The following is a 72,089-nucleotide window of genomic DNA, read 5'->3' on the forward strand; positions in this document are numbered from 1 at the left end:
ATACTGGAAAGGAGCCAGACATTTAAAAAAAAAAATGCTGAAAGACATGGAAAGGAGAGGAAGCAGCATGGTGAAGCTGACCACGTGGGTTACAGAAGAGGCTCTGGGAGGTGTGTGCATCAGGGGAAGGCTGGTTAAGAGCAGCAAACACAAGAATGGGACCTTACCTGGGGGGAGACCACAGCATATAGCATATACCTACTATGAATGCTGGCTTTAAGTTGGGTTATAGGCCATGGACCTATAGGGGATTCCAGCCAAGTCCTGGAATCCTGCCCAAGAGATTGCATGGCCCGCGAAGGTGTGGTCCCACTTGCTGTGTCCTTACCTTGTCCGCCCTCAGGCTCTGAACCAGGTCTGCATGGTGTGGCGGTGTCCTTCCCTGAGCCAGGTCCTCCATTCCAATGGAGTGGCTGCGCATCCTCTGCCTGGTCAGGCAGGCCCGAAGCAGCCAGGCCGGGGGGTCGGCCCTCTGCAGCCCCTGCTCCTGTGAAGGCTGAGGTCCAGCAGGGCAAGTCTGGACTCTGAGCATTACCGGCTCACCCAGGATAGCTGCTGCGTCCAAGATGCTGTCCAGACTCCACCCCAGAACACAATCAGGTTAGGGATCTCAGTAAGGAGACTGGCTCCCACTCCACCAACATGGCCCATGACCTCACATGCAGTTGCCTTGTAGGCCCCCTAAGCAGCCACCTTCTCAGAGCAGACACCAAAATTAGGAAAGGACTTTGGGGGTGGGGTGTGGAGGCAGGGTCTCTGCCTTAACTGACCAAGATGGAAGACATCAAGTGGAGCCCTTCCCAGTCTGCTTTAAGGAAAACAGAATTAAAAAAGAAAAGAAAAAGACCTATCTAAGTCCAGAACTACAGTATCTTAAACGTTTTCAGTTCTGAACAGACAATATAACAAGCAGTAAACTATTAAGACAAAATCCATAGAAGTTAAGGATTATAATTAAATAAAGCCTACAACAAAGTGAATCTGTCATGATAATTTTTATTGTAGTGCTTGGTAATTAGATATAAATGACAAGTTGTTTAAGCAATAATCCTAATTACTATTAATTTTACAAAAGCGTTATGGGGGGCTGCCGAAGAGAATTCCCAAAGGTGCCTGATATTGTTGCTTTTTCCTTGTTAAGTATTTCCAACTTAAGGAAACAGGCAAAAATAGATCCTAGACTTTTTTACATAATACTGTGCCCTTTTGCATGTGTATTCAGAGAGAGTAATGCTTGCTAGTCCCTTCTTAAACTCCCTTTGTTTAAAGTTCTTGCTCACTGGATCTTTTTGAAATACCAGGATTTGAAAGAATCTCATCTCTTTGGTTGCCAAGTAAGGCAAAAGAAGTTTGTAATCTTATTTCATTTTAACGGTCCCATAATTTGGGCTCTGGGAAAAAGAAAGGGGGAAAAAAAAAAAAAGTAAACCAGTTATCCCACCCAGAGGCTCAAGTGTAGGCTACAGAGCCAACTGTGGGTCCTCCTGGAGGTTCAGGATTATTGAGTGATAAAGAGCGCCCCCTTCGGATCATCCTGCATATTGCTCGGATGCCGGATGTAGAAACGGAGTCCACAGAGCCTGCGGAAAATCTTTGAAGAGTCTCTTACTCTTGGTGCCCTGAAATTTCATTCCATGTGACCAAAAGAACACAGATAATATCCTGGAGTAGAATGTCCCCAATAATGGCAGGACTTAAACAACAAACAGCCAAACCAGGCTTTTCTGGGTTAAGAGGAGGGGAGGGGAAGAGAGCCAGCGGTATAGAACAGAGTAGGAGGGGAGAAGGAGTAGGGATAACATGGGAGCATGGGCATTTAAATGAATTACCTTGGACAACTAAAGTGAGGGCGCTAGACCTCTGCAGGAAGGGGACAAAGAGGAGAGGGGAGGATAGGAAATGGAAGCACTGCAGATGCACAACCCGCTCCCTAGGTTTTTAGGGTGGTAGAGTATAGATATATGGCTCCATGGCTTATAAAGCTTCATTTCCCCAACTGTGAAATGATCATAATCATAGTACCTAACTCACAGGGTAAAAAGTAAATGTGAGAATGTATGTACAAGACATAGAGTATGTTCTCCGTGCCTGTCAGCTATTATTACTAATGATTGCTGCTATTCTTGTTACTAAGGCTTGCCCTGCCTCCTCCTATTCTACAGCAAGTGGACCAGGTGCCCTTGACCCTCTTGCCCATGACTGACTGGGTGAGATATCAAAGATGTCCATCAAGCTGAAGGGCTATTGAAGAGATAAGCTGGGCCAGTACAAGTCTCTCTCTCTCTCAGCGTTTAAACTGGGTTTTTGAAAAGTGTTCAGGGAATTGTGGCAGGATGGAAAGAAGCATACATATGATGTAAGCTGATGTATGTGAACAGTGGGGCTCCATAGGAGAGATTCTGAGCCACTGCTACTTGGTTCTCAGATAGCCTCTGCATCCAAAGCTACTCCCCACTCCAGCCCCATCAAGGTCCCATGCAGAGATGGTGTCCTGCTCTGAGATTTTCATGAGAATCCCTATGATTCCACATGACTTGCCACGACAACATCCCTTGGCTTGAACTACCTTGAGGAGACTTCTTTCCCTTGCAATCCAAAAAGCCAAACCAAAAGAGCAAACTGTTTCTGGTGGAAGGTCCACACAGGGTTTCTACTTTCTTTGTTTTTCGCTCTGTTCTAAATGTTCTACAACGAGCCTAGACAATCAACTTTTAATATTCTACAACCAACATTTATTTTGTAACCAGGAAAAAATGTTTTGTTTTTTTTTTTACAATAAAAGAATTGGCTCACTAATTTGCAGCACACAGAAAGTTTGTATGAGAAAGATTAAGTCTAAGTCAGGTCTATCTTCAATGGCTTTCTCATTATCCAGTCATGTTCCTAAAATGAAAAAGTAGGTTAAGAAATCCCTCTAGGTTCCATTTTACTTCCAAACACTGTTGTTATTCTACTTATTATCCAGCTTAGCTGAATCTATACCACCCTCCCCCAACCCTACCAAACCTGCAGCTATTCTACTAGCTCCTGAGTTCTGGAAGTAGTTATCCTTCAGAATGAGGGCAGGCATGGTGGCATAACATTGGTAGAATTCTTCATTCATGTCTTCATTCATCCTGTTACTTGGATCAGCATTTATTAAGCCCATGACCTATAGACATTGGGTTAGACCCTCTTATGAAGATAAAACAGAGTACAGACAGGTGAGCCAAAAATTTTAACACTGCCGAAGTGCCATGTCGGAGGGTACCTGTTGGAGCCCTGTAACAACAGAGAGGAAGCACTTAACTCTGCTGGACAGGCAGGGTGGCGACGTGCTTCCCAAAGGAGAAGTTATTGGAGAGATAAGTATTAGTTTTCCAGGAAAACTAGAGGGGCAGTGCCTTCCAGGAAGAGACAAAGCAAGTAAAGCAGTGCAGAGACAAGGATGAGCTGGATGCTGGATGTAGTCATGGGGCTGCAAGCAGCTGAACAGAGAGAGGAGAGATAGAAGGGCCAATAATTAGTGGGGGGTCAGATCCTGAAGGAGCGGGTATGTCGTACTAAGGAGATTTTATGCTGAAACAATGGAGAGCCACCTCAGCAAGATAGTGTAGAAATGCAGTTCTTTCTGTAGCAAGGAGAGATTAGAAGGGACAGAGGCTGTCTGGAGCAGTCTAAGAAACTGCAGAGGGCCTGAACCACAGCAGTAGAGGGACCAGAGACGTGGGTGGATGTATGAAGTAACAGGCTTCCGTGCCTTTGTTGCTGGGCAGAGGGAGAATGAACGGCTCCAGAGTTCTGGGTGATATAAATGAGGAGAGGCTATTAGAAAACCATGGGGGAAGAAAAGAGATGTGCCACTTCAGATCATATTGAACTGAAGCTCCTGTAGTGATAGCTAGAAACAGGGGTCCGCCAGGCAAGCAGAAGTGGAGGGCTAGAGTGCAGGGGACTGGAGACCTCCCCACAGAGGTCACTGGTGCATGAGGGGAGGCAGGAAAGGAAGGTGTGTAGAGAGTGTCTTGTCAGAAATGTCAATGCCGCTGACATGCCTGTGTACCAGTAGCCAAGCACCTAATGGTGAGGCTCAAAGTCAACAATTCAGAGGAATAAACGCACACAGATTAATAAAAAAGGATCAGGTCTTGGGACAGATTTGGGAAATAGGAAGTCAGAAGACTTGAGAACAAGGGAGAGAAGAGCAAGAGACGAACTCTGGAGCCAGAGACCTTGGTGCTCGTCTTCATATGAGGTTCGGAAGGTGGAGGTGGGGGTTCCCCTGTTTTTGAAATCCAGGGCAATCTTACACTGGCTACAGGATTTCTCCTGTTGGTTGTCCTTATAGCTCCTGGATCCCAGTATGCTGAAAGCTGCTCCTGTCTCATTTCCCTGGGAATGACCCCGCTGTTGAACCAGCTGCCCAGTCCCAGAGCCTGAGACCTTTTTAATTCTTTCTTCTCCCCACTTACCTGGAAGCTGAACCACTATTTGAACAGCTGCCCAAACTCATAAGTGTGGTCATCGTGTTCCTTTTTCTCACCCTCCATCCTCTTGACCCGCCCAGTCACAAGTCATCCCATCCTGTTATCTTCTGTTCCCATGACCCCCAAACTAAATGGTTTCTGGTCTCCCTGGCTTTTGATTCTGTCATCCCTGATTCTTCTCGACACCAGATCTGCTTTCCTGAAGACCCTTTCCTCATGTCATCCCTCTACTGGAAGCCCAGGAGCTCCCCCACTGCCTTATGGTCTGTACACGCCTGCTGCTCCCTGGTTTTCTGACCTTGGGCAAATCATTTAACTTCTGTGACCTTATTTTTTTTTACCTGTTAAGTGAGGTGGTTGGATCAGCTGATCTCCCAAGGGCTTCTTTTTTTTTTTTTTTTAAAGATTTTATTTACTTATTTGACAGAGAGAGATCACAGGTAGGCAGAGAGGCAGGCAGAGAGAGAGAGAGGGAAGCAGGCTCCCTGCTGAGCAGAGAGCCCGATGCGGGGCTCAATCCCAGGACCCTGAGATCATGACCTGAGCCGAAGGCAGCGGCTTAACCCACTGAGCCACCCAGGCACCCCTCCCAAAGTCTTCTTATGATTTCTCTGCTATACTTCAAAGACTTTCTTCACCTCATACCTGTTAGGGTGTCTTATTATCAAGAGACAAGGGATAACAAATGCAGGCAAGAATGTGGAGACAAGGGGACTCTTGTGCACTGTTGGTGGGAATGTAAATTGGTATAGCTATTATGGAAAACAGTAAGGAGATTCCTCAAAAAATTAAAAATAAAATTACCATATGATCCAGGAATCCCACTTCTGAGTATTTATCCAAAAGAAAAAGGAAGGAAGTCCTGTCTTTTGTAAAAACATGGATGAACCTGGAAAGCATTATGCTAAGTAAAATAGACCAGACAAAGACAAACACTGTATGGTATCAATTATTCGTGGATCTAAAAAAAGCAAACTCATAGAAATAGAGAAGAAAGTAGTGGTTGTCAGGAGCTGGAGGTAGGGAAAATAGGGAAAGGTTGTTAAAAGGGTACAAAGTTATAAGGTTAATAAGGTCTGAAGATCTAATGTGTAACATGGTGACCACAGGTGATGATACTGTATTACATAATTGAAATTTGCTAAGAGAGTAGAACTTAAATGTTTTCACTTAAGGAAGGATAAGGGGGAAATAAAGACTCTCCTGATAGGTCTCCACCTCTAGTCACATAAACCCTCATGCTTATGTCTCCTCCCCAGCCTAGGAATGAACAGGGCCAATCTCACCTAAGACCCTCTGCTCATGTTGTTGTCACTTGAGGCGTGTCCTGGCTGCAGCAGGTGTGTAAACTGAGGTAGAAGCCTCACTCACAAGTCAAGGCATGTTGCTGTTCAGTGGCTGGGGCAGGATATAGCCTAGATCTCTCTGTCAATCTGCTCTTCGTTGTGTGTCTTTTTAAAAAAATTTTATTTATTTTTTAAAATTTCTTTTCAGTGTTCCAGAATTCATTGTTTATGCACCACACCCAGTGCTCCATGCAATAGGTCCCCTCCATAATACCCACCACCAGGCTCACCCAACCTCCCACCCACCACCCCTCCCAAACCCTCAGTTTGTTTCTCAAGAGTCCACAGTCTCTCACGCTTTGTCTCCGCCTCCAATTTCCCCCAACTCACTTCTTTGAATTGGACCAACACAAGGGCCAGCGAAGGAAGACAGGTCATGTTCTAGCATCCTAAAACATCACCTAATTCTAAATGTTTTCATGATTTTTGTGAATATCAGTGGCTCTCTCACCTGGAACATCTCATAATTCAGTTTGTGTCTCCACCCAGTATATATGCCGAAGCCCTGATCCCCAGTGGGATAGCACTTGGAGATTCGGCCTTTAGGAGGTAATAAGGTCATGAGTGTAGAACCTTCATGAATGAGGTAAGTGACCTTGTGAAAAGAAACACAAGAAGGAGGGATGGTCTGTTTTTCCATAATGTGAATATACAGGAAGTCGACTGTCTATAACCAGGGAGAGAACCCTCTGCAAGACTCCCACCATGCTCACCCTGATGCTTGTGCTTCTGGCCTCCAGAACTGTGAGAAGGAAATGTCTATAGTTTACGCCACCGAGTCTGTGGTGTTTTGTTATGGCCGCCTGAGCTGACTAAGACAGACTCCTTTGACATGACTTCTGGTTTGTGTTGACATATTTAACTGGAACCATCATGGGCCATTCCTCTGTGCCCTCCCTCCCTGTAGCCCTTTTAATGGGACCTGCATGTCTCTCACCCCATTCCCAGCATTGACATTTGCCTGACCACCTTCTCCTTTCCCTTCATGCCTTTTGGTTTCTCGCTCTTGTTTTCTCAACTAACATAAGTCAGCTCCCAACATCTGATTCTGGGGAAAGACCGACTGGGCTCACTTTTATATTTACTAACCAGCCTGCTCCCCCACCTCTGACCTGAGCACCACCCTTCGCTGTCCTGACCTCCAGCAGCTATGGCAGAGTTTCCTGTCACCTGCTCCCACCCACACAGCTCCTTCCCTGGTCCCCACTCCGTCCCCCAGCCTGCTTACACAGAGTCACAGAAGGGATATTGAAGAAGTCCTGTGCAAATAGGAGTTTTGAAAAAGCTGAGCAGTTCAATCAAGAACTAATCCAAACCATCACAGGGGTGCATTTGTGCGGCAGCCAGATCAGAGCCAACACTAACATCCTTGGCTCCCTTGGATTCTGTCTGCAGAATGTGCTTACCAGGCTGGGAGACACGGGCCTGTTTCAGATCACGAGCTGGCATGCCCTGGTTGCCCATGGCAACCCAGCTGCACTGGAATGTTAGCATTTGTAAATGTGTGTGGGCTTAAAATTATATTATTGATTCTGTCTGGAAGACGATAGTCTGATTTGTATATAGCTCTGAATAAATTACTCATTATCCTTTACAGCCATCAGAGTATGAGTCTCTCTCTTTCTCCTTTTAAAAAAAAAGTAGAGAGGCAGCAAATTGTGTCAGCAGATGTGAAATGAAATGTTTCCCATAACAACCATACTACAGGAACCAACATCTAGGGCACCAGCCTGGGAAATTGTCTGGGCATTCCTGAATAGATAGCTAATGGAATGCCTTTGGGAAGGTTGGAGACTATTTCAGGTAGTTTATTCCAAAAGGACCGTAAGGGGTAGTTTGAATTATAGTGACAGGCAGGTGGGAACAGAGGAGATGCAGTCCCACCCTGGGCTTGAGCAGTTCAAGCTGAACCCCCGCTTTCTCTTGTTTTCTTTCACATGTAATATATACTCGGCAGATGGAAGTATTGTTCTGATTCATCACACTTCCCATATCCATGCAACTTGTCCTGTAGATGTTCGGTAGATGTTCCCACAAATGTATTGCTCTTGGTCTTGTAGCTTGCTTTGACTAGTTGGCCAGTGTGCCAGTTCTTAGCCTAGGCTTTTAGATACTTCAAGTGTTTCCATCTGCCCTCCTGTGCCTTTATTTTTCTCATCAACCTGAGAAAAACTTTCGTTTGGAAGCTGCTGCCCCTTTGGTTGGGACCCACAAGTGGAACAAAGTCACCCCTGTCAAACACAGCTTCAATGCCCACCCTAGATGAGCCACTTCAGCAAAGCTGAAGATCCATGGGAAATAAATGCTCACTGCTCTATGCCATCAAGATTTTCTAGATGCTTGTTATGCAGCAGTAGCTGACTGGTATAATTCTCCATTTTTTCAACATCATAGCTTATCAGCATCACTGATGATGGAAAAGACAAGAATAACATCCCTCAGCTTTCCATTTCATTAGTCACTGATCACAAGTCTTATTGAAAGAAAATGCAGGTAATGCATTACAACTTCAGTCCACACTGGGCTCTCATCATACACTGGACCACCAAATGTGGCATTGCTACCAGGAGCATTATGGAGGCCAATGCTTCTGAGAGAAATCCAAGTAAATTGTAAAATTTCATGTCCATCCCTCCTTTAGTGTCCTTGGAAATTCTGTCAAAAGATCGGTGGGATTATGTTTGAAATGGAGAGGAAGAATGGCATAGAACTATCGGAAAGCATTGTGAATGTTTCTTTCAATTTATCCCAGAATGAACATCTTTATCAGAATGCCACCCATTATTATCCTCATGCTCTTTCTAACCTCCACACTTCCATTCTCCAATCAAAGTATGTCCCACACAAGCACATTCAATCAATTTTCAACAAGTATTTGTTGAGCACCTACTATGGGCTGCACTCTTGCAATGGCATGCTAGATGCTGCTGAACAAAAGAAAAGTGGTTGTGATGGGTAGTCAGGGAAGGTAAGTGTCAAGACTGACTCCCGTGCATCTGTTCTGAAACACTGGGCAGATGGAGGTGCTGTTTATTAGAATGGGAAAGCCTGCAGAAGGGCTGGTTTGGGGGAAAATTAAAAGTTCCGTTTTGGATGTACATGTTTGAGATGCTTCTGAGACACAAAAGTGAACTGTCAAGTGGGTAGTTGGATGCCAGATGTGGAGCTCAGAGGAAAGTTATGGGCTGAAGATATCAATTTGGAGGGTTGCCAGCATGTAAATGGCATTTAAAACCACAGGACTAGATGAGATTTTTCTAAGCAGAGAGTACACATGGAGAAGGGAAGAGGGCCCAGTCTGAGTCCTGAGGAATCCCAGTATTTCAAGGACTGGCAGAGGAAGGAAAGTAAGAGGATCACAACCGAGCAGCGAAAAAAATAGGAAGAAAACAAGAACCTCCCCCCACCCCTCATGCGTTTCCATCCAGCAGCATCTCTCCCCCACCCTGCCTTTGATGACAGAACTCTGCCTTTGTCTGTGGAGGTGTTGGGGGCATGCCCTCCATGAAAAGCAGGACTCCTTCCTAGTCTCAGGGTGTGAATCCTGGGGTCTAAGACAACAAAAGTAACCCACTGTCCTTGCTGGTTGGGGTTTAGTCAACAGCACATGGCACAACTTGGGCAACCAAATGTGAGTGGAAGTCCACTGGGTAGCAACTGGGAAAGGTTTCATGCTTTTAAAAAGGGAAGAAAATGACAACTAGTTCTTCTCTTGACTCAGATGTGGACCCGGGTTGGAGATGCTGAAACCACAAGCAGCCCGGATGAAAGTGAGACCAAAAGCCTGAACAAGGAGGATAGAAAGGCTAATTTGTGTTAAGTAACACTTTGCGTTGTTGAATTAACCAAACTCGGAGCACTCCTGCCAACAAAGTGATACTGTAAGGTAATCAGTTTTCTAGATGTGTAGGTGTTGTGAGTCTTCTATGACCCCTAGCCCAAGACCCCCCAGATGGTACCTGCAGTTTCACAAGACAGAGAGCAAAATGACCCACGCCTACTGATAACATGATTATGCCAAGGGCTTGAAGGTGATGCTTTGCCCGTAACTTAATGGTTTCTTTTGACTTCTTTGGGGAGCTAGCAATTAACAAACTTTTAGGTGTATTCTTTGTCGATATCAATATTAATCTAATACTGTGTTTATAGTTGGTTTCTTTCCACAGTCAAAAAACATATTCTTCTGCCAAGCAAAAAGCACATTTTATCTTAGCCACCTCCAAAGAAACAGATCACATTTAATTATGATACTTCATCAACATTTGGCCAGTAAGAAGGATGGGTTGAAAGACTGAGTTGGAAAAATGCTAGGGCTTCTTCTCCTGCCAACACGACTGGGCAATGTAAGAAAAAAAAAAAAATAGATACCTAATGGTCAGGACAACAAAAAAATGAGAAGGAAACAAATATAAATAAAGTACCCGGAGGTCGAAGTGTTTGATGACACTTAGTACTTTAATTAACCAGATTTTAATATAATGACTGTAGAGTCTGTATCTTCAAATGGTTTGGGATGTCCTTAAAGCTCTTTGAATAGTGTTCTTTTTATTCAATTAATGCTTCTGAAAGAGCTTTAATTTTGCATTAATCAAAAGCCCTCTCGTGATGTTCTCAGGATTTACTCAAATTCATGTTGTTTTTTTTTTTAAGTGCAATTAAATGATCAAGGCAGAGGCTCTGATTACAGAGACAAAAATTCCATAGCAACAGCCAGTTAAGCACACGGAGCCCAATCCACTGCTGCACACTGACGTTTGTGCCAGGCCAGGGGGCGTGGTCAGGCTCCACAATGAATGAGACAAACTTCCCTTTACTTTCCTCCTGAGGAGCAAAATCTGCTTCCTTGACAACATAAACAATTACCTTACAATATCCATTGTTATGGCAAACAGTTCTCTATACTCAAGCAGAATTCTAGAAAATTCTATGGGATATTAAAAAAAAAAAAAAAAAAAGCAAGGAATGAAGGTAACTTTTCTTACCTGTTAACATGAGATGTTTCTAACCTTCCCAAAGCAGAGCCTGCTCTTCTTCTTCTCCAGTTCATGCTATCAGACAGCAAAACCTGCCGGGTACTCATTTATTGATTAGAATGGTATCCACTTGGTCCCCTAGAGCAATTACTAATGATCAGAGAGATGCCTGCTAAAGAAAATCTTGTTGCTTTTTTGCTGGGAGCAGCCAGTGCTGATGAGCTCTGCCCACCGTGGTGGTGTGCCCTCACTGCCAGGGTTTGTGACTAGAGTATCAGGCTAAGTTCTTCCTCTCTCTGCTCCTCCCCAGGTATGTTAATCCCATCACCAGAGAAGGTAACTGATACTAACACGAAGTTGGGGGTGGGGTGGGGAGGAAATTTCACCAGGGAGTGAAACAAAGAGGAAAGTAACTCTAGTATTAAACTTACTCTCTTATCAGTTTGCCCTGCTTGGGTGCGATAATAACATATTTGACTGCTACCCACTGCCTGAAACTGAAACTTGATTACCCAACCCCAGTCCTCCACCTTCCCTAACTCAGATACCAGCTCCATTTTTCCAATTACTTATGGAAAAACTCTTGGAAAAACTCTAGGAGTATCTCCTTCTCTTTCCCTCCCAAACACACATTCAGTCCACCAACAAATTCTATAGATTCTACTTTTGAAATATCTCTAGAATCCAACCATTCCTCAATTTCCCCACCAACACCTTCTAGACTGAGTTAACTCGTGACTCTTGGCTGGACATTGGCACTAGCCTCATGTCGGTCTCCCTGTCTTAATTTCTGCCTCTCTACTATACATTCTGTGTGGAGAGCCATCTTTTAAAAGCAGAAGTTGGGTAATACCAATCTTCTACTCAAAACCCTGCCATGATTCTCATCTCATACACACAAAATCCATAGCCACAGTGGGTCCTGTGATCTGTCCATCCTTCTACTTGCCTGACCTTATCTCCTCCTCTGGCTTCTCTAGTATCACAGTGATCTTCTCTTAGAATACACGGGCTTCTACCATTATTCCCTCTATGTGGAAGGCCCTTCCTTCAGCTATCTACAAGATTTTCCCCTTCTCTCTGATTTCTGTCAGAAATGAGCTCAATGGTCCCTTATAAATGTCTTCCTGACCACCCCACCAAAAACAGTAACCCCTCATGCCTTTCTGTCAATAGTCTGCTGTATTTTCCTTCATATTCCTGAATTCCACAGTGTATCATATACTTACATGATGTATTATATGTGAAATACATATTTGTATAATAGGTTTATGTTTTTCTTCGTACTGCTGTAACTGTCATTACATTATGCATTTGTTTCTCAGTTATCAATTTTTTAAAAGATTTTATTTATTTATTTATTTGAGAGAGAGAGCATGAGCAGGGTCAGAGGGAAAGGTTCGAGAAGCAGGCTCCCTAGCAAGCCGGAAGTCCAACATGAGGCTTGAACCCAGGACCATGGGATCATGACCTGAGCCAAAGGCAGACATTTAACCGACTGAGCCTCCCAAATACCCCTGTTATCAATTTTCTATTTTCAGAATATAAGCTCCACAGACATAAATTTATCTTTTTTCCAGCTGAATCCCCAGAGCCTAGAAATAGGCCTAGTGCAGGAGAGCATGAACAAATAACACTTCTCACTTTGCCAGTAGCTCCTAAAATTTCATCTGCTTTTCTTTGGGGATAAACTCCTAAACGGTTGTGATCTTCGTTTCCACATGGGGTGTGGTCATCTGCAGACTCATAGTAAGTACATGGTAGAGCCATTTCTGCTGTGAGATACACTAGCTTGGCTCTTCTTCCTCTGAACTTCACTACATACAGCTCCATCACCTTTGGTCCCTCTTGGCGTTTTATAAAAAGTGTGGAGATGTTCTGGCTTTTTTTTTAAAAAGATATTTATTTATTTATTTATTTATTTGAGAGAGAGCACAGGTAGGGGGAGGGGCAAAGGGAGGAGCAGACGCCCCACTGAGCAGGGAACTCCCAACGTGGGACTTAATCCCAGAACACTGAGATCATGACCTGAGCTGAAGGCAGAGGCTGAACTGACTGAGCCCCCAGCCTCTGGAGACACTCTGACTTGAAGCACTGCATGTGAGATATCTGATATCCATTCCTCCAGATAAAGGGCAGTGTGCACTTTATATACAATACAATAGTGTATTTTGGTTTTATGTTGTGTAATGTGAAGTCATACCATTTTATAGAATTGGCATCACATCATTTTGTAATCTACTTTTTTTCACTTAGCAAGACGTCTAGACTGTGTTTCTTTATCAATAAATAGAGACCTAAATGTGTGCATGGTGTTCCATTCTGAATTTACTTATCACTCCCCTATTAATGGAAATAAAATCATTGACATTTTTCTCCAGTTTTAGGGAGTGCTTTGATTTAAAAACCAAACCGGGCATGTAACTGTTCCCATTTGTGCAAAGATCCCATTATGGTCAATTCATGAGGGGGAACTCTGAAACATATTGCCAAACCGAGGTCATAATCTATAGGGTGGGGCCTTGTCCAATTTGAGGAATGCCCTTATGAAAAGAGGGAAATTTGGACAGAGAGACACAGAGATAAGACAGTCTTGCAAAGACACAAAGACACGGAAAGAATGCCGTGTGCCATGGAGGCAGAGGCTGAATGAAACGTCTAGGGTTACCAGAAGCTGGAGGGAACCTGGACGGATTCTCTTCTGGGGGTTTGGAGGGAGAAGGGCACCGCTAGCCTACCGAACTGTGAGACATAATTTCTGTTGTCTCAGGCCATCCAGTTTGTGTACCTTGTTATAATAGCAGTAACAAATGGATGCACTCCCCAGGCACATGTGACAGCATCCTTTCCCACCTTGCCAACACTGTCTGGTTCATCTTTGCCAGCATGGCAAAATTTTGCCCATCTTTCCATTAAGGTGTTTGTGAATTTCTGATTCATTTATAAACCTATTTGAATCTAGTATTGCTACTTTGTTATACGTGATACTAAAACTTTTTCCATTTTCTCTCACTTTTACGGCAGAGGTTCTTTGGGGTGGGGGGAGGGGTGGGTAGGCACTGTTTTGGCCTTACTAAAGGTTTTTAATTTTGGGGTGGACAAATTTAGTAGTCTCTTTATTTAAGAATCTGTTTTTTTGTTTTGTTTTGTTTTTGTTTTTGTTTTTGTTTTTGTTTTACCCCAGCTAGGGAGAAAAAAAAATTCCTCTAGTGTCTGGATGGTTTCATTTTTTAGACATTTTACATTTACTTATTTTATCCATCTGCAATTTATTAAGGGAATGATCTAATACGCCCCCCCCCCCAACCCAGTGGTTGGTTTTCAGTGACATTTATTTAATAAGCCATTTCCTTCCCATGGTTTTATACTGACACCTTTATTATATACCAAATTCTCATATATACTTTAGTCTTTTCTTAGCCTATTTTTGTTCCATTAATCTGTTCATTTTCCCCTGCACCTGTGACAGGGTGTAGTATGGTAACTTTATGACACATTTTAATATTTGTAAGGGACATTTTCCCCTAATTATTTTCTCCAGTTGTCTTCTGGATTAAAATTTTCATGGTTATTCTTGACATTTATTCTTTCCAAATGAGCTTTAGAATTTTTTTGTCAAGTTACATACACAGCTATCCATACTCATGAAAATTCTATTGGTATTAAATTTATAAGTCAATTTAGGAAAAAGTGGCATTTTTACAGTATTGAATCCTCTGTATGAAACTATCCTGCCTCTTTATTTACTCAAGACTTACTTCATGTTCCTTAGAGAATTTTATGAATTTTCTTCATGTTGGTCCTGTACATTTCTAATTACATGTTACCCAAATTACTTTATGGGAGTTTATATAGTTACTATAAAAATGAGAAAAATTAACTAATAAAATAAAACTAAAAAAAAACTAATAAAATCAGTTCTTAACTGACTACTGATTAGTTATATCCACCAATTAATTATAAAAAGCTAGTCAAGAAGATTTTTAAAAACACTGTATGATTTTTTAATTGATATAATTAACATGCCAAAACATTCATCCTTTTTTTTTTAGTTTTATTGAGATATAATTGATACATAACATTGTATAAGTTTAAGGTATACAATGTAATGATTTGATACATGTTGATATTATAAATGATCACCACAATAAGTTTGGTTAACTCCCATCACCTCATATAGTTACATATTTCTTTCTTGTCATGAGAACATTTAAGATCTCTTGTCTTAGCAACTTTCAAATATATGACACAGAATTGCAAATTATTTCATTCTGTACATTGCATCCCCAGGACTTATTTATCTTATAACTGGAAGTTGAAAACTGTTAAAAGACAAATAAAAACTATATTTCTGACTTTCCATTTCTACTCAGAGATCTGGGAACCTAGAAAGGGTAGAATTTCCACATTTAGAAGAACAACAGAAAACTAGATAAGCTGCAAGTTTACAACTTGTTTTGTGCTTATCACAGAGAGCAACCAACTAGCCCCAAATTTAAGGAAATACAGGCACCTGCAGGATGAAATGGGAACTAGTATTTGTTGACTGGGGACAGAAGAGCTGGATACCAGAAAGAATTCAGCAAGAAGAGTTAGTAATTTGATGGAGACTGAATATGGGCTGGCAAAAGTGTGTGGATCCCAGTGAGGCAGCACATATAAGGGAGGTTCCCACCTGTTTGCAGACTTCTCTGTGGACCCCACCAGAAGTTCATAGAAGGGACTGCTGATTCTCCAGAGAAAACACGGTGCAAGCCTTAGGGAGAACAGCTACAACAGGAGGAACATGAAACCCTACCCAGACTCTTTTCTATCCTACGGAATAAAACTTTAACCTGTAGGGGGAAAGAAAATAACACTGCCTTTAGGGTACAGGTGAAAACCCATTGCAGCTGAGGGAAAGGAAATGAAAACATCCTCTACTCATGGGAGAGGGACAGAAACAAGGACTGGGCTTGGAACTATGGCTGGAAGGGAGGCAGGAGCCCCAAAAAGGCCACATCCCAAGACCCAGGAACATAGTATCTGACTAAGAATAAGGCTTAACCGGAAAAACAAAGAACACCCTCCCACCGTGAAACTAACAAGCTGTGAGTAATGAGTAACAGTAGAATACTGCTGGGAGAATTGTAAATGGATTCTCAAGAGGTGCATTGTATACGAAGGACCCAAAGTTGAGGAGGGAGCAGGAATTGAAAACATCCTCTGAAAAGCCAGCTGCTGCCCTACAAAGTGGTGTTATACTACAAGGTATTGTTAGAGGAAACTGAAGCCTGTGGTGCGCTGAAGGTAACCATAGCAACAACAAACCTCAAACTTAGTCCCATCCTGTCTGTATTAACCCTAACTCCCACACAAAAGGTCTACTGGAAGAAAAAGAACACAAATTTCCAGTCATGAAAACTGTTTACTCCAGTTTCTACCATCACAAACAAGATGTTCAGCTTTCAGCAAAAAGTTATGAAGCACATGGAAGCACAATTTAAAAAAATTGGTACACTGCCAAGAGACAAAGCAGTCAACAGAAGAAGACTCAGTAATGGCACAAATTTTGGGACTATATGATGGGAAAATTTCAAACTATGATTATTATAGTAAAGTCTAATGGAAATGCAGACAATATGTAATGTCAGCAAAGAGATGAAAACTACAAGAAAGAACCAAATGGAAATGTTAGAAATGAAAAATGTAGAAATAGAGATGAAGAGCTCCCTTTGATGGACTCATCAGTAGACTTGACACGATCAAGAAAAGAATCAGTGAATTTGATGACAGGCCAATAGAAATTAGCCAAACAGAAACACTAAGAGAAAATAGGGCAGAAATAAATGAACAATACAGAATGTTCAAGAGCTGTCTGACAATGTCCAATAAGACATGTCCAGGGCAGAAGAAATATTGAAGAAATAATGGCTAAGAATTTCCCAAAATTAATGACAGACACCAAGCCAAAGGAGAGAACATTGGGCAGGATAAATACAAAAATTAAGCAAAATAACAAACAAAAACCTCAATATTATACTCAAATTCCTGGAAGGGAGGAAGAAAGGAAGGGAGGGAGGGAGGGAGGAAGGAAGGAAGGAAAGAAATAAAGAAAGAAAGAAGAAAATTTTGAAGGCAACCACAGGAAAAAAGACATATTGCAGAGGACTAAGAATAAGAATTACAACACTCGTTAGAAAATGTGCAAACAATAAGGCAAAGGAGTAACACCTTTAAATGTTCAAAGCAAAAAAAAAAAAAAAAAAATCTGTCAAACAAAAATTCTGTACCTAGCAAAAATATCTTCAATAAATGAAAGAGAAGTAAACATTCTCAAACAAAAACTGAGAAGAATTCGAAGGTTTTGTAGTACTGAGGATAACCCTACCAACAACAAACCTCAAAGCCAACCCAGCTCATGACAAGATTAACATTAACTCTCACACTAAAGTCTACCAGAAGGAAAAGCTTTGGAAATGCTAAGGGAATATAGCATCAGACAGAAACTCAGATCTGCACGAAGACATGAAGAGAGCCAGAAATACAATAAATAAATATAATATAAAGTTTAATTTTTCTAAAAGAAAGCTGCCTGAAAAATAATGGTAATGTATTATATATTTATGACATAGGTTAAAATAAAATGTATAATAACAATAGCACAAAAGAAAGAATGGGGGAGTTAAGCATATACAATTATAAGATCTTTAAACTACATAGGAAGTAGTAAAATATTTGATGCTGGATATATATTAATTAAAGATGCATATTGGAGAAACTAAAGGAAACACTAAAAATTATTTGGAAAAGCATCATAAATAATAATAGTGGAGGCAAAGATGGAATAATAAAAATAAGCTGAATTAATCCAAGAGGAGAGAGAAAAAGAGGGGGAAAAGAACATATGAAATAAAATGCAAAACAGATATCAAAATGGTAAGTCTTAAACTGATCATGATGATAATCACATTAAATGTGCATGCCAGGAGCACGCCAATTGAAAGAGAGAGATTATCAGATTGGATAAAAAAGCAAATCCAACCATTGCTATGTATAAGAAAACCACTTTAGTTTTTTAATTTTTATTTTAAATTCCAATTAGTTAACATTCAGCATACAATACATGGATCGGGCACTTCATGCAACATTTGGTGCTCAACACAAGTGCCCTCCCTCATCCCTATCACCTATTTCCCTCATCCCCCACACACAAAATACTAATTCAAAGGGACCCATGCACCCTGATGTAGATAGCAGCATTATCTACAATGGCCAAATTATGGAAACAGCTCAAGTGCCCATCAACTGATGAATGGATAAAGAGGATGTGATATATTCACACAAAGTGACCCACTTTAAAGATTTTTTTTTTTTTTGACAGACAGAGACCACAACCAGGCAGAGAGGCAGGCAGAGAGAGAGGAGAAAGCAGGCTCTCCACGGAGCAGAAAGCCCGATGCCGGGCTCAATCCCAGGACCCCGGGACCATGACTCGAGCCGAAGGCAGAGACCTCAACCCACTGAGCCACCCAGGCTCCCCCAAAGTGACCCACTTTAAACAAAAAGACAAAAGTAAAAGAATGGAAAAAAATCATATCACACAGAAACTAACCAACAGAAATCTAAAATAGCTACATTACTATGAGACAAAGTAGACTTCAGAATATGGAATATTATCAGGATTAAAGAGGACCCATATATGATGAAAAAGGGTCAGTTCTTCAGGAAGACATAGAACTGTGTTTGCACCTAACAATGCAGCTTCAAAATATAGGAAGGGAATGGACAGGCTGATGGAAGTGAAATGATACATAGATAAATCCCAATTATAGTCAGAGACTTGAACAATCCTCTCTCCAAAAGCAAATCAGTAAAGATACAGAAGATTTGAACTATAGGAATGATATAATTGACATTTACAGAATACTCTACCCAGAAGTATGTACACATGGTTTCCAATGTCTTTGATTCTGTATCTAGCATGGCACAGTGTCTGGCACAGAAGCTCTTAAAAAATATTCTGAAATAAATGTTGAATGAATGATAAAGTTTAAACTGCTCATAATCATATACCTTAGATCTTCTGGAACAATCCCAATTTTCATGAAATGTGATTATTTTTTAAGATGATTCTTTAAATGAATAATTACACTTTATTTTGTAAGGCATTTTATAAAATTACATTTAGAAATCATGTTCAGTACTTGGTTGCACACTCTGCTTTTGGTTTTGGTTCAGAAAGTTTGGCTGGTTGTGTTGCTTAAATTTGATTAGGCCCCCAAAGCCCCTTTAATGTCCTTCTCTAGCTACTCTGAACCACTAGAAGCTGACCCTTTGCACTGTATCTCCCTCAACACATTTCTGGAGGGAGTCCATTGGGCTTGGTCAATGGGAGTCATTGCAAGGGGTCAGATTCTGTTAAAGGGCAGGAGAAAATGAGAGCAGAGTATTTCTTCCCCCATCTTTCCCTGTTCCGTGTCTCTGGCAGTGTGGCTCTATCCCTCCCTAACTACAACTCCCCTGGGACAGGGGCTTCTTCATGCATCAGGGTCTCACTGGGCTCCGGTCACATTTTCCGTCAAGACTAGAGACGGTAATAGCTTCCTTCTATTGCTGGTCCATTTAAATAGTACTCCATTTAAGCTTTCTCATATGAAACAAATGGGGTGGATTCTCTTTCCTGCTCAGACCTTGACTGAACTAACAACTTGACCTTAACAGGTGCCAGCTAGGTCACTTCTTTAGGTCAGTGGCTTTTCATCTTTGATAAACATTAGAATCACCTGGAGAAATTTAGAACCAAGTGCTGCTGAGTTCCATGCCCAGAATTTCTGATGTGACTGGTCCGGGAAGTGGCCAGGGCATCAAGACTTTAAAAATCTATCCAGGTCATTTTGTCATACAGCCAAGGTTGAGAAGCATTATTCTAGCTCATACACTTCCTATGCAGAGATATTATTAGGACATAATGAAAATTCAACTTCAAATGCCCCATTGTGATTTTTCTTTTTCTTTCATTTTTTTTAATAAATTAGTGCAGTCTTTAATTTCAAGTGATGTTATTTTTCTACTCTTCCATTTGTGAAAGCACTTTTTAAACAAAATAGAACAAATTTAAACATTTATATCACAGTTTCCTCAGGAGGTTAAATACAAAGAACAGATGTTTCTGGAAAGCATAGAAATCTGTTATATGTACTTCTTTTTTTATTGGGTGTATGTGTGCGGGGGTGAGTTTTGCAAGAGAGTAGAAAGGGAATCAAAAAAGCCATCCGGGGATTCCACAAGAGAAACAATTTCAGAATCATTATCTGTGTTGAAACACTACTCTCTTTGAAATATAATAATAGAGGTACTAGTACTACATAATTAACTCATGTTGGATGCATTGACTGATCTGGTCTCGACAATCTGCTCTGAGAAGGAACAGTATTAAACCAATCATTCACATCCTTTGGCACATTAAAATAAGCAGTGGCTACTGGCCTCATGAGAACATTTGAAGTTTTCAGTATTTAAAATGCCTTCACCATTTGGCAGTCTTTAAAATACAAAAGAACCACAACCACACTCTCCACTTTTTAAACACTACCCATTTTTAGTGGGGATTAGCCTTAATATTTTTAAGAGAGTGAACCGATTCTACCAAGCCTTTCATTTCATCTTGAGGTTTCCCAAGATGTCTCATCTAGATACTGTGCCTGCATCACTTAGCTATGCTGCATTAATCTCAGTGACATGCAACAAAACCCATTTATTTCCCACTCACAGTTTGTTTGTGGGTCACTAGAGTAGGTCAGCTGGGGTAGCTGTATGAGTCCATTTGGGCTGTTATAACAAAATATCATAAACTCAGTAGTACATAAACAAGAATCATTTATTTCTCACTGTTCTGGAAGCTAGAATTCCAACATCATGGGGCCAGCAGATTAGGTGTCTGGTGACAGCTTCCTGGTTCTTGGGGCCCTCAAAGGCAGAAGAGGCCAGGAACTCTGTGGGTCCTGTTGTATAAGAACACTAATCCCAATCATGAGGGCTTTGCCTTCCAAAGGCCCCACCGGCTCATAATCACTTCAAGGATTAGGATCTCAACATATGAATCTGGGGACACACAAACATTCAGACCATAGCAGTAGATCCCTTCCACAAGTCTCTCATCCTCCTCCTGGAACCAGGGCAGGATTATGTCCGCTACCATCCCATTGGCTGAAGCAAGTCACATGGCCAAGCTCCCTGGCAAAGGCTGAGAACTACGTTCCAAACTTGGTAGGAGAAACTACAAAGTTGCATAGCTAAGGGTGTGGATACATACAGAAAGAGATGAAGAATTGGAGACAATCAATACCACAGTTCCCACAGTGCCTCAAGAAGAAATCAGTTAAATTACCCATCTCACTACTGTATTTATAGGCAGAATGTGTGGCTCTAAAATGGCAGCCACTTACCTGTTCTACAACTCTATGTAGCATGCCTTTTCGTGTCCAGCCAGGTGGATGGTAATACTCATCTGCAGGCTGTCTGCCACGAGGCAATAGATTTGGTGTGGCTTTTCTTGCCCCCCCCCACCCTTAGAATACCAAAACCATTTCCAAAAGAAGCAAGAAGAGGTTTGGGAAGCGTGAGGGAGGATGGAATAGGTGAAACCCAGGTGATATTTTAGGTGAAACTATTCTGTACAATGACTCTATTCTTTTGTCAAAACCCGTAGAACTTCACAAAGAGTAAACTTTATGACATTAGGAGGGAGGTGAAAGACCCCTTTTGGGAGTCCCAGAGTGTGGAGCTTTCTCCTGGAGATAGGTGGAAAGCCCAAGATGCATCTACGTGGTGTGCAGTGGCTAAGAAATCCAGTCCTAGAAAAAGTTTTACCAGCCAAGTTTGAAGAGGAGGATTAGCATTCAACCAAGCCATGTTCATGAGTGATCTACAACTTGAGTCAACAGAAATGTATTAAGTAATCTGGAGCACAGAAACAAGGAGAACAGAGACCATACTGCCAAGAATCAGTGGCACTCAGGCCGTGCGTGATCTGAGCCTTGCCTCCTTGGCCTTCTTTTCTATGACTGTCCCTCTGCACCCTGTGCCCAGCCAATTCCCCATACTTCAGTCACTTGGCATTCTGCCAGTTTCTAGAACACGTCAAGATTTTTCCTACTAGAAAGGCCTTGCCTTGCTGTTTCCCAAGCCTGAAAAGCTGTTGCCTCATCTCTTCACCTGGTTTGCTCTTTCTTTCTCTCTCTTTTTTTTTTAAGATTTATTTATTATTTTAGGGAAAGAGCGAGCAAGGGGAGGAGCAGAGAGAGAGGGAGAGAAAATCCCAAGCACACTCCTCTCTGAGCACGGAGCCTGATATGGGGCTCGATCTCACAATCTTGAGATCATGACCTTAGTGGAAATCAAGTGTTGGACACTTAACCAACTGAGGCACCCAGCCGCCCCAATCTTTCTCCTCTTAAAGGCTCAGCTTATATAATCCTTCCCCATAGAAGCCTCTCATTATTCTCTATCACAGCACCGTTCATATTTTGTGTAGCACTTATATTCTGTAATTACGTCCGTTTTTACCTATGATCTGTCCCTCACTCTAGAATGTATACTCCGTATCTTTCTTTTCACTGCTAATGAATTCCCATTACCTAAAAACACTGCTTGACAGAGAGTAGATGTTCAATAAACATTGACTGAAGTGGCTACTCATGTTTAATATGTGACTCAAGATCCCAAGGGAGCGTGGGCCATGCTGGGGAGCGAGTGTCACGAAGGTAGTCAGGAAGTCCCACACCGCACACACTAAACCAAGAAAGAATCCATGTGAAGTTATGGGCCAGCCACAGCTAAATCCCTACTACTCCAAGAAACACATCAACAGCAGCTTGATGTTCAGGTGTTGGCCCACAACTGCTAATGTGTGGCAAACACCAGCTCATTGGTAGAAAATCACCCATCTGAAAGGAGAGAGACACCATGGGGATGTTACTGCTTCAATACAAAATGAAAGTGGAAAGTGGAACAGGTTCAAATAAGAGACCCATAAAAACCTTAGTGGTCAAGCTGCCCCCTCCACATAAATCTTGCTGGCAGTTGTCATTCAGGGAAGGGAGCAAAGGAGAGATGCCCCACAGGACTTCCAGGAAAGCAGACAAGGCTACACTTCAATGCCTCACAACAGCCGAACTGCACACTATTGAGAGAGGCTGGGCTGTATGTGAAGCTGCATGTTGTTCAGAGATTTGAAGGAGACACAAATCTTGTTTTCCTTGAACCCTGTGCCATGAGAGAGCAGCAGGCACAGAGCCATGGGAGAAGGCAGTCTGCTGGAGCCCATGACAAGGATCTCAGACTTCAGGCTTCTCTGATAGGTCCAGATGGGCAGATGTGGGACTATGCCTTCCAGAACGGCCATACATGTCCCCTCGTGGCTTGTGGTTCTTAGACAAGCTACCCATAAATAAACATATACTAACCATATACAAGCTACTCTTAGATAACCATATAAAACCTGGAGGAGTTTGCAATTAGAATAAACTTTGCCCAGTCTGTGCAGTCAATCCTGTTCTTGGAGCAGCCTGGAGGGAGCATGGGACTTTTGTGAGCACTTCAGTAGCAAGTGAACCCCTTCAGCAGCAAGTGAACCCCTTCTGTGTTAGCCCAGCCCCCCCACTGCTCATCCAGTAAACACACAAAGACCATCCTTCCTCTAAGGCTCATTTTTCTTGGCTCAGAGGCCCCAAAGGACTGACCTAACCTTTACAAAATTCATGGTAAAATAAAATTTGATGCCTGGATTTTAAAAGAGGGTAAACACAACGTTCATTGCTAAGAACCAAACTGATGTTCTGAGTGGGCAAAAGGAGGAAATATACAACATATGTCAAAAACATTTTTCAAAATGGAAACTATGCGGTGAGCACTAGGTGCAAATAATGAATCGTTGATTACTACAACAAAAACTTATGATGTACAATATGCTAACTGAACAGAATAAAAATAAATGAATAAATAAATAAATGCCAAAAAAAGGAAACTATAAACAAAAAATCAAAAAGACTCAAAAGACAGACCCAGGAAGCCTCTCCTCCAAAACATTATTATATTCAGAAAGAAAGAAGTATCATAGAGAGTAACATAGAGAAGAAAGGCCATAATAAAAAAATATGAAATAAAATTACCTGAAGTTACAGAAAAATTCCAAATGAAACTGAACATAGCCTCAAAAAGTTACTGAAATATTCCAAAGGTAAAGAGAAAATCTTATAAACTTCCAGAAAAACAAAACCAAAAGCCCAGATCACTTATGGCAGTAATTGAACCAGACCAGTATATGACTTACAAATTATACTCTCAACCAAAAGACAATGGAATGACTGTGGACTATTGAGAAAATTGGAAGTTCCAAGAATTCTATACCCAGGCAAGATACCATTTAATCAAAAGAATGACATTTTGGGACAAAATGACAAGTAAGGATTCAACGTGTTGCCACCCTTGTAACTCATGTGAGGAAATACATAGAAACTATTCTAACTGAATAAAAGTAAGTCAGAGCATGGATCTAGTCATTTGGGAAAACAAGATAATGCATGAATAAGTGATAGTTAAACATAAAAGGATGATACTGGTGATATGACTGAAAATTTATATGCTTTAATTTTTCTTTAAATAGGACAGGAAATTGTAAGGAAATCCCTAAGAAAACCTTGATGCAATAATTCCAAACTATCTGTGTGAGTGCTCAGATGGGAGTAGGAAGTACGATATGGGATGGGAAATTAAAGATGATCTCTCAAGCTGGAGAAGGGCAGAATTATAAGGAAAAGATACTGGAAGCATAGGAAAGTGTAATTTTTGTATATTAATAGAGAAATCCAAATTTAGCAATGCCCATGTGTGATTTTTAAAAGTTGCTAGTATAGTGAAAAATAGTATGATTTAAAAATTAACAGTGTAAGGGACACATGGGTGGCTCAGTCCATTAAGCATCCAGCTCTTGATTTTGGCTGAAGTCATGATCTCAGGGTTGTGGGATTGAGCCCCAAGTGGGGCTCTGCAGTAGCCCCACTGTCCCTCCCCCCACTCACGCTCTCTTTCTCTCTCTCTAAAAATAAATTAACAGTGTAAGAAAAAAAATGAAGAAAATTAGGAAAAGTAAGACTAAAAAGAACAACAAATAAGAAAAAACAATATGGAAATCATAAAACCAAGTATGTCAAGCATCATAATTATTGTATACTATTGACTAAATTCTTATATTAGTTATAATGTAAAACCCCTACATAAGGTATTTCTAACAGCAAACTGAAAGAAATTTACAAAGAAAGATTGGAAATTAAGGGAAGGCAAATGTATACCAAGAAAAGGTAAAGAAAAACAAAGCGTGAATGGCAACCTTAATATCAATTAAAATGTAACTCATGGCCAAAATTATTAATGAAGTCAAAGAGGAATAGCATGTAATGAGGGGAAAAAAAATTAATCACTGAAAAAGCTCTAAATGAGTCAAAAACATTGATAAACAACATAGCAGCTATATATATCATAGATTTATATATACAAACATAAATGTATACATAATACATATTATATAAATATATATGAAACCCCAGAAATACAGGAAAACTAATGGAAACATTTTTACTGTGGGATGTTTTTAATATTATTCTTCCAGAATTTGACAGTTCAAGTATACAATTAAAGCAAAGATATAAGGGATTTGAGAAATACAATAAACCATACATTTTTTTCTCTTCTTATATTCATGTAATATACAAATCACACACTTAGCATAAAAGGAAACTTTGTTAAATTTCCCAAAACAAAGATTTTTTTTTAAGCTTTTGTATAGAAAGTCAACAATAAAAAGTTTTTTAAAAATCCTCTAATTTTTGGAAAACTAAAAAGCCTCTTCTACATTATTTCTAGGTCAGAGATGTACTCAAAATTGAAACCATAAAGTAAGTACCCAGAAGAGAAAAGAAAAAAAATTATAGTAAAACCTACTGGATACATTGATGGGGGAGGATTTATGGCCTTAAATGATTTTATTGTTTAAGAACAAAATAAAACAAAACGAAATTACATAAATCCATGAATATATTATTTGGAACAATTTAGATCTTATTTTTTCCATTATTGAGAAAATGATCCAGTGCTTTTATTGATTTTCAATTTTTTTCATTTGAACTGTTTTCTTTATTTTTCTGTCCCATGCCAAAGTCACAGTGAGAGTGGAGAAAGCGATTGAGGATTTGTCTGTCTGAAAATTAAAGAAAAATAGGATGAAGTTTTCCATTTAACTAGTAAGTTCTAAATAGAGAATTCTAGGAAGGGGGCAAGAATCGTATAATAGTAATCTATAGGCAAATTGGATAAGACCAAAATAATCAAAGGGTATATGCCTAACACCTAAAAAGTCGCAAGTGTATAATTATTGATTAAAAAAGAGTAAACTTAATATTTAAAGGATCAGCAAGGCTTCCTGGAGAAAGCATGGTGTTTTGAGTAAAGCTGACTCAGGTTTCTTTTCTGTCCTGGGGAGCATTAGCAAATCATGTGACCTCTCCATTCCCTCATTTCCTCATCTTTGAATACATAAATAGGACTCACCTTGTACAGTTGTTGGACTAGATTAGGAATGCTGTGTATGAAGCACCTAGACAGGGCCTGGTCTGCCTTACCCTTTATGACCAAGAACACAGTAATAAATAGTGATGACAAAAAAACAATACAGGTTATGGTTCCCAGAGTTTCCTCAAAGCTGGGGCTGTTTTTCTACCCACCAACCGTTGGTGTGCTTTGCTATCTTTGACTGACAACTGACTGTAAGAGGGCCCTTCATTTCCCTGGCCTCCACATCCTCATCTGGAAAGTTAAAGGAATCTTGTCTGGTTCTGAACAGCTATAGTTCCCTAATTCTCATTCCATATATATATATACATATATCTTTTTAATATCACAGAGTGGAGCTGTAAAATTTTTCTCACTCCTAGCAATTGTTATCTGTGCCGCAGAAACCAAAAGAAAGGAAGAGTGGGAGTGGCACCATGTTATCATGTGCAGTGTCCCTGTGACCTTGCTCAGTGTCAGCTGGGGTCTAAAGGTCAGGTGTGTGTGTGTGTGTGTGTGTGTGTGTGTGGTCCTGGCTTACTCTCCAATTCTTCCTGGTTCTTTGTTTTTGTGACCTGACATCCCCACATTGCTCCATATCTTTTTTGATCTCAGCATTGTCTTAAATTGAGGTATACTTTTCACAAAGTGAAACACACTGGTCTTTCATGAGCGGTTTGATGGGTTGATACTTGCGTGCATGTAACTTGTACCCGTATAATAAGAGCACTGCCACCGCTCCAAAAAGAACTGTCATGCTCCTTCCCAGTCAACACCCCTCCCCACCCAAGACAGACTGTCCCAATTTCGATAATCACAGAGAAGTACTGCCTGTTGTTGGAGCCCTTTGAATAAAGGCATTCACACAAAATGTAAGATCTTATGTCTGGCTTCTTTCACTCAGCATCATGTTTTTGAAGTTCATGTTGTTGACTACAATGATAACTGATTCTTTTTTTTTTTTAATTACCTAGCAGTTTTTCATTTTGTGCATATACTAGTTTTTCACTGTCTGCTGTTGGTGGAAATGTGTGTTGTATCCAGTTTGGAACTATTAAGAAAACAGTGGCTGCGGACATTTTTGTAGAAGTCCTTCAGTGGACACATGTTTTTTTTTTTTTTCTCTTGGGTAAATACCCAAAAATAGAATTTCTGGGTCTTGGGGTAGATATAGGTTTAACTCTATGGGAAACTGCCAGATCTGTTACGAATATTACACTGACGTTACTATTTGATATGCCTACCAGCAACAGATCTCCCTGTATTCTCAACATTTGCTAGTTTCGGTCCTTGTCATTTTAAGCCTAAAGGGTCTCTATGTTAAATCTTACACCAAAGTGTTAATTTTTAAATAAGCAAGCAAATGAATAAACACAAATCCTTCTTATGTCAAAGATAAGCATATAAGATGAATCAAGTTCAGTATGAATGAATAAAAAAGATGAGATGGTATCGAATTTAATATCAACTTAAACAACTGTTCAAAAAGGCTATCAGTTGCAATTCAAATGCTACGTGTATTTATTATGTACAGATGTAGATTCATGTCTCCATGTTTTTGTTTATGCTGTTCCCTCTGCTCCCTCTGAATGACCCTGCTTCTCCTTGTCATGCTGATCTGCCCTTGACCCTTAAAAGAGGCCTCCTCAGAGCAGCCTTCCCTAATGCTCTTTCAACCCACAGGGGCGGGGGTGTACCCCTTGCAGACTTCTAATACACCCAAAGACTACTTCGATTACAGAGCTTATCACATTACACCTGTGTGTCTGTCTCCCACACCTGATGATGAGTTCTTTGAAAGGGAGGATTTGTTTTTTATTTATCTTTGTATCAAGTGAGGTGTTCAGTCAATGAAATCCCTCCAATCAGTGGATATATTCCGAACAATTCTGAATCACATCCTAGGAAGAAATTACCATTTGGATAGCTATATGCATGGGAGTTTGACTGGAAGAGATGGGGAGGGAGTGAGAGCTGAAAGACTCTGAAAACCAGATTTCAGATAATTTTGTCTTTTAAAGGAAGGGGGGGGGTAAGTAGGGAGATGACAGTCTTTACCAATAAATAACAGAGGCCCAAAGAGTAAGCTGTTGTGTGGTCTGAATCTCTTGGAGATTAAGACAATTCTGAAAACAGAATGGCCACTAAAGACAGTTAGTTCAAATCTCTCAAGTTATAATAGAGAACGCAATACCAAATAGCGATACACAGGATTACTGGAAACAAAAGGTTTGCCTTCAGCTGCTCCTCCTTTCTTACTTTCCCAGCTTCATCTTGTCTTCCTGGAATCTTCTGTATCCCACCATCTCCCTCGCCCCCTGACTTGGGCCATGATGGGCATCCTTTCCCTTCCCCCCTCTTTCAAAACGTACCTGTTCTGGGCCCCAATACTCTCTAAGAGGGAGAATCCAGCAAAATACTTTAAGCAAGGTGGTAATAATTCATTCAGCCTAGTGTAGCTGCCAAGTTTTTTATTCTCTTGCATACTGGCTCAGCCCTACCATGCAGGAGCTCTGCTGAGACACTCACCGTCCGAAAAGCATTAGCATCATCCCAGACACTAATGACAATTAAATGACTAGAAAATGACAAGAGTGTGGGGGCATAATAATTCAAAGGGAACCTCCTACTTGCTTGTCAGCCTCTAGCATAGCTGGCTGAGGAGTAGGTCATTCGAAAGCAAAACTAGGAAAGAGAAACTAAAACCTGTAGATCCTATAAAGGCCCTAGTCTGTGCAAAATGGCAAGGCTCTGGGGCCTGAGCATCCAGGTACCTGCCCCCAGTGCCATCCTGAGGGCCCCAGGACAGCAGGATACCTGAAAAGCAACCAAGGTCTAGATTGGCCCTAAAGCTACCTTGTTAGGTAATAGATCATGTCTCACTTGTTTGGGGAGAAAACCCAACTGGAAAAGTCCAACTGAATCAGCTTATGCTAGGAATCTTGGAGAAGGTAGATCTGAGCAGAGCAGAGGCTGTCAAAGTACCTGCGGCATCCTTGGTTCACCCTCGGGGGGCACCACCAAGGCTGGATTACAAATCACACACACACAACCAAGGACAGAGGTACCAGCAGGCACCTGGTTTTTCCACGCAGGCAGAGAAGCCTCAATGCCGCCTGCATTTCAAGTCCCTGGGCAGTTGGAAGCATCCATCTGCTTTGGGTGCACTCATCTGTTTGGGGTCAAACAGATGTGTTTCCAGAGGTGAAAGGGGTCCATTACAGAATGCTGTTTACGGTTTTATATCTATGAACCCAAACTGGGAAAAACAATGGAAAGCAGGCTGGGGCTTGATGGGGAGCTTCTGTTCTGCCTCCCTGCAAGATCTGAGCAGCTGACCTCAAGGAGCCTCTTGTTTCCTTCTGAGGGGTCAAACTGGCCCAGAAGCATCTGCTGAGAGGAACCAGGCTCCTGATAGCAAACACAGGCTTCTGCTTGTGCCTTAGAGTGAGGGAAAACACCTGCTTCTAGTACTTCTTGAAACCCAACATTTGAGCTCTTTTAACGGCCTTTGGGCCATCAACCCTCCATCTGCAATCACGCAAGGTATCCTCTTCCCCTCCTTACACACATACACACCCATGCGCACCCCCTCACCAGACTTGCCTATAGCAGGGTTTCAGTTTTGTGTGGGGTACAAGATCCTAGCATTAAAGGGTTTCAGAGAGAATTCAGAAGACCAAGCTCTTCTTATTGTAGCTGGGGACAGGCAAAGGACAGAGATTGGGGACCCAAGACAGCTAGGAGGCAGGGAGCAGTTGGAGTTAATGAGGACCTGGTGGACATTCCAAGTCAAGCCTGACCACGGGGCACAAAACAAGGCAGTGGCTGCCACATAGCCTGAAGTACCAAGTGGTAGGTCGAAGGTGGTCCATGGCTTGTGGGAAGAAATATTAGAACCTGTATTTATATTCTACATATTTGTGTTCTATAACATTATGTTATATTGCTTTTTACTTCTTTCTTCAGCATTTAGTATGTTTTATAACTTACATAATACACTAGTTTAGTGGTGTATGAATATTCTTTATAGAAATAAATATGCCTGCATGGGGACATATGCTCAAAAATGGGGAGTAATAGCAAGTGTGATCACCAGCAGTGGATCCCGAGGGCAGCTGGTAGAAGAGTTTCTTCTCCTCTCCTCCAACTCCTACTCTCTGAGTTGACATTTTACACGTGCACAGACTGACCAGCTGTCCCTGAGATGCTCCCAAGCAGATTCCAGTCCCCAGGCCCAGAGCTGGGATAAGTCTTCATAATACAGAATGAACTAACACTGCCCTGAGAATGGCCTTCGCCCTTTTGGAGGATGTTCTACACAGAGATTCTCATGTACCCTAAAAAGCCGATCACCAAAAGTACCATCAAACAGGCAATAAAGATTATGTAAGATAAAACAAAACTGTGAGACAGCATAAACACCCACAGAAGAAATCACTGCACTGTAATAAAACCAGAGATCATCCTGGAGAAATGCAACCGTGGAGCTGAAGGAGCGAAATGAGTGCGATCAGAAAGGAGCGAAAGGCTAGATGTTTCTTTTTTAATAAGGGGGGCTACAGTCCCTGGGGCCTCTTTTAAGACAAATTTATTTTCAATGGGCTGAGGTTTACAGAGAACTGTGGGATTTCTTTGAGGCAGTGTTTATCTCCTTGTGGACATTTAGCTCCAGCGGCTAAACATTGGAACGATTTCTATTTGGCATGAAAAGCAACGTATTACTCTCTGTAAATTCATTCAATAGTAACTCGAGACCTCCTCCTACCTTTGTAAGAAACACCCTGTAGGTACTCTTTGACTTGAGAGGGAGTAAATGAGTCTAAAATCGTTAAGAAATCCAGATAGGATTTTCCATAATGGCTTTGGTATATAGTCTGCTTCTTTGTGCGTTCTTGATTCCTCATGTGGCTGTGCAGCACGGCAGGGACTAGGGGGACACGGGAAAGGAAAGACACGGAGGCAGTCACTGAGCAAAGAATTCCCACCCTTATTTGTCAAACACGCCCCCAACAGTCCCGAGCCCCACTTGGAGTTTAGTCAGCATCCTTGAGGTACTGGAAAGCGGGCCACACAGTAGAAGACACTCCTCCCATGATTCAGGCTATGCAGAGCTGCTGGGACTCAGGACGGTGGATACTAGCAGTGGGGGTGACTGGGGCTGATGGCCAGAGACGCAAGTGTGACTACCATTCTCAGAAAAGTTCTCCCTGAGCTCAACTCTTCTGCAGGTCAGCATGGTGGGATGGTAACATTCACCAGCTCCTTAGTAAACAAATGCCTTCATAGAAGCTGCTTTCCCTTTCGTGCCATCTCCTGCACAGACTGAGTGACACCTTAAGACGAGTCCCTCAGTTACCCAGGTGTGTGCAGATGAGCAGTGAAAATATGTCCAGCCAGCACTCATTGCAAATTTAGACTAATAATTCAGACTAACGTATCATGTGCAAGCAAAATCAAAATCATTTGTTTGAACCTGAGTATTGTTCATTTAATGTGGGTTCTGATAGTCATGGAATTATTGGGGCAAAATATTGGTGGGTGGCTCAGTGGGTTAAGCCTCTGCCTTTGGCTCAGGTCATGATCTCAGGGGCCTGGGATCATGACCCGCATCCAGCTCTCTGCTCAGCGGGGAGCCTGCTTCCCCCTCTCTCTCTGCCTGCCTCTCTGCCTACTTGTGATCTATCAAATAAATAAATAAAATCTTTAAAAAAAAAAAAAGCAATGAAAACGTGATGGAAGATCCTAATTTCTACAACATGCCCAACCTTTGTAAATCTTAAGGACACCTTAAATATTGCTTTTGATTCTACATGTCCCTTTTACAGGGACCACCAGCTGGTGGGAGGAAGTAGAACCAAAGCCAAAGTTTAAGCAAGGGAGATTCCAGCTGTTGAGAACTTTCCAACAGTATCCAAAAATGAAAGCATTGTCTTGGGGGTGGGGCACTCCCCCCAAAAGTGATGACATCACCCCTTGGCAAGGATGGGATAGAGGGGATTCCCATATGGTGTGAGGATCTAGATGAGGTGATTTCTAGGCTGTCTTCTAACCTCAAGATGCTAAGCTTCTATCCCTGTGATTTTTGTCTACAGCACTACTTGATTCCAACTCCATGCCAGGAATAGATCACTATCTCAGACTGACACCAAATTATACATTTAACCACTAGCTTCGAGATGGCTTGGCCATGGGACTTTTAAAAACTTCTGTTGAAAAGAGTAGGAATCAGGATCATTAGAACGGTTGTCAAATCTGAAGATATTTGATAGATGTACCATGTGGTTAAACCTCCAGTGGATAACTGGCAAGTCTAATTTGAGTCCTACCCAGTTTCCTCTTTGGTAATTTTATAGCAACTGAAGCCTTCCTTTTGTTTTCTAATTCCAACAACCTCTTCCCCCCCACACCCCCCAACCACAAGGCAGAGCATATACTCATTTCATAGCATATGCAATCAGTTCTTTTCCAAGACTTACTTATTCCTTGGGTTTGAAGCTAGACATAGTTTTGATTCCTTGCAGGGATGCAGAGATAACTGGTATTCTTCCTAACTATTACCAAGATTACCTGCCGGGGCCCTGCGTGCCAAAGAATCTTGGAACAAGAACAGAATCTCTGAAGTTGCTTTCGAAACTACAGGTGTACTTACTTACCTAGACCCTGAGAAGCAACTGGTAGGCTTGAGTAGCATCCATATTTGAAACTAAAATCCTGCAACTCGGGAATTTTAGCTGGAACTTGGTAATTCCGTCGAAATTCAGTGTCTGCGGGTCTGGGAAGTAAATTTTTCCATTCCAGAGACATCGGAGAACTTTCCTTAATCTTCTGAGCTGGGGCGGGGTTACAAGTGTAGAAGTCCTTGTAAGTTATTTAAAATAGCGTCCTATATTCCCATTTTTGCTTCTGGCAGTACCTTCCAATTGGTCACACTAAACCTGCTCTTCTTGTATTTAGAGGTACAATCAATGTAGTTTTTATGGATCTTTCAACCAAGAAATAATTTTCTGCTTTATCAGGCACAGGAAGTGTATGCTCCAATGATCAGAAGCAGCTTCTAATGAAGATATTATATGTCAGTTAGGAGTGCTCTTTTGTTCTGCTAGGGGGACACAGAAGGCATTCCTCATTCCAGTAGGCCTGCCTAGTCCTGGGGCAGGGGTGGGGAGCAGAGTGAGAGAGTTTAGGTAAGGCTAGGGTTGCCATATAAAACATAGGATGCCAGTTAAACTGAATTTCAGATAAACAATGAAAAATTTCTTGGCATAAGTGTGTACATGTGCTCATTGTCTATCCACTATATATAATCATTCAAATTTAACAGGTCACCCTTTATTTTTATTTGTTAGATCTTGCAGCACTCTAGATAGGGCAATGCATATCGTTCGCATTATCTGGAAAAGAACCACTTGAAGCTTATCCCTTACTGCTGGAGGGTTAGGTAACATTGCGGTCATTGATGGACAGTTGCACTATTAGTTCCTTGAAACAACACCATTAACAACTATTCATTAAATATCTAGGAAGCACTGACTAAATTCCAGGTTCCACAAGCACTGCCAGATTATTAGAAGAGTTGTAAGACATCTCCCTTAGCGTGAGTTCATTCCTAATTCTTGCTATAGTGTTGGTTCAGAAGCACATCTTATAACACCAACTTTATTCAGGAGAAAAGGGTTAAAAATATGGATATCATACACAATATCCAAATAGTGCCAATTACTATTGAAACTAAACTCGAATCTTGTTCTGAACTCATTTTTCGATAGGTCTCTTCAAAATAAATTCAAATGTACATCAAACAATATATGATGTTATTTACTGGCATCCAAGAGCGTTTTACTATTGATTTTTTAAAAAATTATCTCTGTCTAGACCAGAACAGTGAGAGAAAGTTTCACTGCATGCTGTCTCTTCATTTAGATGACTCAGGAAAAGAGGACGTGATACTCAATGGGCCTCAAAATGACCTCATACACTCCCCAAGGAGAAGACAAGGTTATATAGAAGAGGCAATTCTAGGACTTAATATTGGGACATCTCTCAAGATATTTTGAAAAATAATCTGGCATTGTTCTTGACAAGCACCATCTGTAACTTGGTTTTTGTAAATTACTAAGAGTTTTATAAGAGAAAAACAAATTCCTATTGAAGTACTTGATACATACGCATATCTACCACTTAATAGCAAAATGTTTTCAGTTCCTATATGTATTCTGTGCCAAAATTAAAAATAATGTAGTCATTGTTCTACCTTGAGACAACCTCAATCTAGTGTGATTAGAAAGATATATACAGGAAAAACAGATATGGAATGTGATGTCTTATAACCCTAATACTTGGAACCATGGTGCTCACACGGAGATAATATATCCAACTTACCCAGGAAGGTTTCTCCAAAACACACTTCCTGACCCTCATCCCAGACATTGAGAAGCTCTAGAAGTGGGACCCAGACAATTACACTGTGAACAAACTCCCCATATGCTTAAGAATCACTCCCTCAGAGCTTCAGTAGGTGCTACAGAAGGCCAGAGAGAATACAAAGAGCTCTGTTAGGGGAGGGAAGGAAGACAAGCATTAAAAGGCAAACACAGCAAAGATTGTGCTTTGATGATATGTCAACACTGAAGCAGAAGGAGAAGCAGAAGGTACGCAGTGTGTTTGTGAAGTATGGTCTGGCTGGTAAGAGGATAAGGTATGCAGGGCAGGGAGAAGTAGCTGAGGGTGGAGGAGGAGAGGTGAGGGTCAGTTTGCAAAGGGTCTTGAGGGGCTGGTCCACGTACACCAAGATGAACCAGCATAGTGGAGCCCCTGGAGATGAAGACCCAGAAAAGACAAAAATCAGATCTAGATTCTCTGAGTTCCTTTGAAGATAAAGTTAAGTCTTACTCTTCATTGATACCTTAGCACTTAATACAGTAACAGACCTCACTAAATGTTTATTAATGAGGGAATGAAAGAAAAAAGAACAGAAAGAATCTGAACCACACTCTAGTGACTATGTGATATATGCTTACAGTAATCTTTAGTTCTTCTCAATTAATGCTTTTATTGCCTTTTTAAAATTTCATGTTAATGAGTTCCTTCAGCATTATTAAGAAAAGAAGTTCTTGATACAAAGAATCCTACCAACCCCTGAAGTCCCCATAGTGGTATTGAAGTTTGGACAGACAGGATAACCATGACTCACAGCTAACGAGACCCAATGCTAACTGCACCTCCAAGGCTCAGACCCCTCACAGGGAGCCATCCCTGTTCCTCAGGAGCTCAGCTCCCACTGTTTCTTTTTCTCTAGATAACAGTGATATTACACTAATGTAGCTATAGCCCAAAGAGAGAAACTGGCCCATTGAAGATTATTATGGCATTTGCAGAAAGGCCCAATTCAAAAGTACATCTACAGCAAAGACTATTCAAAACCAGTGGGACCACTGGCACATAATCCATATAGCCAAGTGAGAACTAGTTCTACTGTCTCTGCCTGCTGTTCCAATTCATCAAAGCCAAGTTCTCCAAGCCTGAATCTGAAAACAAGCACCCTTTAGTGCTTCCCGTTCATTTGCCTTAATACCGTAATGAGGATACAAAGATAAGATATGGTCCCTATGTTCCAGACGCTTAAAGCATTAGAGAAACAGATACCAAAAAAAATAAAAAAAGAATTACAATATTAGGTGATAAACCCTGCAAAAGAGATAAGAATAAGATCTATAAAAACACATAGGAGGGTCACCAATCCAAACTTGGAGGATCAGAGAAGATTCCCAGGAGAGAAACGAAGCCTATATTTAGACTTAACTTACGGATAGACATAGGCTAAAAGAAGAGAGGGACAGGTGTTCCACAGGAAGGAAGCAGTGTGTGCAAAAGGCATAAGGCTGCTGGGGGCATGGTGAGTCTGGAGAAAGGAGGGCAGTCAGTCTCACAGGGAGAGTGGGGGTTGTCGAGGTTGAGAATGCTGGCATGGCAGGCAGGGACCAGACTGTACAGACTCACATTAAAGCATTTAGCTTTTATCCTGAGGACAATGGGGAGTCAATGAAGGTTTCTCAACTGGAAGGTGATACCAATTTGCACATCTGGAAACTCACTGTGGCTATAGGATCAGCTATGAATTGGAGGCAACGAAACTGAAAAGGGAGCTGGATTAGAGGTCATCCAAGGAGGAGACACAGATAGCAGTGGCTTTGGGGAGGAAGAAAAGCAGATGGAGCTAAGAGATTTAGTAGAGACTCTTGGCAGGTCTTCGGTATTTATCTACACATGGGGAAATGATAATTTGCACACACTGAAAGGACTTTGATTAGAAGCTCGAAGACATCTTTTAAGAATGCTGACATTTCAAATGTCTTCCCATCACCCTTAATGTTTATCTGAAGTATGGAGGTCTTTTGATTCTATACTCATCTAACTTCAAAAAGTGCACTTCCAATATTTTTTTTCCATCATTCAGCAAATATTTGCAGAGCATCTCCTATACACCAGGACTGGACTATATATATTGCACAAGATTCTGAGTGAATAAAGCCTGGGCACCTGCTGAATAGTGGAGGAAAGAGCAAAACAAAAACAACAAAAAAATAAGAATCAGTAAACAAATGACTGCAAAGTGCAAGGAGCTAGAAGGTAACAAATGAGGGGGTGGCACACCTCTTCAGATAAAATAGTAAGGAAATCTCTCACAGGCAAGGTGACATTTAAGCTGGCATCTATAGAATGATACAGTAAAATCACAGAAGGAGCTGGAAGAAGAACAATGCAGGCAAAGGGGGCAGTCTGCACACTGGCTGAAGGTGGGGGGGGGGTGGCATCTTATAGGAGTTTAGGATGAGACTGGTTGAGACTCCACGAGACTGGAGCCTGGTGAATGAGGAAGATGGAGTGAGAAGGAACAGTGAAGAGGGAAGCAAGGTCCAGGCCAGCCTTGTATGACAGAATGAACAGAAAGAAGGAAATGAGAGTTGGATTTTATGCAAAGTGCAATGCAAAGCCAGTGAAATAAAGCAACAGGATAATATGATCCAGTTTAGATTCACAAAAGATCATCTATATTATATTTTACTCCTCCTTCCCCAAATTTCACCAGAATGATAGATTAGAGGTCAACACATTTTTAGAAGATGGAAGTCAAATACAGATGTGTCAAATTAATTAGCAAATTAGAGGAAGCTAAAACTAAGTGACTGCCGAAGGGTATAACGAAACAGTGAGCTCAGCCACACTACAGAACCCCAACAGGTTTCTGTAACAGGTGCGGGGGAAGGCAGATACTGCAGCTCAGGCTCAAAACAAGAGGTCTGGTGAAGGCTTACATACAGAGTGAATAGAGTTCCTGCACCATCTTCTTAACTTCATGAGTCATTTGACTGTCTTTTCCTAACCACAAGTTTATTAGGTGCAAAACTGAACCAAAGAAGCTTGGGATGCCACAACATCAGGCACAGTGGAAGGTGGGTATAATGGGATGCTGAAAAGGAAAAAGAAGGGTTCGGTGAGAATCTGCACAGCAAGCAGAAAGATCCCAGTTACCTCCCCAATCCTACTCTGAATGCCAACAGCCAAGTGTTTATCTTCATGGAGAAACTGACCTAAAATTCAGGCATTTGCAGGTTTCCCAACAAAAAGCTTATCACCTAACCACCTAAAACAAGCACCAGCTAACAAGCACCATCTCCATATATAGCTTCCAATCAGATTTGAGTATCTCCCTTGTAGGTTTGGTGAACCTTAGAGATTAATATTTTCCATATACTCACTTCAAGAAACAGAAGTGTCCCCAGAATTGAGACAAGTTTTATGAGCATCATAGTAAATCATGTAAATTAGAAAAGATCAGATTTTCATTAGACCATTAAAACATTCAGAGAAAATAGAGACAAAACAAGGAATAGATGAAAATGTTGAAAATTAAGTATATCATAAATATCCTAAAATTTGTAAGAATTCCTACATATATAAAACAAGAACAGAATGCTGTTTAAAAAGTAATCATGTTAAAAAAAAAAAAGTAATCATGTTGAGGGCAGAGGTCTATATATTGCAGTAAATATCCTTATTAATTTTATTCATCAAACAAAAAGATTAGCAAGAAGGAGAACAAGAGATCGGACATTAAAAATTCAACAGAAGAATTACATTAAAAGGTAAAGAATTTTTCAAGTCAGCAGAAGAAAAGTACAAAGAGAAAGATACTAGGAGAGAAAAGGTAAGAAAATTGGAGGATCAGTCCAACAAATAAGAGTCCCAGAAGAGAACAGAAAAAAAGAGATGGGAAAACAGTAGGAAAGAACTATGTAGGAAACAATGCCCAGAATTGAAGGACATGACTATAGCTTCTAGAGCCCCTGAATGTCTAACATAATCATTGACAAAAGACTATTACTAATGCATACAGTTGTGAAATTTAGAATGTCAGGAATAAAGAAAGGATCTTACACACTTTCAGAAAAAAAAAAAAATACAACAGGGTCAGGAATCAAAATGGCATCAGTCTTCTACAAAGAAATCCTGGATGCTAGAAGACATTTAGAGGAATGGATTCCTAGGGAAAGTGATTATCATCCTAGAATTTTATATCCAGTCAAACTATCAGACAAATATAAGGAAGAGAAAAGGATATTTCCAAATTGGGAAGCACATACTCAAAAAAGTTCCTCCCATGCACACTTTTTTAGGGAATTACTGGAAGATGTGGTTCACCAAAACCAGGGAAGAGGGACAAGAATGAAGAAGAGGAAACAAGATCCAGTGCAGGCAGAGGCCAAAGCAATTCCCAGAATGATGAAAAAGGAAGTCCCAGGGCACAGTTGGGCAGCAAACCCACGAAACAACCAGTCTAGGTTAGAGGAAAATGATGAAGGATGTCCGAGAGATGACCTGTAGGAAAACTACCAGAAGTGGTAGAATGTTTGAAACTGTGTTTGGAAAAAATCCTGGTAAGTATGTGACAAAGTATTTGGAAAAAAGTAGCGACAGGGACATAGAAGACTAGGCATATAAAAAAAAAAGTCAATTATTAACTCTGGTAAAAAAACAAAAATTAAAAAAAAAGAAAATGTAAAGGAAAGGAAACAATCATAAAGTACCACCTGGCTCCGTGGTGAATGTTTACATAATCATATCATCATATCATCATAATATAAATATTAGCAATGAATTATGCAAGAATTTGTAATATAATTTTTGAGAGAATGAATGGAAGGGGTGTGAGAAAGAGTTACAGGAGAGCCAAATCCTTAACCACCATAACAGGAAGTCAATAATAATAATGTCTAAAATTGAGGAATCAAAAATAGCAGTATAGGGGCACCTGGGTGGCTCAGGCTTTAGCATCTGCCTTTGGCTTGGGTCATGATCTCAGGGTCCTGGGATCAAGCCCCGCTTCAGGTTCCCCGCTCAGCTGGAAGCCTGTTTCTCCCTTTTCCACTCCCCCTGCTTGTGTTCCCTCTCTTGCTATGTCTCTGTCAAATAAATAAATACAATCTTAAAAAGAAAATAGCAGTATATGCATATTATTTTAAAATATAGAGGATTACATAAGAAGCAGTTGAAAGGATTGAACTGATTGCCAATGGGGTCAAAGAACGGTTGTTATTTTGTAATAAGCCCTTATGCTACTATTTGATTTCACTGTATACAAGCATTAGTTTAATAGAAGTACATTTCAATTTTTAAAAATAACAATAATTGGAAACAGCATGTTTAACTTGACCACTTTATCTTCTCCAGGTTCTTCCATCCTCGTTTTTCAGGCCCAGGAAGGCTGTCCCTTTGGGCTACATGTCCTATTACGTGTACCCACAGCATTTTCCACATGGTGCACCTTTTCATACTTGACTGTCTTTGTTTACCAATTTGCCTTTTTCTGTGTCTATATTGTGAGTTCCTTGAGAAAAGGCACTGCATCTTGGGTGTTCACCACAGCAACTCCAGTGCACAACACGTAACCAGGAAAAGGAGAAAAATGAACATGTTTACCTTCTGCTTTGTCCACAAAATCTCTTTTAGTATTGGAAATAAACTGATTTGATATTGCCTTCCTAACCTCTTCCTCTGTAGCAGCAATTTTCCAAGGGAGATAGCTCTTTATTGATGCTGCTGGTTGACCTTGAGGTAGTGTCCAGGGAAAGATGTCCTATGAATACAAACACAGTTTTTAAGAAAATCCATATGGGTTCCCCTAATTGAATGAAGACTCTGAGTATCTGTGTGTACATATTCCTCTGGGTCCTTTACATCCCACTACCACACTGCATTGTTTGCAGGAGCCTGTCAACAGGAACCAACAATTTACACAGCTGTAACAGGTACTTTGTAATTTCTTTGACTTTTTCATATTGAGACAAGAAAAAGTGACTGCAAAGTCCAAAGAGTTGTACTTGCAACCAGAAATCTCCAGCCAAGACCAGAGAAGAAGACCCATGCTAGCTTTGGCTCTAAGCGCCCAAGCAGATAGCTGCTGCCTCCCCTCAGAGCCCCAAGTTTCGAGACACACCTGGCCCCCCATGGAGAGGCCTCAGAATGAGCATGTAGGGGGGCGGAGGGCAGGCACTCTCTTTGTCTTTGTCTGCAAAGAAATTTTATGATCATGAAACTTGAAACCTCCAGCACCTCTTTCCATATTCCCACTCTCTCATAACCTTGCTTCCTATTTCCCTGAGAAAACTGAAGCCCTCTGACGAGAACCTCCACACACAGCCCACCACACCACCCAGCCACCACATCGGCACTCACTTATGCTGTGATGGGAATGGAGCAGCAGGTGCTTTTAGCAGGGCCCACTGTGTCTGGTACACCACAGTCCACTGCATTTAGCTTACTCTGGCCCATGAGCCCCAAAATTCTCACTCCTCTCTTGCAACTTCCATTTCTCCCTTTCTTTGGGGTCATGGTTGCCAATATCCAAGCTTGCCTTCATTTCTCTTAGAAAGGAAAACTCTCTCTTCACTCTATCTTCCCCTCTAGTTATTAAGGTGTTACTCCCAGTCTGCCTTTTACTGAAATTCCCCCCAAATAGTTACATATATTCCCTGTCCCCAAAATGTGTCTTTAAAGTGTCTTTTAATCTTCAGGGTCCCTCTCTGTTCCCTCTTTCCCTTATAATCTATTGAAGAAACAAAGCCATTTGATGTGAAGAGGTTCCCACACTCCAGATTGTGTGGAATGCATACACATTATGCAGGTTAACAAGTTCCTCTGTTCCCTGTATTTCCTGCAATTGACAGCTAGATCCAGACTGACTTACACGTGGGATAAATCCCTTTGGCAAGACTGTATTTGGCAAAGAGGACCATAACATACAGCTGTTTCTCTTTGTGTGATGTTAGCAGCTATTGATGCTTAATGCCTAGATTAACAGATACAATGGGATGATATTCCAATCATAGTTCATATAGATAAGGCAGAAAGAAAAGCTTGATCTTTCCCCCTTTGTCAGATTTTAAGATAATGAATTGGTTTTTATCATCCTCTGAAAGTGTCACCAGTTTTTGTGTGTGTGTGTGGTTTTTTTAACAGAACTCACAGATCTAAGCATATTTGATGTGTTTCAATCTATTGCATAAATTATTCCTATAGACGCTCAAATCATTTTTGGCCTGTAGGTACTTCTTTAATTTTAATATAACTCTAGTGGTTTTTTATGGGTTTTTTGGCTATGTGGCATGACAAGATGTTCCAGACTCATCTTGCACATTTCCCACCCCAAATCTAGACTCAGCCAGTTCTCCGAGAAGCTTTCCATCTCACACTAACCAAGCATTCTTCCACCACAACTGCTCTTGTCAAGGCAACCAAGGAACTCCATTCTGCTAAAGTCAATGGTCAACTCTATCCTCATCTTCTTTGACCTGCCAGCAGCATTTCACACAATGCTCAGTCCTTTTTCTTCATTTTGTTCACTTGGCTTCCAGTACAACACACTCTGTTGGGTTTTCTCCCTCACAACTGGCTGCCCCTTCTTCAGTCCCTTTTGCTGCTTCTTTCACTGGCCTCTTAAAAGTGAAGTGCTCCAAGGTTTGGTCCTTGAACCTCTTCTCTTTTCTAGCTTAATGATCTCATCCAGTCTCATTTTATTTCACATACAAAGGCTCTTACTTATCTTCAGCTTAGACCTCTCCTTCAACTCAGATCCCTATATCAACATCCTCCTGGAGATGTGCTCTTGGAAGCTTAGATACCTCTAACTCCACATTCCCACGCCTGAACCCCTGAGCATGCCCCTCAGTCTTGAATATTCTACATTTCAGTTAATGATCACTCCAACCTTCCCACTCTTTAGACCTAAATCCCTGGAGTCATTCTTGGTCCATCTCTTTGCTTCCCATTCCACATTCTTTACATCAGAAAACCTTATTTGCCTATGAAATATATTTAGAATTTGACCATTTCTCCCAACCACTCCTAACACCCTAGTCTGACTGAGCCATCAGCATTTATCTCCTGGATTACCGTGATGGCCTCCTAACCAGTATCTCGGCTTCCACATCTACTCTCTGATAGTCTACTCTCGGCCAGGGCAATCCTGTTAAAGTGTAATCACGTGACCCCTCTTCTCAAAATCCTGCAGGGGCTCCTCATATGTTTCAGAGTCATAGTCACAGTCCATGCACAATGGCCTACAGGGCTCTACATGATTTACTTCCCCCAACTCAGCACACCTCTATCCCTCATCCCCTCCCAACCCCCCTCCTCTTCGTTTTCTGTCCTCACCTCCTCCTCCTTCTCCTTTATCCATCACACTCCAGCCACAAGGACTTCCTCCCAATTCCTTAAATGTCAGACATGCTCCTGTCTTAAGGCTTTGCCTTTGAAAGAGAGAGAGATTCTCTCCTAGATATCAACATGGCTTTCTCTCTCACCTCCTTCAAGTCTTAGTGTGAATGTCACCGTCTAAATGACACATCCCCAAATTATCCCACCCCAAATTGCAAACCCTCCCCCACCCACTCCACTCTGGATGGAGTTTACTCTCTTCATTTTTTCCCATAAAACTATCACATTCTAATCTTTTATGGCACATTACAGTCTGCCTGTGTGTTATATTTATCATCAGTTGTCGTCTCCCCAACTAAAGTGTAAGCTCCACAAAGATAGGGGTGTTTTCCTGTTTTGTTCACAGCTACAACCTCGGGTTCAGAAGAGTGTATGGCACATACTAGGCACTCAGTAAATATTGGTTGCTTAAACAAGTAAAAAGGTAGTACACATAACTATCTACTGCCTGAGGACTTTGCCCTCCTAGTCACTGGTAAGCCCAGCTAAGTTGTTTTTTTCCAGTATCCTGAATGGGACTTGCAGTCACCAGTGACTTCTGATGGGACACTCCACAGATAGCAGAGGTAAGTTACATGATGATGGATCACTCTTGTATCCCTTTCCCAGGCATTTCAGATACCACATCTTTCAGGCTTTCCTCTGGGGCTGTTCCTTTGTCTCAATTTACAGCTTCTTTCTTCACCCTCACCTCAAACCTAGGGATTCCCCAGGGCTTCATCAGGCACACACATCTATATCCTCATCCTGGTAGTACTAGTCCTCTGAGGCATCACTCACCCACCCCCAGCCTGTTTTCCACCTGACCGCCCACACTTGGATGCATCCCTATTGCCACCAATATATCAGCCGGCCCTTGTTTCTCACCACCCTTTCCTGGAAGGAGCTCCCAACCACAGTCTACATTTTAACTCCCAGGACAACTGTTCTTTAGAAGCAGATCCTGTCTGTTAGCAGAGCGGGAGCATCTGCTAGCCTCATCCTAGTTCAGGCCCTGAGCCACAGTCAAAACCATTCAACAAAAACAATACATGGCAGAGCAAGAGGGCTCAGCAGAGTAAACAATGCGGCATGCCCTCAATCCAGGTCGAGGGGAAGAGCATTCACGTGCTGGAGCGGCTGCAGCCTGGTATGGAACCCTCATTGTTTGAAAGTGTACAGGGCCATCTGCCTCACTACCGCCCATTGGCTGAGAATGCACAGGACACCCAATCACTCTAGCTCTCCTTGGCTGGGAGCTGTCAACACACCTAAAGGGAAAATAAATGCTTGTGTGTGTATGTGTGTGTGTATGTATACATACACAGTATAATATTGTAACTAACTGCTTTTCTTTAATTTTAAAATCTCAAGGCAAATATTTAAGGGGTAAATTCATTAAAATAAATGGATGCCATGAAGAACCAAGTTAAATGGGGTATGTATGTTCTAATGATTCCCAAGTCTACATCTACTACTCTCCTCTCCCACACAGACTCCAGACCTGTACAGGCAACTGCTCATTGGACAAATTTTCAATCAACATGTCTTCAGCTGAACTCACATTTCTCCCATGCCCTTTCCCACCAAACCTGGTCCTTCCCACTTTCCAGCTCAGCAAACAGCAACAGCTTATACCCAGCCATCCAAGCCAAAAACAGAAACATTATCCTTCATTCTTTTCTCTTCCTTGTCTTTTATATCTTTTCAGTCATCAAATCCTTCCCATTCTACCACCTAATGTCTATTGAATGCATCCAGGTGCCTTTCCAAGGGAAAGCCAAGTAAATGAAATCCTTTACTATAGTTGAGCATTGCTTTCTACGGTAGAAGAAGGGTATATACTGCACAGAAGAGAGTCTACTTCCATCTAGAGGAGAAGGGAATTAGAGACAGCTCTCTTTAAGCTGCATTTTAAAGAATGTATACATTTCTTTGGTGGACAGGAGAAGGGATTCCAGATAAACAAGATGACAAAAGATCTGGGAGTTTGAGAATGCATAATGCCAAACACAAATACTTGTGAGTGCCAGCATTATTGACAATAACCAAAAGGTGGAAACAACCCAGATGTCCATCAATGGAAAAATGAATGAACAAACTGTGGTATAGACATACAATAGAGAATTATTCAACCACAAAAGAGAACCATAAAAAAGAATGAGGCACTGATAGATGATACAGGGTAGATGAACATCGAAAACATTATACTAAGTGCAGAAGCCAAACACGAAGGGTCAACATTGTATGATTCTCCGTAAAAAATATCCAGAATAGGTCATCCACAGAGACAGAAAGTAGGTTCATAATTGCCAGAGGCTAGGGAAGAGGGAAGCAGGAAGTAATTTCTTAATGGGTGTGGGGCTTCCTTTTGGATGATGGAAATGTTTTGGAATAAGATAAATGTGGTAGTTACAGAACATTACGAATGTACTAATTGTCAATTAATTCTTCATGTTAAAATGGCTAATGTTATGCCCTGTGAATTTCATTTCAATTTTTTTCAAATCTTTTTAAAAATTTGGAGGATAAGGGAGAAATGGTTAGAAATAAATGTGAGAAGGTAGGCAAAAAATAGTAAAAGTACCACCACAACTACAGGTGAAGAATCTGGGATATATTTAGACTCTCATTCTTATGGATTACTGATACAGTATTAAATTAAATAGATTTGTAGATATTAGCTTACTTGACTGGGGTGACATTTGTGTCTCCCGATTCCTCTTGAAGTCCCAATTTTGACCAAATCTTCTTTAGAATGTAATTTCCAAACATACTCATCATTGTACTGTGTCTGATTGGGAATAGGGTCACTAAGTGAATATGTATATCCTAGTCTTCTGATACTTTTTTGGCTATGAGAAAAGATAGTGGAAATCAGAATAAGGGATTAAATACCAAATCTCACAACAGTATACATATCAAATACTTTTGCTTATAACATTTTTTTTTTAAAAAGATTGTCTGGTTCAACACTTGGTGCCAGAAAAAATTTAATTTCCAGATTCCCTTGAAAAGAAACAATCCTGTGCCTTAGGACAGTTCTTCACAAACGTATGGGAAGCCTAAAATGGAATTTAAAAGAACAGCCATCTGAAATTCAGTAATCTTTTCAATTAATTTTTTTAAAGAGCAGATACCCTCCCCTATAAACAGTACTTCAGTGTAATCAAATGCTTGGTGAAGAAATGTTTCTCTCTATGGAAGTATTCCAGTTAATAAAAGGAAGATACAGAAGAACTGGGATATCACTAGTTTGCATGGCCATAATGAAATTATGCATCCAGGCAATGGTCACCAGTTCCTACTCACAGTTCAAGAAGAGGATCCACCAGCTATCACGTGCCCTGGATCTGGTATTTTGGTCAAAACACCCAGCTTGAATAAGATGAAGTCTTTGAAATAGTAGATTATAGGAAATGCATGAAAAGAGGAAAATTTTAAACAACAGAGTGGGGGTGAAATCAGAAAAATCCAAAACAATGATCTGTTTCTTCCACAAAGAAATTCTCAGAAAAGAAAAAGAAGGGGAACCTATGGATTAAAGAAGGTTAAAAAACCATCACCAAGTGCAATGTGTAGAACTTATTTGGATTTAATTTCTAACTAACTCATTTTTTGTTTTTTTTTTAATTATGAGACATTGGGGGAAATTTGATTGCTGATTGGCCATTTGATACTAAGGAATTGTTTCTTTTTGAGCTGAGACAATGGTATTGTTGCATATTTTTAAGGCATCCTTATCTTTTAGAGATACATAAAAGTAATATTTTGAATTAAAATGATACAATGTCTGGAATTTGCTTCAATATTATCCAGCAGGAAGGCTGGGTGGAAGGTATACATAAAAAGTGTCAATGTGTTGATTATTGTAGGTGGATAATGGCTAGGAATTTATTGTATATTCTTTTGTGAACGTCTAAAATATTTCATATTGGCTTTTTCTTTAAAGAAGCCTGGGCTGGACTTAAAGAAGCCTGGGTTTCTTTAAAGACAGCCTAGGTACTGTCTTTAAGAAACCAAACATCTGGAAAGTGGGATACATCTGGATGATGGACTTATTTTACTTATTTTACTTATTTTACTTATTTTACTTATCGTTCAGATGTGTAGGCTCAGGTAGGACTGTGGTCCTGAATGAAAGTGAAGTCATAACATCTAACCATGACACGAGGAAGAGAGAAAGATGGGGGACAGAAAGCTCCTGTGTAGGTACAGAGGTTTGTTTTCAGGCAGAGGCATGTTAAGAAAGAGTACACTGAGAGATGGAGATCTGAAAATCAACTCCCTTAAAGCTATCTGTGCTGTGTTGCCTTTGGAAAATCTTCATGTGCGTTTGATGACTTCATTTTCATTAAAATCCCATACTCTTACTTTGGGCTTGCCTTTGGAGGTCTGAGAGGGTGAGGAGGGCATGGGGAAAGGGGATGGCAAAGGGAGTGCATTTCTCTAACCAGGACATGTGATCCATGTGGGGATCCCCTGAATTTAGGTACACTGTAGAGTTCTGTGGCTAAGAGTAATGTCTAGTTTTTGATTTCCTAACCATTACAGAATGTTCAGCCCTCTTTAAGGAGAACCCTCTGAGAAGAGAGCAGAGAATATAGAGTGCTTCAAATGACTCTTTTCCCCCACATATTTAAACTTAAAGATTGTTTTCAGTTTAAAAAAACAATCCCTAGGACATGTCATTAGCTAGAAAGAAGAGTACCTCTGAACAGGTGAAGTAGTACAGGATGGCAATGCTGATACTTTTGAACATAACTGGGATCTTTTCTGAGATTAGCAAATTTGAAAGATTCACTAGGTAAAACCGATACACAAAAATTTTGTTATTTTTTTCCTTCAGATTTTTGTATCCATCATTCAATTGGGTACTTAAGTCTTTTTTTAACCCAAACATATTATGAAATATTTAATCCAATACAGCCATTCCTCATTTTATCTATATTGTAAAATATGTAATGACATATGGCAGTACATGCTGGCTTGCCAGATCAATTAATTTTCAACAGGTAGAACTTTCTCTCTCATTAAATGCATAGTAAATGTTTCATTTGTATCTATAAGAGAAGATAGGTATTAGCTGAATCTATTGTGGCACTCATTTCACAATGTACGTAAATCAAACCATCACACCGTATGTCTTAACTTATACAGTGATGCATGTCAATTGTTCCTCAACAAAATTGGAAAAAATATATTAAACAAGTTTCTCCCAAGTGAAAGAACAACTAATGTAATTTAATAGTCACGTGTTAAGATGTAGCTTTTCAGAATACTTCTCTGAAAATGAGTTAGGGAATAACTCAATAACTGGATGGCATATCATCTAATTATTTCCTTTCAATAAAACCAAAAGACTAACCCAACCAAGTTGTCAGCTGCTCAGTCATAAAAACCACCTTATAATTTCTGGCATATAACTCAGAAAGAGTTCAAAGTCTTGAATGACACCACCACACTTAACTCCTTTCATTCACATCTACTTATTTATATGATCAAGTTTGCTCAACACTAGCATCTATAAATTGAAAAATAAACATGAGAAGTAGAAAAAAAATTGATGCTGAATGCAGTTCCATTCCAAAAATAATAACACTTTAAACTGGATACATAAATTAATTGCAAACAGAACAGTCACATTTATCTCGTTAAGTTACAATTCCAAAGAGCTTACTTTTTGTGTTTAGTAATTATTAACATTTGTAATATATTTATTGCTTTGAGCAACTGTGTACTAAAAATAATTACGGTAACTCAATACTTAGGGTCACATAACATGTTTAAAAATTAATTTTAATTAATATACTAAAATACTTTCAGCAAAGTATAATGCAGTGATCAATAAATTGCTTTCAAACACAAAATATATTACAGCAGGGTAAGAGTCTATGCAGGAAGTGGAGTGGAATAAGAGCTCAAGAAGCAAAAGGAATTAAATAAATGGTCTATTGAAGAAGAGTTTGTGTATTTTTTAAAAAAGATCATAGTAAGTTATCAGTAAGTTAAGGTGTTTAGGTTACCCATTGGCTATATTTTTTTAATGACTTCATAGCTTTAGTTTAAAATGTCAATGTTTAGGATGGGCTATGCAATTCATCTTTCATAATCATTTGAACTTATAATGAAAAGTTTTCCGTGAACTTAAAAAATACGCGAATTTGAAGACCACTGACCTAGACTCCATTAGTGCCCATTTGTTTTTGGCTTTTATCCCAAATGTTTCTTCTTGAGACAACTGTTACTGACTGGGAAGCTGGCATGATCATTACCATGAGATGATAAATCTCCCAGTTAGAGGACATAATGTAACTCAGTGGGATAGCCAGGAAGTCAGATATCAAGAGTCTTACAGGCCTATAGTGTTGAAAGTCTATCAGATATTACACTGGGGAAAAAATTAACGAAAATTTTTGAGTAACTTCTTGATGCTAGTCACTGTTCTAGTGCCTTCATTCCAACCTCAGAACAACCACCTGAGGCAGGGATCATTACACCCACTTTGCCAACCATAAAACTGAGCCATAGTTGGCTTGTTACCTGCCAAAGGTAGAAGAGAAAATAAGGGGAGGAGCAGGGAGCAGAGGCTAAAACCCATTTCTGCCTGACTCTTCAGCCACGTCTTACCCATACCCCATTTGACTTCTCAACAACTCAAACTCTTGGAGTGAAAAGATCCTCTTTATTGGAAACAATTCACACAGGCAGGTGAAGTTTCTCCATGCTGATTTTCCACCCACCATGGATGCAATGAATGATGACAGGGCTTCCCTGATCCCACTCTCACTTACCCACTAATGAGCTTAAAGAGGCAGCTGATGGACAGAAATTCTCACCACTCACAATTCAGGTGGAAATGGAGAAGCTGCAAGCCATTTGAGGAAGCAGTAAATGGAGAAGTGAAGGTCAGGGTGAGTGGGTTATGGCCATCCAGGTTCCCAGAGCAGCGTTGGTGGTAGAAGTGCTAACAGTTCTTCATTCAGCCATTCATTCAACAGTCACTGCCAGCCTACTAGGTACTAGGTAATAGATTCGATTCATACTTCACGTTTAGGTAGCACAATTCCGTTAACCTATATACTGGCTCTGTTGTAAAGCATGACCCACAGTGACTTTATGAAGGATCCATATGTTCCTTTTCTTTGTTCCTGTAAGAGGTCTGGATACTGTCTTAAGTGGGGAGGCTATCTGGTGCTTGGAGAAGCACTGTGCATGCAATAGGTTCTCCATGTGGACATTCTTATAAGCCTTCTCTGATTACTCTTTCTCTTGGCTTTGGACTTTGAATAATAGAATGCAAGTGAACAGTTTAAGGTGTGTACATCAACCTGATACAAATCGGGATCTACCGAATTAAAGCAGGCACGGCTCCGGTCTTTGGTGTGTATGCGGTCCTCATGGTGGTGGCATAGGAATCCCAGGTGGCGTCACCTGCCAAAAGGATGACAAAACAGTTTGAAATGTGGCAAACCAGAATATTTCTATTATATGTTGTTTCAATAATTAAAATAATTTTGCAAGAGAAAAAAATTTTTGGATAGTGATTGAAAGTCTAAAGGAACAAAGGCCAACTTGTGGCCTCTTATAGGAAAAGGGAAAGCTCAATTGAATGATCTGAGTTCCTCCCTAAAGAGAAACAGGTCCATTGTTTTTCCTGCAAACTCATACATGCTATTTTAAAGTGTTCAGACAACACCTAAAAATATAAAACAGAAAGTTTTTTGACCTGCTATCTATCACTTTAAGGAGCCCACAATGACTTTAGTGAGCAGCTTCCCACGCATCGTAGAAGTTCCACCTATACACACATGACATAATTTTACACAAGGTTCACATGTCCCTTTTTATCCTGGGCATGTTCTCCTCTCTCCTTCCTTCCTCTGTTCATTGTCACTCGCCTCCTCAGCCCTCCTCCCACCCCATGTGAACAACAGTGCTGGTTTCTTTCCATGCTTTAACACCTGCTGATACAATGACCTAGAGATTTATAAATACTTTGACATTGGGTTTTAGTTTTCACCATCTTGTTTTACAAAAGTGGCCTCCTAATTCATCATCTTCTCTCTGTCACAGAATGGTGTCATATGGGAAAGTCCTCCAACTCATCAGGAGAAGCTCTAATGGATTCTTGCTCATGATGGCACCAGATTCCACAGCACAGGTGAGATTTAAAGCAGTGAGCATGGGTGGGATCAAGAGAGGAGGAGAGCTGGAGGAGACCAGTCCAAAGGCCTTTGGCATACGAGCATCAAGAGGTTGGGGAGAAGGGGAATCAGAGGAGGAGGCCGGCAGAGGAGAGCAGTCAGCAAGAGTACGTGGTGTCCTGAAGGCCATAGGAAGGCGGGGTTTCCAGGAGGCACAGGGTAAGGATCACCTATGGCAAATGTGGGGGACTGGGTCCACAAAGACAAAGACAGAGAATTAACCATGGGGCACACGCTCACAACAACAGAATATAACTGCCCCAACCTCCCATTGTCCACAAAGTGCCACCCCACTTCTTGGGAGTAAAGATTTTAAATTTAACTCAGTTGTTCTCTCATTCTTCCTACCTGGGCAATTCACCTGCTTACGCTCACTGGAACCTGGATTGAAACCATCCCTCTTCATGTCTGAATACACTGCTGTCTGGGGTCTAGCTTCTCTCTGCTAGACCCCCATGGCCACCTCATTGTCTGTGATGTTCCCACTCACGCATCCTAAATACAATTGCTATAAAGTATTCTTCTCGAATACATCTTCAGTTCCCAAAGAGTCCTAAAATCTCTATGCACTGCCTAGCATATGGGGCCCTGACCAAACATTTAGATTTTGCTGTCTGTGTGTTTCTTTCTGTCTCATCTCCCCATCTCCCAACCAGCTCTTGTTCCCAATTTAACTGGCCCTTGCCGGCAGCCAGGCAGCTGGACCTGCTGCTCCGTGACAGTTTCCCCACCGCCTTCTTTCTGGTTGGGATTCACCTCCACCAGCTTCCCCCGTCTAACAAAAGTCTAGCCCCCGCATGCTCCACTCTGTGCCACTGCTCACACACACTCCCGGTGTCCCCGCCCAGATCCCACTCGACAAGAAACGACGTTCTTCTCTGACGCTGCTGCTTTAGTGAGAGTCACTTCGTGCTTTCAAGCATTTTGTTCCAATTGTAGAATTGAATGTTCTTTGTTCGGAGAATTCCAAGTATGGACAAGGAAGTGGGAAGAAATTGGGAGGCAGAGCTGCTCTTAAAAGAAACCTTCGCTTAACCTGATTTGAACCTCAGAGGGCGACTCTTGGAAGGCTCAGGAAAGATCCTCTGCCCAGAGACCACACATTTCACTCTCTCCTTCCTAAAGCAAACAGCACGAACCCAGGCCAGACCAATTTCCTGCTAGGCCCACAACAGGCCTCAAAAACCCTGGCAACACAACATCCAGGTAACATCTCCCCATCAATCACACGGGCAAGCCAGATCCACCTCCGGGTGTCCCTATCTGGGGCCTTTCCCCTTCCTGAGGACAGGCTGGGGGCTGGCAGCCTCCTATTGCTAAGATCCTATTCCAGAAGGCGTCAGGCACAGGAGAGGCCATGTCCAGCTGCCTATAGGACCTGAGACCAAGTGGACTTCCCTCTCCCTAATTCTAACCCTCTTGGATGGCTAGAATGACGAGATGCACAATTGCTGGTACATCTTTCTACAATTTTTTGTTTAATGACTTTTCTTATTAAAAGTCTTTATGTCAGCTCTGTGTCTGTGCTTCCTACTTCCATTGACACAGCTTCTGAAAATACAATGTTATTAGAATGAATCGTTTTCATTAACAGAAATAATAACTTTAAAATCTATAATCATAATATTCTAAAACACCGATTTCCAGAATGTGCCACCGCCTGCTTTTGCCTTCATTCTCATCATATCTCATTCTCAATATAATTATTATTATCTTGGTGTTTTCCCCTGTAACTCTGTGTCCACCTCTCTCAGGATTCTGTCTTCCTGTGTCTACCTTCTTTCATTTTCTGTTCATTCTACAGTCAAGTCCTGAACCCCTCCCATGGACCAAGCCCCCTGGCAGGCCCTAGGACAGAGAGATCCTGTCCTGGCCTTGGGGAACTCCCAGGTGAGTAAGGAGACAGTGAATCTCCAGTGAGTACAAGCTAAGAGACTCGCTGTTGGGCCGTGTGCCGTGGGAGTTCCCACAGAAGGTGCAATTCTTTCTGGCTGGATGAGAGAATAGGCATAGGGTGGGTCCTGGAGGTACTTCATAGAATAGGTAGCTTCTGAGCCAGGACTTAAAGTAGGAGTTGGACAAGGACCACAGAAGGATGTGAAGTGAAGCATTTTTCAGAGGAAGGGGCATGAGATGTGAGAGTCTGAGACCTGGCGAGTGGCCCAATGTGAGTGAGGCAGAAGAGAGGTCTGCGAGGTCTGGTTTGCCCCGCTTTACCCTGGCACTTTACCACCCCTGGAGGTATTCACAATTATGAAAATGTATTATGAGGTTTTGAAAATATTATAAAATAGTAACTAGCCTGTGCATATTATATGACACTTCACAGAGCATTTCCGCATATGGAAACTTGTTTTATCCTCCACAATAGCCCAACAGGTAGGCAGGCATGAACAGTCCCTGATAATTCTAAGTTCACCCTGCTGTTGGGAGGATTAAAGGGGATGGTGGATTCAAGCATTTAGAGTAGGCTGAACGGGGACCCAAAAGATGCAACCACATCCAAACCCCAGAACCTGGGAATGGTACCAAATAAGGAAAAGGGGCCTTTGCAGACACATCTGGAGATGAGGAGATCATGCTGGATTAGTGGTGGGCCCCAAAGGCCATTTCACTGCCCTCATAAGAGGCAGAGGGAGATTTCACACAGAAATAGGCAATGTGACCGTTGAGGTCCAGACGCAGTGAGGAGCCCACAAGAAGGCTGACAGCCCCCAGAAGCTGCAAGAAGCAATAAAGGCTTCTGCCCCCGAGCTACTGTTGGGAATGCAGCCATGCCAGCACCTTGATTTGGGACTTCTGGCCTCCAGAATGTGAAACAATAAATTTCCTTTGTTCCAAGCCATCCGTTCATGGTTATTAATGGCGGTTCTTCAAACTAGTAACAGCAACTACAAGCCCATATCTAGTAATATAGTTCAATAGCAAGTAGCCCATGGTAATCATTGCCAACCTCACCTTATTTTTGGACCAAAGCTAGGCAGTGACACCTCAGTCCCACCTTTTGGAGCATGACACTTTTAGCAGTGGAAGATGGAGAGGCACAGAGTGCCTGGTAGAGCCCCAAGATTGGGCAGAAAGAGTTAAACTTGCCCATGGGAAGGGGATCTTTGGGGCAGAATCAATGAGCCTTGCTGATCAAAGTAAGGTGTCAATGAAGCTGCCCTCCCTTCTTCCTTGAGCAGCAGGCACCCTCCTAATGGGCCGCAAGTCTAGGAGGACAAGGAGTATCATTTTGTACATATTAGTTCGAGGCCCTTCTGTGACATCCAAATGGAACTGTCTGGTAGGCAGCCGGATACATTGGTTCAAAAATTAGGAGTGAGTGAGAGAGATTAGAAATCCAATGGCACATTTCGGTAGACCTGAAGCCCTTGGTAGGACATGACCACTATATGGAGGTCATAAATCAAGTAGAACTAATCTTGAAGGACTCTCACATACCCCAGACAAGAAGGGGGAGAGGAAGCAGTGAAAGAAACCCAGACAGGTGGCTGGAAAGAGAGGAAGAGATGCAAAGGGAATATAGTGGGGAAAGCCTGGGAAGGAGGTTCTCCTCCCGCCTCTCTTTTCCACCTTGTCATCATATAGAAACAGAGTGTTTTCAATATATTTTGTATGAATTAAGTTTTTTCATTTTCTATCCTTAATTTTCAAAGGGATGAATGGACTGAAAATATGCATTTCGTTCTTTCTGGCTGGTCTACAATTCTAGGGACTTTGCTGCTGAACCGTTCCTAACTGCTCTGTAGCCACCACGGAACCACAAATTACCCAGCTAGAGGGCTGCGGTGGGTGATTATTGCCATGAGAAAGACCAGGAATGGAGCTGACTACACAGTAATCAGGCCACTAGCGTCACAGCTAGAATGGCTCTCCCTCCACAGGCACAAAAAGCTGACTTTGTAAACCGGCTGCATTTGAATGCAAAATTAGCATGAAAAGCTCTACCTCTGTTAAATGCAAAATTCCATTGAAAGAGAAATCAACAAAGGTTAGGTAGAAGTGGCCTCTGAATGCCAAGTTCCCAGCCTCGGCTACAGACACGTGGGGGGATGCTGCCTCTGCAGATCCACCATGGGGTCCTGCCTTCTGTGCTATTCCTAGATACTGCGCGGGGGTCAGGTCTCCCCTGGGTCTGTTGTTTTCAGAGCGTCTGACCTCTGTACCTTCTTTGTCTTTGACCTCGTTCTCCTGGAAAGGCACTATTCCGTCCTTTCTGACATCTCCTCCTAGGCACTTCTTGGAGGCGGGTGGTGGGTTAAAAACACCTGAATGGTTTAGGGAGGGAATCTTCAGAAATTATGGCGAAGGCTGTAGAAGGACAAGGTCATGAACATTTCATTCTCTCTGACTCCAAGACTATCCATGAATTGAGTCCCACCCATAAGAGGGAGGCAAACACCCTTGCAGACAAAAGCAGCCTTTGCTCTCGCGTACCCACGTTCCCAGGAAAAAGCTCGCCCCCCTGCCCCGCCAGCCGGCAGGGTCTGCAGCCTTACTTGACTGAATCTTGTGGCCCCTCTGAGAGGGGCACGGGGCCTCGGGCCCAGGCTGTGCCATTCTTGCTCAAAAGAGGCCGTGGCGGTGCCCTCTGCTGCTGCCGGTCTGGGTACAGCGCACAGCGCGCGGCTCCCTGCTGCTTTGTGACGCGTCGCCATGGAGACGCGGGTCACTTCCTGCAGCTCAGCTGGTGGGCGGACAGGTGCTGGAGCTGTAGGGCGAGGGCTTCATCAGGCAGGCTGGGGGGCTGGGTGCGGAAATCAGAGATGTGTTCCCAGTAATATGGATACTTACTTTTCGTGCATTCCTACAGTCCTCGCTCACAGTGAGCTTTCCTGAGCATTGTCTTATCTATCTGGAGAGAGAAGCAAAAAGACGAGTAGGTTGAAGAGAAAGTCGTATTGTCAGATTTACAATCGCGAATTTTCATCTCTTCCTAACTTTCAACTTAAGTGACTGTGGCCCAAGTTGTCATAGATCTTTGCGTTAAGAAGGAAACAAGAGTGGGCAGGGATGGGTGTGTGACACCTTTCTCCGCACCAGGAGAGGTTTCTGGCAGGAACCATTGCGGTTTGTGATGGACAATGTAATTGTTCTATCTCCACAGACTCAATTGCGTCTCTCCTGGCCCCCGCGTGTGTGTTACAGTTTTTCCCAGAATGTGGAGGACCTTTTATCTTCATATTCTTGGCAACTACCTAACACATAGTAGGCACTTAGTAAAATTGAATGCTTCTAGGCTAGGACACAGCTATTAGCCACCTGGGTGCAAAGAAAAGAGAGGAAGTACTCATTAGAGACTGCTGGCAACATATTTAGAAAGCTATTTCTAACATATTTAGAAAACTATTCCCTCTCTGCAAAAGGGTTATTTGAGAAAGTAGGACCTTAGGTGAAGGTGACGTTTAAAAAAAGGAGTTTATCAAAGGACACAGAATAGGTATCAAAGTAAACATCCCTAGTGCATATGCAAGGTATTGCTTAAAAATTCAGAACTAAAGTAGAATTTTCTGAAAGGAGTCCTATCCGTATAATGGAACACATATAATACATTCTAGACTCTCAAATTGTATAGCTATGAATGGTGGTGGAACACATAGAAGGTATAGAGTTCTGTGGGTGTTATTAAAAGGAATGAGTCTAAATTAGGATTTAGTAGTGGCATCTAAATGAGGAGAATAACACCCAATAACAGATTACTGTCTGAAAATGGCTGAGCTAATTAGCATAGCATAATTTAAGAAAAATATTTTTTTAAAAACAGAGCAGGGAATCTATAGAATTTCAAAAGTGAATTCTTATTAATATCTTCCATTTGTCTCCTCTTAGGCAAGCTGTGAAATTGTGGCCCACACACCAAATCGGGAGCTGGGAGATCTCTTTGTACTCTCTACCTGGGGCCTTTGGCATCCAGCAGATACTTCCCTAAGCCCCAATTTATCTGTAAAATGAGTATACCAGTGTCTGCCTTGCCGGGCGGTAAAGATGAATAATTCTAACAATAATTTATAAATTATAAAGCCACATAAACCTAAGGTATTGCTCTTTTGTCTTATTCCTATTCTGAGCCTCATTCTTTTTATAGTCTTTCATTCCTGCTTCAAAATGGATTTTTGGTACAAGTCCATTTTATCACGACTGTTATAGCGCTATTCCTGTCTCTCAATTTGGGTTGCTTGAAGCAACCCCTTTCAATGATTAAGATGATTTTTTTTTCCCCTTCCTTCTTTCCCTCAACAAACACTGCCTGTGCACTGAGAACGAGCTGTAGGATGATATTAAGGGAAATGCCCTGGATATTATGAGAGCTTGGGGAGTTCGTCCTAGAACAGGAAATGCCTGATCTGAGTTCTCAGGGATGCCTAGGAGGCAACCAAGCGAAGAGGGAGAGCTGCCACTAGGCTGAGCAAAGGCCCAGGAGGCAGGGGACAACATGGGCTCAACACTGAGCCAAAGGCTTTGCTGGCCATGCTGGGAAGTTGGGCTTCTCCTGTGTAGGAGAATTATGCACTGGAGTGGGTTACAGCAACACAGCAAAGGGACCAGGTCAGAAGCTTACATAAATCCCGGCCTCTTTTTCCAGGGGAAAGAGAAGCAAGATTATCCATAACACCTACCAGAAAAAGTTAACCATTGAGAAATTAAGACATGCAGGTTACTAATATGCCTTTTATAGAGTTTCAAATTGATCAACAAATAATTTGAGAATTATTTGTATAATTTCTATTATCGTATTATTATAATACAGATATGTATATATGTATTATATATATTAATGTATATATTTGTATATTACATATATGTATATTACACGATACATATATGTATATTTATATATAATACATATGTATTATATATATTTGTATATTATAATACAAATATGTATTGTATAATAATTTGTATTATTAGTTGTATTAAATGGGCTAAATGTTAAATGGTTGTTTCCAACTCCCGGGTACATACACACATACATATACACACAGAGGGAACATGACGTGAAGGAGTAGCGACGGGTGGGTGGCAGAGGGAAGGGACAGCACAGATAGAAACACCCAGCTTTCGCTGTGAAGAAGGAAGTCTCCAGCTGGAGGAGAGGAAGAGGTCAGGTAGAGAGTTAGTACCCAAACGGGAGAGGAGAAGCCAAATGTGTAGGCGGTGGGTAAGAAATGGAGAGAAATGGGAGCTTGCCTACCGCTGTGGAAAGAGCAGGTGGGCCCCAGATCTGGAAAAGACAGATGTGCCCCTCCTCAAAACAGGCATGCCCACAACACCTGGGCATCTTGGGAACATGGATTCTGACTCCGTAAGTCAGGCGGGGCCTGAGATTCTGTTTTTCTGACAAGATCCCCGGATGATTCATAACGTTTGAGATGGACCTAGCCGGGTGCTAGGACAAACCTCTGCATCACCCAGGAACTTGTTAGAATGCAGACCTACTGAATTACAGTATGCAGCTTAGCAAGACTTCCAAGGGATTCCTAGGCACATTCAAGTTGGAGAGGCTCTGCTCCAGGAATTACAACAGGCAAGGCTGTCTCCCAAATGAGGAGGAGAATGGGAAATTAGTTGATAGGAGAATTCAAAGAGCAAGCCAACAAAGGATGTGTAAAAGATTCAGGGACTGCTTCCAAAAGCCTGGGAGGGGTCACAGATGATCTCCAGGTCTACCCAAGTACTTTGGGTATGGATATACTAAGTGAAGTTTCTCCAGCTTAGCACATTTCGGCAAAAATCTTTCTATTACTCAGTAATAGGCAATGCTTTTATTCAAGTGTTTCCATGTTAAAGAAATACATATTGCTTTTTCTCCTTCGTTTTAGCTGATTCATTAATTTGTAAAACATTTTCTCAATTTCTGTGATGGAGTCTGTATTATTCAGGGTTTTCTAGAGAAACAAACTAATGGGGTATGTGTGTGTGTGTGTGTGTGTGTGTGTGTGTGTGTGTGTGTTTGTGTGTAGAGAAAGAGAGAGAGAGAGAGAGATTTATTTCATTTTAACTAATTGGCTCACACAGTTGTGCAGTCTGATAAGCCCAAAAGCTGCAAAGGGGGGCCCCGGGCGGAGTGGACATTGCAGGTCAAGTTTGAAGGCCACCTGTGCAGAATCTTCTCTTGCTCAGGGGAGGTCATTCTTTTGTTCTGTTGAGGCCTTCAGTTGATGGGAGAGGGGCACTGACATTGTAGGGGGCAATTCTGCTTTACCTAAAGCCTGCCAATTTAAATATTAGTCTCATACAAAAATACTCTCCTAGAAGTATCAAGAATAATGTTTGAGCACCATGGCCCAGCCAGACTGATACCTAAAATTAGCCATCACAAGTCCAGATCTTTCTGAAGTCATTGAATTCCTATCTGCCACTCGGAGGGGCTGTTGTTAAGCAGTCAAGAATGATGGCTATCCTTTTACTGAAAGATCCAGAAAAGAAAATTCTACAATGTTCTCTATTTTGTTAGGATGATCCAATCTAATGGGGCAGATTCCAAGCCCTGCTTCTAATATGCTATTCGCCAAACTTACTCCCCTTTTATCCAAATAAAGCCATAGCAGAAAGTCCAGACTGTTGATTTTGTCAAAATCTTGTCAATCCAATATAAACGGCTCCTCCCTCCTGGGCCAGCTCTGCCCTCCCTGGTTCTTGTGTGTTCCTCTTCTCTGAACTCTTGAGAGGTTAAGTGGGCCAGGCCAGCCACGGGGTAATTACTAATGCTTTACACTGCTGGTCCTTTCAAGTGTATTCAAGTAGTGAATATCAAGTGTGAACACTCCTTTCAAATCTGTTATACCAGCATTTACCCGTCCAAATGAATGTTCTCTTCTTCAAAGTAATAATTTATTCTAATGACACTGCCATTGCTTAAAGCATTTTTGAAATTCTTTAGAAATTCCCTTCAGAACTGGATGCATTTTCTTTTGAATTTCTTAAATAGGGGCATAACTTGGCTCTTTGAAGATAGATTGGGGATTTGAAACAGTAAAAAGACATTCACATTCGAGCTGATAATTAAGGTAGGCAATCAAGTGGGGCAATGTTATCCTTTAGCCAAAAATCAAACTATAACCATGAGGTAATGAGAAAAAACCTCCCTTACTCTGTAGATAGTGTCTGGATTTGCATTCTTGTTGGAATAAATTAATAGCCTCCAAGGTGACTCTTGTACTGAGAGCTTCAACAAATCAAGCCCTTGGATAAGTCCGTCCTCACATATTTGTTTTACAACCAAGTTTTACAGCTTTAAGTCATTAATTTTACCTCCAAAACTGGATCCCCAAGTGTTTCAGAGGTTCTTTTTTGAACTTCTCTTGTAACACTCATTTTAATTGCTCTTCTCAGCTTGCACACCTGTCTTCTAAGACTGGAGGCTCCTTGAAAGCAAGGTCCATGCTTTAGACATGTTTACACAGCAGCACCCACCTGCGTGTACTGCTTAGAGTAGAGGCTCAGTCTGACTGTAGAATGAATGAATGGCTTGAATGAATGGAGGAATTGCTTAGATCACTGCTGTCCTACAGATTTCCACTGACCTTGAACTGTTGAAATATCTGAATTAGGCTGCATTTATACCCAGATGGAAGCCTCATTTACCCAGAAAGATCTGTCCCAATACACTTTTCACCAATTTGAAGAACCCCCGATAGCACTTCTTTGTGACACGCATTAACGTACAAATTAGCACGGGGTATCTCGGCTTAGAAGCGGTTCACAAAACTTTGCTGAGTGAATATTGAATAAGCAAATGTAAGCAAATGTATTCAATGAAAATTGGTTTTAGTTCGATGAAAAGAAAAGGTTTTAATTATAAAAGAAAACTTTCAGATCTTTAGTCCATTCTTGGAGTGATTACTGATGGTTTTTCTCAGTTAAGCTACTTAAAAAAAATCTCCTTTTTCAACTTTTGTGAACAGATTCCCTATTTCCTTTGGGAAGTATTTAATATTTGATATCCACTTAAGGTTTGTTTGCATTGGTATAAAACTTATTTTATTGTGAACATTCTTCATTTTGCAGTGAGTTGAATAACAAATGTTTAGCCTCTTCTGTTATTAAGGAACTTTTTTCCCTTTTGTGAAAGATCAGTATCAAATTCTTTTTCTTTTCTCCAAATGCTTCAGAGACCTGTTCTTTAAAAAGCTCTTCTTGAGTAAGTAGCTGTGAAAACCACAATTCCTATTGTCATTTAGTAAGTTACAAGGCATATATACCACCTGCAAAGCACAATAGAAAAATCACACATACATACACACTTGGTCACAAATTTAATTGATTCCATGTTGAATGCTAAGAAAAGTTTTAATTGCACAAATAGAGTACCCAACATATCAATATAAATGAAGGGACAATCAGTAGTGCTATCAAAATGGATAATACAGGAAGTTTAAAAAGGATAGAAAAATTACACTCAGGACCCATAAATCTTCCTCATTATAAGCATATGTAGTGATTCTTTCATGCAGGTTTTTATATGTAAATAGAATTTTTTTTCTTTTTGAAGAACTCCATTGTAGCTATGAGATGAAAAATGTATTGATGTAACAATGTATTATGATAATGTTACAGCTTTCTTGTATTTTGCTTTTAGTGTTAGGATAGCTGAAAGCTTATTTAAAGGACCCAACTGACTTAATGAGCTTCCAATAGAGGACGCTGCCCTGTACATTATCCTTCCCCTGTCACTGTTTGATACCACATCACCTGGCCTCTTTCTACACAGGCCACTTTGATGAGAGAGACGGGCAAGGGAGCTCAAATTTCAGGCAGTGGGTGGCAAGGTTACTGTCCTCTCAATCTGGCCAATCCTTGGGCACCGCTTACCTAGAATGTTCCTCCTAAGGATGAGAAACCTCTTTGTCTTCCAGCGAAAGATGTTCTATGTTCTAGGCTTTTTGCCAGCCACGTTTGCAAGATAACAGCACTGCTAACCACCTGCTTGCTGGGTTTGGGTTTAGACAAGGAGGTCCCAAGCAGAGGGACTGATTAGCGCAGTATGGAGAGTTAACACTCAAAGTCCGCCAGGGGAGCTCCCAGGAAGCCGGGACACGAAGCAAAGCATTCAGGGTGGTGGGACTCTACTGCTCCCTCTGCCCTTTTGGAGAAGTGTTAAAAGGAGAGGACACCCCTTCAGGCCATGGGGCCAAAGCCCTCCTTTTCTGAAGTCAGCTGCATCGGGCCTGCCAGGGCATCACCCAGGAAATGGAAGGCAGAGACCTTCTGTGGGAGCAGAGGGCCGGAAAAGCCGGTGGAAGCGTCCACCTCCCGTTGCCTCTCGCCTCTCCTCAGCCTTCTGTCCTTGCGCGGACCCGGCGGGTAGCAGCGCCCACAACACGTTCGGTCCAATCAGATAAACTGGTCGGGTGTCTCTTCTGATTCCAAAACGCTCGGAAATGGCAATTCTGCCAAAAGGGCCTCCGTCAGCGATGATCTAGGTGACAGATTGCAGTTGAAAACTTCATCTATTGAACCTGAGAAGAGTGACACGGCACATGACTATCGTCACTGGAAAAACAGCAACATTAAAAAAACAACAGTGCCTTAAAACTCACACGGCATACAACGTCACCATTTCAATGATTAATGGAGGCTCCTGACTTCCTCGGAAAACCTCAGAAAGATGAACAATCTTTTCTGGCTGTTTGTCTACCAGCTGGATATGGTCCACGTGCTTTTCCTCAGGCCGGAGTAGACATGCAGAGAGTTTGCTCACTTGTGACAAAAGACCCACAGCTGGGGCCTAGTCACCTAGGACCAAGGTCTGTTTTGACCAAGTGGACAGAGCTGGGCTGATTCACCAGGGCAGAGAGCCAGGCCTGGCCTGCTCGCCAGGGCAGCAGATGCACCTGGGCTGGGCCACCCGTGGTGAACAATGAAGGAGGAAGAGGGAGAGACAGAGGGGGCAGGGGGAAGAGGAGAAAGAAGAAGAAAGAGTAGGAGGGTGAGGGAGAGCATACGCGCATGCGCCGGAGTGGGGGGGCTCCTTCCAGGATGAGAAATACTTAGAAGTAAGCATTTTTGCTATAAACATTGGAAGAAAGCAACTTTCATTAAATGTAATTAATAAAGACTCTGTTTTTTACATCTGAACATTTTTTAAACTGCAGCCTCATAGAGATGGGTATGATTTTGCTTGTCTTTGTGTCTTTTCTTCTTGCGTTTAGCCGCAAGAGCCATGGTTCAAGAAAGTTCCTTTCCAGCCCAGACTAGTGTGGGACAGGAGAACGGGCTCAGCACAAGACAAATCCAGACAAGACTTGATGGATGTCATCTGCCTTAGCCAAAAGCAGACTGAAAAGTCTCACCAGCTCCTAGGGAGGAGGCACTGGATTTTCAAATATAGATTAAAATCTGTTAGGTTAAGCATTCTCAAGATTTGTTCTTCTGTGGTCTTATAAATTCTGGAGAACCCTTTCAAATATTTTTAAAGATAGTTATCTTGATCATGTACAGATCTCCCCCCGCTGACACCATGCGTTGCCTTGAATGTGCATCAGGAAAGCATCATTTTTCCTAATATTTAAATTACTGGTCATATTTAAATGAGCAGTACTATGTATTCCAATGAATAGTATATTTTAAAATTACATTCTGGGTATGCTGCACACTCTAACTGCTATTTCAGAAAACTTTAAGGAGGCTAAAAAGAAAACTCATTGTATTTCTTCTTGGTAGTAAATATTTTTCGCTTCTTATTTTCTGAATTATGTGATATTCTGTTTCCCCTTTATCAAGAGGCCTTTCTTTTTCAGCTGATTGACTCTCCACTCCCATGATATTATTCTACCCTTTTATTTAACTACCTTCCTCAGGTACTTGAGAATTTTTAACATACCTCTGGAAGTTACACTGAATTTTCGGTCAGAGAAACTGCTCCTTCGGATTAAAGGCTCGCTCATTTTTTCCAGAAATAATTTAATTGTCTCCTTCTTTTCTGGACTTGTACTTGACAGATTCAGAACTTTCCCTTTCACCTTTACAGTGGAATTGCTGAGCCCAAACCAATAGAAGAAATCAAATAATGCATCAGCTTTGAATTCATATACAAAGCTCAAATTTTCTCCGTTAACCACCTCATTTCCTGGAGGGAAAAAATTTTTTACCGCCTCTTGGAAGTCAAACTGAAAGAGAGAGAAGCATTTAATTAATGTCATGGATATAACTATAATGTTATATTACGGAATTCTGTATTACTATAGAATTATACCATTGAATTAACAATGCCCCAAATATCCAATATACCACACCCCTTATTTCTTTTTCATTATGACAGATATATTTAAATGGCTGACTTTCATTTTTTAAAACAGACCTTGGCATTTGCATCCCAGCCATCTGAAGCCCATGAACTACGTGGTCAAATTGACATTTATTATTTCTAGATCAATTGCTAGAAACCAAGCTCATTTTATTGGTAGTGATAATGAAACAATAGAAAACCTATGAGTCTGGTTATAATTAAGCTCTAGGGACTAGGCCTTGTATGAACTGCACAGACCCCTTTCTATGTGGTTAGCAGCCCTGGGTTCAGACTGACCAAGGCTTACCTGAAGTCGGTAGCTTTCTCCAATCACTGAGGAGATTACCATGTCCATCCCTTGCTCTATCTGTCTTCTTATTTTGGGGTGCCTTGTGTTCACAAGAAATGCATATGTTCTTTCTAGAAATTAGGAAGCAGAATTCAAATAGAAGTGTGCATGGGTGATATAAACATACTTCTTAGCATTCAATGCAGCAGTGATTCCCACCTTATTGGGAGATTTTATTTATTTGTAACTTCCCTCAAAGCTCCCTCAGACCCTCACTGCAAAGCCTAACCAGATTTCTACAAATGTTCCTAAGAATTTTGTAGACATGAAGGAAGCTTTGGGAAACTGTAACAGCCAGTTAGAAAATCAGCTCCTCTAACTGCACTTTGTCTCCCGAATGATCACAGATGAGAACAGAGTCCCAGGGCGTGTGTCCAGCGTGGAGGGCTAAAGTCATAACAGACTTGCTGGACAGTTAAACAGACTTGGCTGTCACCAACATTTCCTCATGTGCAAAGCAAAACATCAGCCAAGTCCAAAGAAGAAGGCTGCTCCATGCCTTCTCCCCCCATCACCCATCTCTCCCCATCCTTCCCCAAAGACCTGGCATGCAAAGGGCTAGTCTAGGGTTTGAAGGATCAAGACAATCTGAGACTTGAGTCCCCTCCATGCCCCACCCCAACACAGTCCCCAGCAGAAGTCCTTTCTATTGTTTAAATAATACCACATCACTGCCCTAGCAGACAGCTGTTTTGTTGTTGATGGTTGTGTTTTGATCTTTCTTTCTTTCTTTCTTTCTTTCTTTCTTTCTTTCTTTTAATTCCTTATTTCTAATTCTATCTGGTTCTATACAATCTAAGCAAAGGGAAGGTTGCTTGCTCATGAGGAAAATTTGAAGTATTACAAACCATCGGTTTCTTAACTTTTCCAGTCCCCAGAATCAAGCTTCATGGCCTTTATTAGTCAAGCGTTTTTTTCTAGACAGACATGTAACATAGATGGTCACTCTCTGTCTAAACCCCATGGACCAGCTATTATGTGATTTTGAGAACTGAACATTTTGCCTTGGCTTTGAGAACCAGACCTGTGGTCCACCAATAATGAGTCTTACACTCATGAGGAATATATTTTGAGCTAACTTTTGTACTATTCATCTTATTTTTTCTACCCCTATTTCCTTTCTCTCAAATTACCATTTTTGGGGGGAGGCACTTTAAATTTGTCCTCTTTGAGATCAGAGATAAACAAAGTAAGCAAGCTATTTGATACCTCGAATTAACTTTCACACAAACCAAACTAAGATCTTTAGGTTCATTAGATACTAAGGGCTACCACACTTCAAAATTGTACTGGTTGCCAGGCTGTGCACTGCACAACTCGACAGGATGCCATCGACGTTCATAGACGTTGTCTATTTGTATAGTTGTTACGACAAACTTCTGCAAAGGATTAGTAAATTGTGTTGAGCCACTGGTGGCTTTTTTCTACTTTGTACAAAAGTGCAGTTTAGCAGCAAGGTTAGACATGTTACCTTACTTGTAATTTTCATAATTTAAACTTGACCATCTTAAGCTTCTGTATCATAAAGCTCTTTAGTTCATGGCTTTCCTCACAATTACACAGCACTGGGTTTCTGTACCTCCTTCCACAAGAGCTGTAATACAACTCTGTGCCTTTTGTAGGCCACTCGCATAACCACAAATACCTCCTGTACCGTTCCCTGCACTTTCATTAAAATGCTAAAATGGAGAGGTCTCTTAATCTTTCTTAAGATTCCTCCTGCGAGATCCAGGCGGGAGGTGTACTTGATATGTCTGTGAATTACATTCCTGGAGAACTCTCGGGGTTTCCGGTCATCATCAAGCCAAAGAACATCAGGGGCTCAGATGCTCTAACAAGCGCGGCTTGTTACCTTGTGTTCTGTTCCCAGCCCCTCCTGCTGAGAGAGCATTGTGACTGAATCATCAAGTGAGCAGAGAATCTGAATGATTCTGAATGAAATGAACAGAGAATCAGCTCCACGAATCTGAATGAGAATGAATGTTTGAGAAAGTCTATTTGGAATTTGTAGATCGTTTCTTATTACCTTGGACTCCATTTAAGAATGCTATTTAGAAGGAGAATTAAGAAATTCTGCCCCTATCACAGAGCATGAGGCCTGTGACTTTCTCCACATAACACTGAGCAGGAAGAAGGGAAAACAGAGATATTTTCATATTGGAGCTAGAGTTAATAGAGTTGTTGGCAGTTAATCTGATTTCTTAGAAGAAACAATAAAGAGATACCCCTAAAATTGAAATTTGAAGGCCATAGCATAAAACATAAAAGCATCTACAATTGCTATTTATTTCTTTACCTTAGTTTCCTTATCTATAAAATGGGAATAAGCACCTCATAGGTAGAATGACTAAGCATCCTCGTTCCCCTGGGTCAGTGCCTATTTATATCTCAGTCCCAGCATAATTAAGAGTACCTACTTTCATGCTCAAAAATGTTCCCATTTGGATGAAAGCCCTACAGAGTTGCGTCAATTAATGACACGAGAGCATGCCTCACATGTGTAAGCATTTGATATGTGATGCACAAAATTACAGATCATCACTATCATCCCAGCCATTTTTTCAAACCCTGCAGCCTCAGAACCGATAGCAGTTCCTGCCTAGACAGGAAGTTAAGACTAAACCCCGAGACAGATGGCTTCTGCCCTCAGATCACCTAGAGGTTCTGCAGTCTTGTGCCGTCCTTTAGATGGTCTAACGCTCCAGACTGCTTCTCGCTCCAACCCTTGTCACAGCTGACACTCACCTGCTTAGTCCATGCACAACTTGTACCTCATTAGTGTGACACAGCCCACAGCCCCAAGAAGCAGAACCTAACCAAAAATATTTATAGACCTACCTTTTGAGGTGTCTTTTTTGGTCAGTACATTAACAAAGAACATCATTGGTTTGCTCAGTATAGTTTCCCTGTAATCTTTATAATCGCAGTAGTTGGTCAGTTCCACATATCTATGAAAAAAGCAGAGATAATTGCAAATCTAATATACCTCCTCCGTCTAGGTCAAGAAGAGGATGTCCTGGACAGGCGCCTGTCACATCCACAGATCTCATGAGGGAAGTCCCCTAAAATGTGTCCTATGGAGGCAGTCATATTTTGTGCCATATAAATAAATCCCCTCCCTAGTCAGATGAGAGATCAAGACACAACCCGAAGGTGGCTGTGGTCTTTGGGGTGGCCTGGCCCCAATGCTTGGCTCTCAGGGGAAGTCCTCACGAGATGATGGCCAGTCCCATCTATCTTTTGGGCTAGAAGAGTTAATTCGAAGCAATAAGAGCTCTGTGTCTCTCCAGATTGAAGAAGAATTACACTCGAGTGAGACGAACTGGGTCTTCAGTCATCCTGCCAAACTGGTGGGTCTGACATTTTCCTTTCCTTCTCCTGCCCTCTTCCGTTCTTTAATCCCAAGACAAGATCCCAGCCCCTCCAGAGATTACACAATCAACCAATATTCCTATGAACTAATTCATATCTCCGTAATCCTGAGCTTTGCGCAATGAAGGAAAAAAAAAAAAAAAAGACCACACTAATGTTGGACTTCTGCCCATGACCCTATTCAATTTAGCCTCCTTGGTTTTCATACATTAATCCAGCCTGGGGAGTACTTTTTCACATTTTGACTCTGTTATCCAGCATGCCAGCTTCCTCCCCCTATTCTACGAATTTTCCAAGTAGTGTTTCTGCCTGCCTTGTTGATAAGAAGACACACATCGGCTTCCCTCAAGAAGATGGCTAATCTCCCATCCACACCCAAGCTCACAGAGCACGTGGACGCGGCAGGTGGAGTGGCCTCCAGCAGGCAGGAGGGTGCGCCTGCCACACACAATCCCTCTTCGACACAGACCTGGTTCCCCATTGACAGGCACAGCTGCGTGCATCTACACGGAGTGAACGGCTGCCCCGGCTGACAGCACGGGCCGCCTTTGCCGTGCTGCTGTGTGTTAGCTCCTTGCATCTAGTCACAGGGAGAGGCAGCTCGAATGTTTCTCTCTGGCTTGTTATCTGTCCAGTTCCTGACAAGAAAATCACAGCCTTGGAGGGATCTCTGCTGCAGGGAGCTGTGACCATGCAGTCCTCTCAGCCTCCCACCCCATCCTACTTCCCACAACCTGCTTGGAGGGGCTGGCCCACGAGACCCGGCGGGGCATGGTTTGAGAGCACGTGGGAGAATACCTACCCCCAAGACAGAAAAACACAGCATCGGCTTGTCTGTCTCCCAGCTTGGTTTCTTAGAAATCTGTATCATTATCTCTTTTCCTGGGATTGTCACACCTGATTTTGAGAGCTTTTAAAACCTGACCCCTGATGGAGCCTCTGAAACGCTTCCTGCCTTGTATTTCACCAGGCTTTTAATGTAGTCTCCGTTTCCCATGCCAGAGGAACTGGGGGTGGCCAGGGGGCTCGTCCTAGGGTGGAGAAGGGGATGCAGGGCAGTCGTGTTCCTAGGGGAGGAAGGGGTGTGCAGGTGTTAACACTCAGGAGTAGGGTGAGCAGGGCTGGAGTCTGGGGTAAGGGGTGGGGACCAGCGGAAATGACAAGGTAACAGACTGCGGAAGATAATGCAGACCAGGGATCTTGTATGGTCCTTCCGTGGTTCCTCTCCTGCCCTCATCCTCACCTGAGCAGCACAGTGCCCAGCGAGAATGGGAGAGATGGGGTACCCGAAAGAGAGAGGGGCCCTAGTGTTCCTTATCAGCAGGGAGAGAATGTTCCCATTCCTTTTTGTCCTAATTGGCCAACAGCCAAAAGGCACTAAAGAAAGGAAGCAAAAGAGAAGCAGGGAGAAAGGGGGATTACCATTTGCGGAGTTCGTTTGCTCTCATTCATTCATTCATTCATTCAACAGCATTCGCCAGGCACCGATAATGTGCTGGGCACCAGACATCGCATGTGCTTTATCACACCAGAGGGGCTCAGGGCCTGTAAGGTGGGGCTGGGTTAGCGGGTGGGAGTACAGGGATTCCCTGTGTCCTCCCAGCCCTTCTGCCATCATCTCTTCAACTGCCCAGGACCTGCCACGGGCAGGCAAGTGTGGCCTGGCAGAGGCTGTGGAGCCTGTGGTTGCAGGGGTGTAGGGAGAGGCGCCGAGGAGGAGAAGAGGAAGACAACCCTTGGAACCACAGAAGAAGAAAAAGACAAGTCCGGCAGGAGTAAGCCTCCACAAGATCTATGCCTGGTGCTGGGGCAGAGTCAGGCCGCCCCCGTGAGCCATCCGAGGCCGATTTGCATATTCTCCTAAATTGTAGACCACAGAGTTAATTTATAGCCATTTAAACATTTCTTATTTTCCTTGGGGTGACTCCTCTGCTCTCTCAATATTCGCGGCCTGAGTGTCATTCTCTAGGGCATGTACACGGCACGGACATACGGTGCGTCTGGAAAATCCACCATCCCAGTTACTATTCTGATGCGGCAAATGACAGCATAGTACTTGCCTCTGCCTTCAAGAGCAGCCGACATTCAGTTGGAGGGACCATCAATTTTATACTGACGAACCCACAGCTTACATGAAAAGGATGAAAATCTCAATTTAGGATGACCACTGTTTGGGAAAATAGTCAGTTTTCCCTAGAATACTGTGGAAGGTTTTGTGGAATGCTTTGGGGCTCCAAGAACTGTTGTTTCTCATGATCAGAGAAGGGGGACCAGGCCAGGGGAGGTGTGGGGGAGGGCCGTGTAGATACCCACACACTGAGTTTAATGCATAACCTATACATGAGTCATCCTTTCTGGAGTCTGAATTTAATAAGATGCCCTGAATAATAAAACTATGCTCAACATAATTTAATCTCCCTTTGATGATTTAGAGGCACTTTTAGGATCTTAACGGGGCTGTAAACATCACCACAGAGCATGTCAGTTATCACGACGCCACAGATGTGTGAAAATGCTGCTATTTATGTGAGAGCTCTGTAACAGAATTTACAGACAAGAGATTGTAGCAAGATCCCTACTTAATGAACTCTCTATTTAAACCCGGTCAGAAATAAGAAATACCTTCTTAATTCATCATTCCCAGCCTCCCAGTGATGGTACAATTGTTAAACCCCTTCAAAATCCAGTGAAATTAACAAATGTAAGCATTCCTTTGGAATTCACTGTCACAAAATTTGGATACATAAGTCACTAAAATACAAAAAGACTGAGAACCTGGTTGTGAAGTCTCCTAGGTATTTAAATATCTGACATTCGATCACTGGCTTTGTTAAGATAAGCCTTACCAGACTACTTTAGGGACTAGTTATTTCATCTTTAATCATGCAGATTTCTGAATTACTGATGCAAATACTGCTTCTTGGGTGCTGGATGTTTATTATATCTGCCGAAGTTATTGAGGATGAAAAGCAAAGGGTTTAAGGCAGCTCCTTGAAACTCTCATGTCTTCGTTGCTTTTACCCTGGCCCCAAAATGCTTCTAGGCTGAAACTTCTTATGCCTGGCTTCAATCCAGAGATTGAAAGGCAGACCAATGGGATGCAATGGTTAGTGATTTGAAATAAGAAGATCTAATTCATGCCCCAACTGACTGTATGAACTCAGCCGCAGAACCACAACTCACTGTGACCTTGAATGCATTACTTCATCCACCTGAACCTGTGCCTTCATCTGTAGAAGGGCTATAACAGGATCTCCTTCTGGAGAGGATTCAAGGCAGCACAAGTAATAAAGACTTTTGTACTTGGGTCCATAGTAGCTGCTCAACATACATGGTTAGTGTCTTTAATCCCGGCCAACTCTGCTGGCCGTAGGGTGAAGTTCTACAGACTCGTGACACACACACAGGGCTGTGTTCATCTGAGTGACCAGGAGAAAGGACAGCAGGAGCATCTGAAAAGTACACGAGCAAGAAATTCTCCTTCCTTGCTCCAATTTCTTCCTCCCTTTTTCAGTTCGGAAGGCCAATGCAAAGCTTAACGAAGGCAATGCCTGGAAGATGAGACCAAGAAAGAACGCTGTATTTTTGCTTCTAGCAAATCCAGAGTGTCTGAGAGATCAGATCATTCCCCTCTGAGATGCCTACTTTCTCTGGAGGCTCCTCCAGGTTCCACATCATTTCTGGCACAATCTGCAAAGCGGCTCCAAATTTCCCTCGGCTCTGGCAATTTAGTATGCAGAGGCCAATGAGAATTCAAACCCGTGGCTTCTGTCCGAGGGGGTGTATGTGTGTGCGCATGTGTGTC

The 72,089-nt window shown here is 41.8% G+C and overlaps 2 protein-coding genes across 2 annotated transcripts in view; both read right to left on the reverse strand.

Moving 5' to 3' along the window:
* Positions 1-25,928: 25,928 nt before the first annotated feature.
* TEX26 (testis expressed 26) lies at positions 25,929-55,895 on the reverse strand (the record flags this gene model as incomplete). The annotated part of the gene is made up of 8 exons (XM_080799396.1): positions 25,929-26,020; positions 31,139-31,300; positions 33,027-33,203; positions 40,351-40,507; positions 45,815-45,980; positions 50,478-50,559; positions 55,502-55,603; positions 55,835-55,895. The coding sequence occupies 8 exons, from the start codon at positions 55,893-55,895 to the stop codon at positions 25,929-25,931; spliced, it is 999 nt and encodes a 332-aa protein (XP_080655522.1).
* Positions 55,896-61,574: 5,679 nt separating this feature from the next.
* The window catches only part of MEDAG (mesenteric estrogen dependent adipogenesis), a 16,889-nt gene continuing 6,374 nt past the window's right edge, over positions 61,575-72,089 (reverse strand). The window contains exons 2-5 of the mRNA XM_080799480.1: positions 67,751-67,860; positions 64,871-64,983; positions 64,159-64,444; positions 61,575-62,794 (exon numbers count right to left, since the gene is read on the reverse strand). Coding sequence (XP_080655606.1) covers positions 62,670-62,794; positions 64,159-64,444; positions 64,871-64,983; positions 67,751-67,860 — 634 coding nt within the window. The 3' untranslated portion in view covers positions 61,575-62,669. The remainder of the gene's footprint in view (positions 62,795-64,158; positions 64,445-64,870; positions 64,984-67,750; positions 67,861-72,089) is intronic.

Source organism: Martes martes (genome assembly GCF_963455335.1).
Source record: "Martes martes genome assembly, chromosome: 3".
NCBI classification, from domain to species: domain Eukaryota; kingdom Metazoa; phylum Chordata; class Mammalia; order Carnivora; family Mustelidae; genus Martes; species Martes martes.